The sequence below is a fragment of the Callionymus lyra genome, chromosome 1, assembly GCF_982586985.1.
Source record: "Callionymus lyra chromosome 1, fCalLyr1.hap1.1, whole genome shotgun sequence".
In the NCBI taxonomy this organism is placed as follows: domain Eukaryota; kingdom Metazoa; phylum Chordata; class Actinopteri; order Syngnathiformes; family Callionymidae; genus Callionymus; species Callionymus lyra.
The window spans coordinates 44,859,369-44,931,457 of NC_141818.1; the positions used below are offsets into that span (position 1 = coordinate 44,859,369).

The following is a 72,089-nucleotide window of genomic DNA, read 5'->3' on the forward strand; positions in this document are numbered from 1 at the left end:
GTAAGTAAGTAAGTAAAGTAAGTATTTATAGAGCGCTTTTCCAGACCAGGGTCACCAAGCGCTTAAACAATCAAAATAATACTCAATAAAATATAGACTTTAAAGGTCAAGATAACACCGAGAACAATACAGGAGAATCAAGGAAAAGCCTGAACAAATAAAATCAAGATGTTTCTTGAAGGAGTCAGTAGATCATCAAACACAGAGATGGTTCCAAAGCTTAGGAGCAACAGTCTGGAAGGATTTCTCTCCTCTGGTCCTGAAGTTCAGGAACCATCAGTAGATTCTGATCCACAGACCTCAGAGCCCGAGCTGGGGTGTAGGTCTGGATCAGATCAGTGATGGAAGGTCTGAACATGAATAGATCTGAAAGTAAGAACCAGAATTTTAAAGTTGATCCTGAAAGAAACTGGAAGCCAGTGAAGAGTTTTACGGATCGGAGAAATGTGAGTTCTTCTACTAGATCAGATCAACAAACTAATACAATTTTGGAAGCACGGCACATAGTTCAGTTCATCTGTTTATTCTTCTCACACACTTCCCAAGACCAGTAGCAAGATGTGGTGGTCACAGGTGAAGGACCCAATGGTTAAAGTTATATTGCAGAAGACCTTGGGTTTGTGCAAGGTCATCTGCAATAGATACGTTATCCAATGAAGGAATTTCCACAGGAAGCATGATTCTCGTCGTTGGCAAGTTGCGTTTTTTACGGACTGACGGTCACTTTTAACCCAATACTGTACGAATTTCGCCTTTAAAAACATCGGCAATGTCCGATAAATAAGCTTCAGGGCGTCTGCGTCGCAACCTGTTGGCAATGCGGAAGAGCATATTCCAACTGGACCTCCTGCTGTGCTTGATCACGGTGGATAAAAAAAAAGACAAAGTCTCATGAAGAGTATGTTAAAGTTGCTTTATTTTCGGAACACTGACTCCAGGTTGAATTATAGCATTACCACAGTTTTGACATTTACATTTACATTATTCTTAACAGCCATAAAAAAAATGAAAAAAAAATCAGGACGAAAGTGCGTCGAAGCTCCCGTTACCGTCGGCGGCTGGGGAGGAGAAATGAGGGGTCGGTCGGGGGGGATCGAACGCATCGATCGGTCCAACAACACCGGAATAGTCGTATTAAAACATCGAAAAGACGGAATCATTCACCATGAATTAGTAAGAGAGGAGCGAGGCCTCGTCTCGACACTTCTAAAAAACACCTACCTTTAAATTTGTACAAGACAGGAAATAAAAAAAAAAAGGTGATATGAAGCGTTTTAAAAACATTATGAAAGGCCATAGATCAGTGACGAGACCCCCCCGGACGTTTGGCGGCTCAGATACGAGTCACACCGATTGTCTCGCGAGGACGAGAAGTGGTCGTTGCTTGGTCTAAAATGCTGTACAGGAAACACTACTCACTACTACATCACTCAGAATGCAAGCGGTGCTCGAACGCCACAGCTACACGTCTAGATGAGGTTCGAACGAGCGGGTCCCAGATCCAAGGACTGGATGTGTGTCGTCAACGGTGCCTTCATGAACCCGGGAATTCACCACAAAGCTTTTTTTTTTTTGTGCTCGTTTGGGTTTGCGGTGGCGAATAACTCCGAGGGTAGGATTATAATAAAAAAGATCACTGTCGTGAGGATTTCCACCTAAATTAATGAGAATTTAATTTGGCATGAAGTTGGACTCACTGGTGACAGTTTTTGAGAGGAGATCTCTGGATACAAACTACTGTCCATCATGGATGATGACAGTAGTTTGTATCCTCTGAACACTGTCATCAGTGAACAGAGAAGCAGGCGGGACACGATTGCTCCTCCCGTGATGAAACACTAATAGACTCAGGGACTCATTAATTCCTCGCGCTATTAGACTTTATAGTTATGAATCTGGGGGCAGGAGTGAAAAGATTGATCTGTGTTCTTTAACTTTAGATTGTGTCATCTTTCTTTTTATTGCACCGAAGGAGACCTCCAATAAAGTTTATCCATCCATCTATTTAATAGAGACGATTCTTTTTAATTCACACTTTCTGGCCCTAATCTTGTTCCCTTAAAAGAGGAGCTATTTCTGATATACAACACCATAATTAAAGGGGCACCAAAAGTCTCGTACACTCTTTCATAACGAACGACAGCGACCGCCCTTCCGGATGATTTCAAGTGTTTATAGCGTCAGCGGTTTTCTGGATTCGAGCGGCCAATCCTGGCCTTCGGAAATATCGGCTTCTCTCCGACGTCTTTGTCACAGTATGAACAAACATAAATCAGTGTCAATCCAGTTTTTCTCTTCAAAGTTATAAGTAAAAAAAAAACAAAAAACAACAACAACAACAGTCCTCTGTGTGACTCTCTATGTAGCACCATGTCGTCGCTTGTGTTTTCTCAGTCCACCGCTCGCCTCGCGCTTCCCTCCCTTCTCTCGTATGTACAGCCGGAGGGAAGCGTCGTGGAGGCAGTAGGAAGAGGAGGCGAGCCTTCCTGGCAAAAGAGTGTTTCTTTTTTTTTTTGTGTGTGTGTTTTTTTTGTGTGTTTTTTTTTGGCACAGGTTGGAGCCTCGATGGCGTCCCTCGTCTCTCGTCACAGTTTGTTAGGACATCAGCCTCGTGTTAGGGACGTGGATGGAGAGACGTGGACGTGTCGAGCTCATGGTTCCAGTTAGAAACCTCTGGCAAAAGATGGCGCCCCCCCATGGTTCTTCTTCTTTAATACAGGCGGGTCAGAAGCTAGTCCCTGGATGTGTGTGCGTGAGAGCGACAACTACAGTAAGACACACCACACCACGTTACCAGTAACGACTCTACTTATATGAGTACACTATTTACATCCGTTCAGTGTATGCAGTGTGGAGCGGTGTCCACTAAGGGGGTGGGGGGGCAGTGCACGGACCCGAGCGGGTGTGTGAGCGAAGGCGCTTTGAGTTGTGCATTAAGTCGGGTTCGTGTCGGGGTTCCTGGTGGAGTGGGGGGGTCGGTTCTGAAGGCCGTCGTCGAGGAGGAGGGATGGGGTTCGACCTTTTTAGTGGACGGACGATTGCGGTCGCGCGGCCGAGTGCGGCCTGCTGCCCGGGTCCAGCTGGTCGTTGGGAACGGAGCGTCGGTTCTGGTCCGGTCGGTTGGTGGCCAAGTACTTGGCCCTCATACTGGAGGTGTACTGAGGAGACCAAAAAGACAAGTCGAGGCGTCAACGGGTAAGATCGAGAAGCTTTCGAGAAGAAGGGGGTGGATGGAGGGGTCGAAAAGAGGGATGTGACGACAAGAATGAACGGTGGATAGACGGAGGTGGTGGGGGGTGGGGGGGGGAGTCAAAAGAAGGAGGTCACAGGAAGAGACAGACCGATGAAGGGGTGGAAGAGAGTGACAGTCATTTGGACAGCCGGGTTTTTCTCATCAGCTCTGGGTGATGGTGGCGTCGTGTTATTGCCGTTAGTGCTCTAGTTCTGATGTGGTTAGGGTTAGCCGGGTGGGAGTTAGTCTCAAAAAAACCCTCAAAACGTGGTGACCTCTGCGTGAAGGTGAGAATCAGGGGGGAGGGGGGGGGGAGGAAGGGAGGGAAGAGGGGGTGGGGGGTCACAGAAACAGTAGACATGGACACAGTGTGGATGGGGGGAGGGGGAGGAAAAGGGAAGAAGGAGTTGAAGTTTTGGGCTCATCAAATGTTTTCGGTCGTTTCCCGCGGACGGGGTGGGGGTACAGAGGGCGAGGGTCGAGCCTCGACCATCAGAAGTAGAGGACCACGTGACCTGACGACTTTTTGTTGTTGTTGTCGTTGTTGTTGGTCTAAACAATCCCAGGCTGCCAAAATGACCGTCAGGACGATCCATGATCACGTCTAGAACACTCGTGTAGAGACAGGGAGACCTTCTTCCAATATCCACAACAGCATGCTTTTGGGGTTTTTATTGAGCGAATTAAAAAAAAAAGAAAGTTTGTAGAGGGGCATTGTGGGTATTGGAAGCCATCAGAGGGAGTAGTGTGGTCTAGAAAGTGTGCACTTACAGAGGGTGGAGGGGACTCCCTGCCAATCAAGGGGGTGTTCTCACACCGAGGGTTCTGAAAGTTTGCGTTCTGGCTCCTGTGTTGTAGAATAAGAGGTTACTGCGAGTGGTCGTGCGGCCGCTGGTGCTCACTTGGAGACTCGTGCACGTGAACAGAACCTCGCCGACGGGTCTGTGGTGATATCGTGAAAGGTCCCGCCTTTTGCCAACAACACCGCCGAGCTCTCGTGCGAACGGACCCCGGTCTGGCCGACCTCTGACCCCCGAGCGGTCAAAGTCACCGAGCTCTTCTCTGGCCGTACGGCCTGTGATGCTAACTAAAAAATGCTAACCTCCGCAGCGGTCAGTAATAAAACTACTTTTCTTTTATCAGCAGCGATCTTGGCAAAAGTGGGACTCCCTCAATATATCTATGAACTATAAAGTATTCAATACCCTGACTGACCTTTAAGGGTACATATCAAATTTAATACAGTAGTAAAATAAGATGCTACATTTTTGGTCAAGAAATCTACAATGAAAAATATTTGAAGCTTTAAACTTTTTTTTTTGGTCTTAAAGTCGAGCTAATCGTGTCTTTGTTTCTCAGCATCCTTTAACATAATCTTAAAAACTTTTAAACAATAGCAACTAACCTTTTTTGGTTGTATTTCAAGTTTTAATCGTGCTAGTTAGCAAATTAGCCGTTAGCACGTAGCTCTTAGCGCTACATTTTTCATCACTTCCCTACAGATCAGAAGTCATAAACTCTTTTGTATCAGCTCTAAAAACATAAAATACATTTCGATTCTTTGAAAGCTTAGCATCTATAAAACTAACATGTTAAAATCTTTCTCACAACATTTTACCCGCATTATTGTGGGTTTTTCCTCTTTTTAGAGCGGCTACAAAGTCACAGTAAACTTCCACATTATCGCTTGATGTTAAACTTTGGTTTAACATTTGGTTTATGAACCATTAAAATTCATTACTTCCTTATTTAAAGTGAATAATCTAATTAAGATTGAACTCAAATGTAGTCATGCTGGAAAACTTCTCAACTAATAATCAATAATTGATTTATTATTTAGAGTTTTTAAATGTGTCTATAAATGCAGAAGTTTGTTTGTTCTTAGTGCACGTCGTTAATTTAATCTTATTTTACAAAACCCTTTTTTTTAACATTTGCGTCGATGCGACCGTCTTTTTTTTAAAGAAATACGTGTCATTTTTGTGTCGGAGAAAAAACCCCGAGATCTCTTTGGTCACTAACTAGGTCCGGATCACTTCGGGGAGACTAGTGGGTCTGGAGGCCCCACAGCGTCTGGTGCCAACTCACATGTATTCAGTGACGGGGGCATTGCTGACAGTGTGGGCGGTGGCGGGCAGGCTAGCTTCGCTACCGTAGCTGGACCCACAGCTGTAGAGACTGGGCATGTGAACACGGTACAGGTTATCGTGCACGCCGCCCCGCGAGGCGCCCGACTCGTCCTCGCCGTCTTCGTTGTCCGTCCTTGGATCGGGGCGAAGGGCAAGCGTACGTCGGACAGGAAGGAGGGTGGGGTTGGGGTGGGGGGGTAGAAGGGAGGGAGATCCGAGAGAGACAACAGATTGTAAACAAGTAGTCGGAAGAGGAGTTTTTCAGGAGAAGGGAGGGGAGTTTCATGTGCAGTCGCCCGATGCCCACGGAGCGGGTGAGACCATGCGTCCGGCATTCAATCTTCAAACACAACGACCGCTCGACCGGAGCCGCCGCCGCTATTTTCTGGTCGCAGGTTCAATTCCCCTCGCGCTGAGGGCCAGATACACAGAAGTTTGGCGTTCATGCTCGGCAGTGTTTCGATTCCGAACAGATCGTGAGGAATCTGTTCCGGGTCATGCATCTATGTGAACTTCATGAAAGCAAATAAAAATTAAAAAAAGCAACAAAAAAAAAGAGAAGATAATATGGTTAAAAAATAAATAAATAAAAAAGTAAAAAATCGGCCAGCAACTCAATAGAATGAAGCTTTGAATGTGAGAGACGCTGATTTGGAATTTTGGATTTTCGGCTGTAGTACTTCCTGTCCCTCAAAACCTAAAAGAAGGTTTTTATTTGTTCAGGCTTTTCCTTGATTATCTGGAACTCCTGTTGTGTTATCAGTATTATCTTGACCTTTAAAGTATATACTTTATTGAGTATTGTTTTGATTGTTTAAGCGCTTTGTGACCCTGGTCTAGAAAAGCGCTATATAAATACAAATTACTTACTTACTTACTTACTATATACAGGTGAAAAAATATATATGTATATATATAAAATGGAATAATATACAATTAAATAACTGGTTCATCTTTTTATTTATCAAGCTGATCCACGTTTAGTTTCAAAGAATTCACTGTAGCTTTTTACTAAAAACAGGAACTTTTAAAAGATGATATATATATATATATGCTTTCATCTCTTTTTAACATATGCATGAATAATTTCGTTCTAAATCTAACACTGCCCCTTTGTCCGGTTCTTTCTTCCAAACTATTTTTAACAAGACATTTATACCTGGTTCAATAAAAGTTAACAAATAAATAATTACAGAAATACTACCTTTTAATATTCTTGAAATATTTATCAATCTATAAAAATACGTTTTTCAGGGTGTTGCCAGTTTAATATATTTAGTCTGAGAAATATCACACCAGTCATTTAGGAAGAAACGGGAGGTGTTTTAACCATATCGGCCACAAGATGCCGCTGTTTCCACCAGTTCAAGGGCGGACTCGGCAGAGACAGGACGGATCGGGTTCGGATCGGGTTCGGATTCCTTCAGTGGTCAGACACGAGTGTGAATCCAGAAGCTGGGAGCGGGAGCGCGGGGGGATAAGCCGACCATATGGCGGTTGAATAAATATATCCACCATCATTCGCTGAAGCCCAAAGCATTTTCCAAATCAGGACCGGGAAAGACGAGTAAGGGAGGAACAGAAGGAGGAAAGAGGGGAACGAAAAGAAAAAAACAAAAAGGACACACGGATGCTGGTCGGCGGAGGGAAGGAGTTAAACAAGCCAAACTCAAGGAGATGTTGGATGCAGCAGGAGGAGGATGAGGAGAAGGACGAGGCAGCTCGGGGAAGAAGCTTTACAGTCATGAGGAGCACCAGGGTTTTCTTCTGGGTCTCGGGTCGAGAGCCTGTTATCAGGGGGGGTCAGGTCTAGTCCTGAAGGCGTTACCTCTTGCTGGGCCAGGTGTGCGGCACGCTGCAGACGATGGAGGAGAACATGAGGGCGGTGACGAACGAGAAGAGGACGAGGTAGATCAGACCCTCCACGCCGTCGTAGCAGAGGCCGGTCAGAGCCTGGACGTAGTCCTGCGGCGGGAGAGGAAGATATGAAGCTTCGTCGTGGTCAGAGGGACGCGTCAGAGGAGAAGGTCCACGAGTCTAGTTTAGATTTAGATCCTGATCCTGCACTTTGTTTTTATTACAATTTTTATCCACCCATGCATCCATCCATCCATCCATCCATGCATCCATGCATCCATGCATCCATGCATCCATGCATCCATCCATCCATCCATCCAGTCATCCATCCATCCATCCATCCACGCATCCACGCATCCATCCATCCATCCATCCATGCATCCATGCATCCATCCATCCATCCATCCAGTCATCCATCCATCCATCCATCCACGCATCCACGCATCCATCCATCCATCCATCCATGCATCCATGCATCCATGCATCCATGCATCCATGCATCCATCCATCCATGCATCCATCCATCCAGTCATCCATCCATCCACGCATCCATGCATCCACGCATCCATCCATCCATCCATCCATCCATGCATCCATCCATCCATCCATGCATCCATCCATCCATCCATTCAGTCATCCATCCATCCATGCATCCATCCATCCATCCATCCATCCATCCATCCATCCATCCATCCATCCATCCATCCAGTCACCCATCCATCCATCCATCTATCAATCATGGTAATTCTCTTTACCTTTTTTGTATTATCGTTCAATATTTTGTTCCGTATCTATCAGTTGGTTTAAACTAATTTAGATCCAGATTTTCACCAAGTTAATAGGTTTCAAATCATTGCAAATAGCAGAGTTTAAGATGCGAAATAATATCATATCATTACTTTTGAGTGTACGATCTATTATAATCTCTCTAATGCCAGACTTCTCCCACTGCTTCATGGGTTTGGTCCCTCTTTCTTGGTTAGCTCGCTAATACTCACTAATGCTAGCTAACGCAAGCTAATCTTAGCTACATTTATTCTATTTCAATCCAAATAACAAAACCAGGTCTATCAGGTGTATGTTATTTTCTCATGTTAATTAAAATAAAAGTGAAACCTCGTTGCAGAAAACCAGCGCTAGCTAGCATTAGCTTATAAAACAAACATACAAAGCTAGCACGAACTGAGCTTTTCATACAAACTTCACAAATAAAGTTTGAAAGACTTTTAACTGTTGGAATTTTTCTACTCACTCTCATGTCGACTAAGAGTTGGGATTATTTTCATAGTAATCTGTTCTTTTTCAGAGTTATAGACGAACATGTTTGTTCATTTTAATGTAGCGACTGGAGCTCAGTTGATTTCGTGCCAAAAGTCACTTAAAAACTGTAACGTCCCTCTTGTATCGAAGCCTAAACACGAGGAATTGTTCATGAAAAACTGCTTTATTTTAAGATCTAAGAAGCTCCTCAGCTCCACACGTAAGCGTGAGTGAAAAAATGAGTGAAATTTTCGGTGTGAACTGATCCTTTAATAGCAGCGAAGACAGGAAGTGTTCGGTGACGACCAGCCACTGACTCACCATGTGGAGGCTGCGACAGTCCACCAGCGCCGTCAGCTGGTGGAGGCTGACCTCCGTGGAGTTCAGCACCGACTGGATCTGCTCCAGGTTCTCCTGCACGAGTCGCATGTTACAGGACAGTAACTCTCACACACACACACACACACACACACACACCTTGGTGTTGGCGTATTCTCGTGTCGCCGAGCGCAGAAGCTCCGCCACGTCATCCTGCATCTCCACCAGAGACTTGTGGCTCCCAGAGAGCCTCTGCAACACATGATGGACGTCAAACGCTCTCGATGCTTATGCAACACACGACTCGCACCCAATAAATGATCATCGTTTAGGGAGGAAATTGGAAATAAAAGCAACGATTTTAACTCGTAACATTACTTAGTAACTTCAGCTGGAGGATCTCATTTCATCTTTTGATGATCTGACCCTTATGACAAAGAGAATGTATGATAGTATATATTTGTCCGTAAATATGTTTCAGTATTTTATTTAAATGTTTAATTCAATAACTTCTATATTGAAAGGTTGAATTATTTTTTAATGAATATTTTTAACTCAATCATTTCTATGCTTAAATGTTGAATTTGTATTTATTTAATACTGTATCTTAATAATTTGTATATTAAAATGTTGAATTTGTATTTATTTAATAATGTATCTTAATAATTTGTATATTAAAATGTTGAATTTGTATTTATTTAATACTGTATCTTAATAATTTGTATATTAAAATGTTGAATTTGTATTTATTTAATACTGTATCTTAATAATTTGTATATTAAAATGTTGAATTTGTATTTATTTAATAATGTATCTTAATAATTTGTATATTCAAATGTTGAATTTATTTTGTAATTAATTCTGTATCTTAATACTTTGTATATTAATTTGTTGAATTAGTTGTTATTGAATAATGTATTTTAATAATTTGTATATTAAAAGGTTCAATTGGTTTTATTTATTTATTAACTTGAATAATTCTTATTTTAATATAAAAAGTATTAAAATACATTATTCAATAACAACTAATTCAACATTTTAATATACATTAAAAGGTTGAATTTGTATTTTTTTTAAGGTATCTCAATTATTTGTAATTAAAAAAGTTTAAAAAAAAAAAATAATAATAAATACTTTCAAAATGAGTTATTATTTTTCGAATTTCAAAGATTCAAAGAAGAAGAAAAAAAATCTTAATTCAATATTGTTTCAATTAATAGGATTTTAAATTATTGAATTATATAAAAATGTTGCTTCAATAGTGTCATCAGTTTAAAACAAAAGCTTCTTGATCATGTTCTTATGTAACTTCACTATTATATCCAGTTATATTTGGACTCAGGTATAAACATGTGTACAGACCTGCTGGAAAGGGTTGATTTGTCCAGGGCTGCACCTCAGGTAGTACTGCAGGATGTCTGGGGGCCGAGAAAAAAATCTGAATTGACGAATACGACGGAATAATGAACCACAAAAACACCAATGAATACATCGAGATATTGTTCAAGTATTTGGGATACTACGGTAGCAAACCTGTGCGTTACAATGTTTGTGTTCACGAAAAAGCAGAAATGTTTGTAAAAAGGTTGTTTGTTTGTTGTGAGTTGAGTGTGTCTTGCAAGGCAGTTGTGTATTTGAAACTTAAGACTTTAGGTTTATATTTCAGCTTTAAAAGCTGTCGGGAGTCAACTGTATCCTCTTGTTCTCAGTCATTTCGAAGGATTTCATTTAGCTGCCCGGGATCTAGTGCCATCAAGTGGCCAGAAGTTGAATTTAAACACAGAAATGAACAAATAGTGTGAATATTTGCATGTTAATTGTACATAATAATAATTAAGCAATCATTCAATTATAATAATAAATGTAAATGAAAGAACTGTTACAAAAATGTAATATTATTTGTAAAAATAAACAAAAAAACTAAAATCCCCAGTAGCAAACTTGCGTTTTGATATTTGTGTTCACGAAAAGCATGAAAATTTGTAATAAGGTTGTTGTTTGCTTTGGATTTTTAGCATTTGACCCTATCGCGGTTAATATTTCAGCTTTAAAAGCGGCTCGAGACAGCAGTATCCTCTCGTCCTCAGTCTTTAGCGGGATTTCAAGTTTAATCCAAACACAGAAATGAACAAATACTGTGAATATTTGCATGTTAATTGTAAATTAATAATTATATTATCATTGAATTATAAACCATAAAAGAAATGTGAAAAGAATAAAATATGATTTGAAGACAACAATTGTATAAATAAAACACAAAAAAATTCTACAGTAGCAGACGTTTGCCTTTACGACATTTGTTTTCACGAAAAGCAAAAATATTTGTGACAAAGTTGTGATTTCTTATGGATTTTGGCATTTGACACTTTCGTCGGTTAATATTTCAGCTTTAAGAGCTGCTCGAGTCAGCTGTATCCTCTCGTCCTCAGTCTTTACCGAGATTTCAAATTTAATTTTAAACACAGAAAAGATCAAATGCTATTAAAATTGAATGTAAATTGTAAAATAATAATCAAATTATCATTTTATTATAATAATAAATTAAAAATTAAAAAACTGTTACTAAAATTTTATATAATTTGAAAAAACTAACAAAAAAAACGAAAATCTCAAGAAGCAAACTTGTGCGTTTTGATATTATTGTGTTCACGAAAAGCATAAATATTTGATATAAGGTTGTGCGTTCGTTGGCGTTTAGTGTGTCTTTCAAGGCTGTTGTGTAATCAAAACTTTTGTAGCTCTGTATTTGAGTTTGTAACAAAGTGTGTTGTTGTGTATCAATAAGTGCTTTGAACTTTGTGCGTCTATAAAACGCGGTGCGGAAACAAGTTTTCCCATGTGTGCGCAATCTATTTCCAAGTCACTTTTAACATTTCCGTTCGCAAGATTGTGTAACCACCATTAGGCCGAGTGCAATTATGCCTTCTGTGTGTTGTTGTTGTTGTTGTTGTTGTTGTTGCTTCGGTTGTGCGTCCGCAGCCGACATCTGCTCGGCAAAGAGCGGAAGCGAACCGACGGAAGTCATTAGATCGACACAAAAAGACACGCGTGTGTGTGTGTGTGTGTGTGTGTGTGTGTGTGTGAGAGAGACGGAGAGGACGCTCGTCTTGAGGGATGTTAACAGAAATAAAGTCGTATCGTCCGCAGACAATCGTCGGGAATATTAAGGTATTTTCACACATCGCTGATCCCGGGGAGGTTCAGTGAAGCAGTGCAGGAGAGAGAGAGCGTTTAGATACCAGGCCTGTCAATCAAAGCCAATCCCTTTGGACACACACTTGGGGGAAGAAAAAAACAAACACTCTTGGCTCTTAAAATAGAAGCTGCGTATCCGAGCGATGTTCACTCGTCAGCCCGTGTACGAATGTGAGGTTCTGAGGCGCGAAAAAAAGATGGCGGCGTCGGCCAGGCGTACCTTGGTCGATGACGGCGTTCTCTCTGGTCACCCTGGTGATGTAGGTGTCGGGGGAGTCGCAGAAGTCGCTGGCCGACTGTGGGAGAGAAAAAGAGTGAGCGAGCGTGACGAGGCGGTGGGAGAAGATTACGTCGCTCGCCAGCCGATGCTCCCCGAGAGCTTCGGCTGGCGTTACCGTGGCAACACGTACAGCGGCGGCAGCCAGCTCCGGAACCAGCGAGCCCCAGCTGATGATCAGAGTCAGGACCCCCAAGAAGCACACGCTGGGGGGGGGGCGGAGAAGAGAAGTTTTTACAAGACTTAAGACTCGATGTGAATGAAACGCCAACAAAACTGTTGCACTTTTATTGATCGACAGACTGGTTTTCCTCGTCCGACTCCTGTGATCGCATCAGAAGACGTCCATTTCTCACCCGATCAACGTCCCTCGAGAGTTACGGATCAGTCCGAACAAGACCAGGAGACAGATAAGGACGTCGAACAACAGCAGGCTCAGGTAACCCAACCACCTGCAACGACACAAGGAAGCGTCAAGGATCCGCCAGGAGCGTGTGTCGGCAAGAATCTGACGATCTGACGATATAAATAAACATAAAAAACAGTAGCAAACTAGCGTTTGGATATTTGTGTTCAAGAAAAGCATAAAAATGTGTAATAAGGTTGTGGTTTTCTTTGGATTTTGAGCATTTGACACTTTCGTCGGTTAATATTTCTGCTCGAGACAGCAGTATCCTCTCGTCCTCAGTTTTTACCGGGATTTCAAGTTTAATCAAAACACAGAAATGAACAAATACTGTTAATATTTGCATGTTAATTGTACATTAATAGATATATTGCATAAAAATGTGTAATAAGGTTGTGGTTTTCTTTGGGTTTTGAGCATTTGACACTTTCGTCGGTTAATATTTCTGCTCGAGACAGCAGTATCCTCTCGTCCTCAGTTTTTACTGGGATTTCAAGTTTAATCAAAACACAGAAATGAACAAATACTGTTAATATTTGCATGTTAATTGTACATTAATAGATATATTGCATAAAAATGTGTAATAAGGTTGTGGTTTTCTTTGGATTTTGAACATTTGACACTTTCGTCGGTTAATATTTCTGCTCGAGACAGCAGTATCCTCTCGTCCTCAGTTTTTACCGGGATTTCAAGTTTAATCAAAACACAGAAATGAACAAATACTGTTAATATTTGCATGTTAATTGTACATTAATAGATATATTGCATAAAAATGTGTAATAAGGTTGTGGTTTTCTTTGGATTTTGAGCATTTGACACTTTCGTCGGTTAATATTTCTGCTCGAGACAGCAGTATCCTCTCGTCCTCAGTTTTTACCGGGATTTCAAGTTTAATCAAAACACAGAAATGAACAAATACTGTTAATATTTGCATGTTAATTGTACATTAATAGATATATTGCATAAAAATGTGTAATAAGGTTGTGGTTTTCTTTGGATTTTAAGCATTTGACACTTTCGTCGGTTAATATTTCTGCTCGAGACAGCAGTATCCTCTCGTCCTCAGTTTTTACCGGGATTTCAAGTTTAATCAAAACACAGAAATGAACAAATACTGTTAATATTTGCATGTTAATTGTACATTAATAGATATATTATCATTGAATTATAAACCATAAAAGAACTGTGAAAAAAATACAATATGATTTGAAGGCAAATATTATATAAATAAAACACTTTTTGATAAAAAATAAATAAATTCAAAAGTAGCAGACTTTTGCCTTTACGATATTTGTTTTCACGAGAAGCAAAAATATTTATAACAAAGTTGTGGTTTTCTTTGGATTTTAGCATTTGAAACTTTCGTCGGTTAATATTTCTGCTTTAAAAGCTGCTCAAGTTATGTTATATATGTATCTTATATGTAGATAAGATATATAAAGCCAAAAAATAAATATGTAAATAATAAATAAAAGGATGAATACAAGTAAAGTGGAAAAGCTATATATCAATACATCTTTATAACAAAGTTGTGGTTTCCTTTGGATTTAAGCATTTAACACTTTCGTCGGTTAATATTTCCGCTTTAAAAGCGGCTCGAGTCAGTTGTATCCTCTCGTCCTCAGTCTTTACCGGGATTTCAAATTTAATTTAAACACAGAAATGAACAAACGCTATTAAAATTTAATGTAAATTGTAAAAGAACAATCACGTTATCATTTTATTATAATAATAAATAAAAATAAAAAAACCTGTTACTAAAATGTAATATAATTTGATATTATTGTTTTAAATTAAGATATGATTTTAAAAAGCCAAAAATAAATGTATAAATAATAAATAAAAGGGTGAATACGGTAAAGTGTAAAAAAAGCTATATATCGGTACATCTTTATTTCCTCACACCCTTAAAACTGAAAAGCTTGTGTGACCTCAGGGTCAAGGTGACCCTAAGGCAGACCTGGGCAAAAGTGCGGCCCGGGGGCCACATTTCACTGTATTTATGCGGCCCTCGTAATGTCAAAGTATGATCATGTATAAATGTTTTTTAATGCATTAACAAATGTATTTTGTATTTATTATTCATTTACATTTTTACATAACACTTCCCTCCTTTTTCTGTGTAATTTTTTATGTATATATTTATCCCTAAAAACTTTTTTTTCAAGATAATTGAAGAAATGTTTAAAAAAAAACTCATCTATACAAGAATAAAATTGCAGTTTATTTATCTTAATAAATGACGGTCTAATGAAACACGTCCCTTTTTTTGGGGGGATTGTTTTCGTCTTTTTTTTTGCTTGACGGCCCCTAACAACATTCACAGAATTGAATGTGGCCCTTGAAGAATTTTTAATTGCCCACCCCTGCCTTAAGGCATGAAAACAAATGTGTTTGTTGTATCCCTTGTGTCGTATCTGGGTCACTCACCTTGCACACATCGTGTCCACATACGTTTAAATACTCATGACGGTCTCCACCCTTTGACCTCTCACTGACCTGTAAAAGTCGAAGGCCTCGGTCTTACGGGCCAGGTCCTCCAGGGACACGTCGGCGTTGGACCAGAAGGGGACGTCGACCATCAGCTTCACCAGCTCGTCCAGCTGTCCCTGCAGCTTCTGGGTGATGGACACGTAGTCCGTCTGCTCCCGGTAGGCCGTCTCCAGCTGAACCAGGTTCTCCTCCACCGTCTGGTTTAAGGCGAGGGCGCTGTCGGACACCTGGGCGACCACGAGGTTAACCGTGTTGGACCGAGGAAGGATTTATTTTAAAAAATAAACGGGACTCACCAGCTTCTCAATCCCGGACACGGTTCTGTTGGCGTGACGCAGGGAATACGCCAAACGGCTGGCGCCGTCGCTGGACTCCCCGTTTCCATAGAAACCCACGGCGATACCAGCGCTGAGAGAGGAAAGTAAAATAAACCAATCAAATCAATGGAACCGAATAAACCTGCAGGCTGCAGTTCCCGTGTTGTCCAATAGTGGGCAGCGTCGAGCTCAACCGGAGATAAAGAAATGGCTCTTAACGCAATCCTTCTGCGTCTCATCGGCTGAACCTCGACTCGATCGCACCCCGAGAAACACACAAACAGATGATGTTGTTCATCCACACTCGGGGGCCCCCCCCCCCCCCCCGAACCCCAAGTAGCAGCCCCCACTTCAGCCCACTGTCCTCGCTCGCCCCCGCTGGAGTGCTGCAGTCTCTTTGTGTGGCGCCGGCGAGGATCTGCGCATGTGTGCGGCGCCAGAACTCTTTGTACCGACCACTGCCTGCACAACATTTCGAGGAGGGAACTGCTTCCAGTCGTCACTGCGTCTCTCAGAAGGAAAGCAAAGCTTGTCGTGAATACTCCGCCGAGGAGCCGATGCGTTCTCTGCTACTTTTGTTTGATACATAAAATGTCACGAAAACTTTAGGATGTATGAGAAAAGGAATTGTTTCCTTGATCACGTGTATCTAATTTGGTCATTTTACATGTACATGTTCCAACTTTTCAGCATGATCCAGGTCTGCCCCGGGGCCTCCTCATGGCTGGATGTACTCGCTCACTACTCTCTTGATATGTGAGGTTCATGGTTGGTGAGACACCGACTCCTTCAGTGTCAAATTTACAAGTGAATAAAACCCTAAAAGGGAATAGAGATGTGACATTTGTTTGTGGAGGCTCATTAGCATGTGCCTCCAACTTAGCCTTTTCACTGCTGTTGTTTTTTTTACGATCAGCGAAACTAAATGAGACCCTTAGGAACAATTGACTTTAATGGTTAAATGCATCAGCCAGACTGTGGAAAACAATGGCAAATAAATGTTCTTAACTGTCTCTGGATCAGTTTGTGATGGATTGAGGGTTGAGAGGTGAGGCACTGCCTCACCTGCCTCCCCTGACCGCACGTCTCTGGTAAGAGCAGAAGATTTTCTTTGAGTCTCTTTAAAGCAAAATGTGGGAATCTTTTTATTTAAACGTTTCAGAGCGTTTTTCATAAAGTTTTTACAAATACTTATTGTTTTTGATTGTTAAAGCGCTTTGTGACCCTGGTCTGGAAAAGCGCTATATAAATAAATATTACTTACTTACTTACTTACTGTTACTGTAAAACATAACTTTAAGAACACTATAATTTCTTTCAGCCTACATAATAGTCAGTCAGTTATATCATTATTATATATAAAACGTGTATATTATTTTTAAATGACTTTTAAGTGTGATAGAAAATTATTTCATTTTGAATTTTCCTATAATTTAGTTTTCTGCATTGTTGAAATAATACAAATGATGATTATTACGATGTATAATTATGTTTATAACCATCCAGAGGCAAATAGAGCTTTACATATAAAAAGAGTTAAAAAATATTATGAATCAGTTCATCAGGAAAAACTGCAGTAAATATACAAAACTTTGTTATGATAATTATCAATAACATTACACTTAAAAATCCACTCATTTTCTACTCGCCCTTGTGTCGACTAAGGGTTGGGATTATTTTCCGAGTAACCTTTTCTTTTTTAAAGCTATTGACAAAAATGTTTGTTCATTTTAATGTAGCGACTGAAGCTCAGTCGTCTTCATCTTCGTCCAAAACGAAACTTAAAATCATCCAAATACTTCCAAACTGCTCGTCTGTAACTTCCATCTTGTATCGAAGTCTCAACATGAGAGACTGAGGTTAACGACCCGGTATCATCCACTGTCAACAAGCCTAGAATTTAGACTTGTTTCGTTTTTTTGGGAACAATTCCTCATATTTGGATGCTTTCAAGTGTCTTTTTGGAGGAAGATGAAGACGAAGACAACTGAGCTCCAGTCGCTACATTAAAATGAACAAACATATTTGTCTTAAACTCTAAAAAGGAACAGATTACTCTGAAAATAATCCCAACTCTTAGTCGACACGAGGTTGAGTAGAAACTGGGTGATTTTTTGGTGAACTATCACTAACTAACATTTTATTTATAGTTTGTTTATGTAAGTAAGTAAGTAAGTAAGTAATATTTATTTATATAGCGCTTTTCGAGACCAGGGTCACAAAGCGCTTAAACAATCAAAACAATACTCAAAACAGTACATACTTCAAAGATCAAGATAATACTGAGAACAACACAGGAGTTCGAGAAATTCAAGGAAAAGCCTGAACAAATAGAAACGTCTTAAGATGTTTCTTAAAGGAGTCAATAGATCCATCAAGCGCAAAGAGAGAGAAGATCGTTCCAAAGCTTAGGAGCAACAGCCTGAAAAGATTTCTCTCCTCTGGTCCTGAGCCGTGTGCGTGGAACCATAAGTAGATTCTGATCCACAGACCTCAGAGCCCGAGCTGGGGTGTAAGTCTGGATCAGATCACTGATGGAAGGTCTGACCATGAATAGATCTGAAAGTAAGAACCAGAATTTTAAAGTTGATCCTGAAAGAAACTGGAAGCCAGTGAAGAGTTTTAAGGATCGGAGAAATGTGAGTTCTTCTACTAGAGCGGCTCAGAATTCTTGCTGCAGAGTTTTGTATCAACTTCAGGCGAGACAGATCCTTCTTGTTAAGACATGAAAACAAACTGTTACAATAGTCCAGACGAGAAGAAACAAACGCATGGATTACAAGCTCCAGATCATGTTGTGACAACATTTTCCTAAGTTTAGAGATTTTTCTCAGTTGAAGGAAACAGTTTCTGGTCAGTTATATATAGCATAAAGGAAAATAAATTATGTATAGCATAAAGGAAAACTTAGAAACTGCGGCTCCAGGATACGAGTCCAAACGTCTCTTTGAGTCGTAAAGGTCGCCGACCTCTGCCCTAAAGCATCGGAATGCAGCTAGAGAGTTGAAACACGCAGAGAAGCAACTTCTAGTCGCCCAGAATAAAACCGTGAGGTCATGCTTCCCGGAGCCGCACGAGCTCGCCGCCGTACGAAGACGGCATCAAATATTCAACGGGCAATAATATTGCTAATGATGAAATATTTAAACCAGCAAAGAGTCCCGTCTCCGCCTAAACTCACGCATGAAGATGCTCTGTTCCGCCTGACGGTCCAATTCAATTCTTGTCTCTGCCTCCGTCTCCATGGCAACCCCTTTCTAGGCCAGCGCTCGTCACCCAACGGTAAATAAATAACAGCCGTCGGACGAAGGTTTTGTGTCGATCGAATCAAAGATAAAGTGACTCGTTCATGTTGAGGAGACTTTGATTTAGTTTAGGTGTGTTCTGGAAGCACACAACAATTGTGTGTTTAAAAGGTAGTCTTGTGTAGTTGCACGTCTAAATGTGTTTTAGGAGTTGTGTAGACACTTTTTTTCGCTCTCCTAGTAAATGTTGTTGTGATATTGTTTTATAGAACAGCTGCTTATTGATTGTTATTTGTGTTGTGTGTAGATTTCTGGCAACGTATGCGTGTCGTTCCAAATGTGAGGAAGATTGTGTGTTTGCTGAACTTTAGGTGTGTGCTGGAAGCACACCACAATTGTGTTTAAAAGGTAGTCTTGTGTAGTTGCACGTCTAAATGTGTTTTAGGAATTGTGTAGACACTTTTTTTCGCTCTGCTAGTAAATGTTGTTGTGATATTGTTTTATAGAACAGCTGCTTATTGATTGTTATTTGTGTTGTGTGTAGATTTCTGCCGATGTATGCGTGTCGTTCCAAATGTGAGGAAGATTGTGTGTTTGCTGAACTTTAGGTGTGTGCTGGAAGCACACCACAATTGTGTTTAAAAGGTAGTCTTGTGTAGTTGCACGTCTAAATGTGTTTTAGGAATTGTGTAGACACTTTTTTTCGCTCTGCTAGTAAATGTTGTCGTGATATTGTTTTAAAGAACAGCTGCTTATTGATTGTTATTCGTGTTGTGTGTAGATTTCTGGCAACATATGTGTGTCGTTCCAAATGTGAGGAAGGTTGTGTGTTTGCTGACCGCTTGTGTGGTCGATTTGACCGCCGTCCTGTTTGTGTGTTTAAGAGCAGAAGTCCACAATCTGAAGTTCAAATAAACGTTATTATCGGTCAACGGAGAGAGTGACCGCAACCGCGAGAGGAAGACACACACTTGTGTGTGTGAGGCCGCACTCTTTACATGCTGAATCATTGACGATGGTTTTTTTTTGTTGTGTTATTCTTTGTGTTACCTGCAGACGAGCGTGGCGATGATGACGCACCAGGCGGTGCAGCAGCAGTCGGAGCTGGGCTGCTGCGAGTGCAAGTGCGACGACACGTCTCTCTTGCGGCGCCGACAGCACAGCCAGAACGAGTAGAACAGCAGGAAGAGCAGGTCCAGACCGAGGCACACCAGCGCCACGGCGCCCAGCAGCAGCACCGACTGTGGAACAAAAGACGAAAACAAAAAAAAAAGGAGAATTATTAAGGAACGGGAAAATGAATTCAGGATCTTTATCTTAATGATGTTGGACATTCAGGAAGTGGGCAAAGACAACAGGAAGTGAACCGCTGACACGGCAACTCCAGCCAGACATGACACTTCCTGCTCCAACTTCCGTTATCGGATTTATTCGACCCCGAATGACTTGGATCTGGCATCCGAGTGCGAGTTTGAAAAAAACACTGAACCAGTCGCAGACACACACACACACACACTCCCCCCCCTGACACACAAACATAAAAACACACTGGCTTTGAAGTTTTTAAACCAGGCCAGGGCTGGGGGGGGGGGGTGGATGGGGGAGACGTAGCGAAGGACGATCTGGGGGGGGGTCGATTTCTGGTATCAAAAATAAAGAGACATATGAAGCGTTATTGTGACTGGGAGGCAGATATTTCCCTGATGCTTTTGTCTTGTTTATCTTTCCCGTCTGGAATCATCTGCTGAAGCCATCGATAGACGGACGCCGAGGCGACGTCAGGCGTCCAGAAAAACCTAAATATACAATCAAGTGAAGACAAAGACGGCGAGGCAGCCAGAAGGACAGCAGGGGAGTGTGGGTCCGGGGGTCTCCTACACAGACGGTAACCAGGACTAGCTCCGCCTCCCGGAGTCTCGCAGGCTTCAGAACTGCTGGTCGTTTAGTATTGCTGACCTATTTTTACTTCCCCGCCGCCGCCGCCTGCTCGGAATGTCTTCGCCGTCATTCGTGCCCACTGTAACTTACAGCAGCGGAGGGTCCGTCGACATCTAAGCCCAGTGTTTAGTCAGCTGGTCCCAGCTGCTCCGTATTCAGTGAGTGCTTCTGTCTTCAGGAGGTCCGTAAAACACCGAAGAAGGTGTTTTATGGTATTCTGGTTAACCAGAGCTTGTTGAGACAGATGCTAGTTTGGATGGAGACGAGTCAGAGTACCTTGGAAAACACTGTCTAGAGGAGGAAAATAATTATAACCCTGGTTGAATAGTTAAAAATAGTGCTTATATCTTATAAATGATGCTATTTATAACACATTAACACTATTAACGTATTCATGTTTACACTTTTATATACATTCATTATTATATGCCATATTTAAAACGTTATTTGTTTATTCTGTAATACTATATTGCACTATTTTTAACTTATTAATATTTATATTTATACTTTTTATATATACATTCATTCTGCTGTTTTTTAAACGGTTGCCAAGCAACGAAATTTCGTTGCCAGTTTCCCTGCTGTGTTTTCCGTGCAATGACAATAAAAGAAAGTCTAAAGTCTCAAAAGGGAGAATTAAAGCAAGCAATATCTAGACAACCTGAGACAGATTTAGCAGACGTACCCAGGTGTAGCACCAGATCTAAATTCACCTGCGAACGATGTTGTTCAAGTAAAATATCTTTCATGAATATTTGCTTTAAAGTTTGAAGGCCAGGGACGTAAACCACAGTTTTTCAACGACCCAACCATCATCATCAAGGACACACATCTTTGCAGAAGTCCACCGTTTCACAAGATCGCAATGGCCGTTGTGAACTTCCCACTAATGACATAAGTAACAGATCTTGGACAACTTGGACTTCAACAGTAAAAGACTGTTTTTGAGAATTTATTTAAAAAGGTAGAGCCGGAAAACAGGAGCCACGTGATAGACTTACAAGAAAGTCGGTGAAATCCCGCACCTTGGATTCCTCCCTTTAATGAGTTTACAAACTGTTCCTTGAGCAATGAGCAGTGTGCGAAAATGTAGTGCACTTACACAGCCAGAAAATTGAGTGTGTATTGATGCACACTTTCCACTCTTAATGGCCGCCATCTTAGTGACGTAGATGACGCTAAACTGAAGCTACCGACGTAAATGTCTCGAGAAAACACTCATTTTACCACAAAACAACAACAATAACACAATGAAACACAACTGAAAAACTTGTTTTGATTGACGAAAAGCGCCGCCAAGTGTCGTTGATAGTGTTTCAACGACTGGTCGCAATCAGTGTTAAAAAGTAGTAGAAGAAGAAGCTGTCGAGTCATTTCCTGTAAGTGTTTGATTTGTAACAGTACTACCTGTCTAAGATTTGCGCACTGGGCAAATACGTACACTGTCTTAAAGTGCACTTTAAACCAGTGCACTTGGAGAAGTGTGTGATTTGAGACAGTCCAGGTCCAATAAAGTACATGCACCACTTGTCAGTTGAAACCAGACAAGTCTCTTTCTCACGTTACGATCTTCAGCCTCTTTTTTTTTTATTGGTCAGTCGTTCACTTGGATCTTAGCTCAAGTCTTAGTTGGTCATTTGATCTTAGCCCAAAATCTAAATTGCTTGGACTGGTCACTAACCTCCATGTTCACCTCATATCAAGAAAGAAATGTACTTTAATATGAAATCAAGCACATTCTATGACACCGGGTTACTTGGTACGTCGGCCCCGTCATTTGGCGTCCGACCATCAATGACAAAAGTGTCTGACCGCGACCACTTCAAAACTATCTGGACTGTAACAATGAGGTCATCTGCCTTCTTGAGGGAAAGATGTCTTTTTCCCTGCACATGTGGTTTTGGCCGAGCCGGTCGGAACAGCTGCTGCTTGAATCACAAACAGGCAAAGCCAGGTTACATCTTTGACTGCTCACACACTCTCCTAAACAGAGGATCCGTTGAGTCACGGCTGGAACAGTAGTTATTGAGGCAGCTGGAAAAACACGGACAAACGGAGGAACTTCCTGAAAACATCGCACAATAGACATCTTCCTTTTACTACGAGGAGTTTTTTTTTCACAAAGTAATACAATCGTTTTTTTTCTATGACTTACCGACGAAACTATCAGACGACGTGATGTATCTTCTCCGAACGTATCTGTTCAAACAGCAACACTATCTTTTGACAGTTAATTCTGCACATTCTTTGTGGGTTTTCTGTATTAAACAGTCATGAGTTTAACAGTGGAAAACTTTAGCTATTATTTTAATGCAGCTTCTCAACATCCATTGTGTCAGTTAGACAGTATTCTTGTCAGTAAGACAGTATTCTTGTTAGTTAGACAGTATTCTTGTTAGTTAGACAGTATTCTTGTTAGTTAGACAGTATTCTTGTCAGTTAGACAGTATTCTTGTCAGTTAGACAGTATTCTTGTTAGCTAGACAGTATTCTTGTCAGTTAGACAGTATTCTTGTTAGTTAGACAGTAGTCTTGTCAGTTAGACAGTATTCTTGTCAGTTAGACAGTATTCTTGTTAGTTAGACAGTATTCTTGTCAGCTAGACAGTATTCTTGTCAGCTAGACAGTATTCTTGTTAGTTAGACAGTTTTCTTGTTAGTTAGACAGTATTATTGTCAGTTAGACAGTGTTCTTGTTAGTTAGACAGTATTCTTGTCAGTTAGACAGTATTCTTGTTAGTTAGACAGTATTCTTGTCAGTTAGGCGGTATTCTTGTTAGTTAGACAGTATTCTTGTCAGTTAGACAGTATTCTTGTCAGTTAGACAGTATTCTTGTTAGCTAGACAGTATTCTTGTCAGTTAGACAGTATTCTTGTTAGTTAGACAGTAGTCTTGTCAGTTAGACAGTATTCTTGTCAGTTAGACAGTATTCTTGTTAGTTAGACAGTATTCTTGTCAGTTAGACAGTATTCTTGTCAGTTGGACAGTATTCTTGTTAGTTAAACAGTATTCTTGTCAGTTAGACAGTATTCTTGTCAGTTGGACAGTATTCTTGTCAGTTGGACAGTATTCTTGTCAGTTGGACAGTATTCTTGTTAGTTAGACAGTATTCTTGTCAGTAAGACAGTATTCTTGTTAGTTAGACAGTATTCTTGTTAGTTAGACAGTATTCTTGTTAGTTAGACAGTATTCTTGTCAGTTAGACAGTATTCTTGTCAGTTAGACAGTATTCTTGTTAGCTAGACAGTATTCTTGTCAGTTAGACAGTATTCTTGTTAGTTAGACAGTAGTCTTGTCAGTTAGACAGTATTCTTGTCAGTTAGACAGTATTCTTGTTAGTTAGACAGTATTCTTGTCAGCTAGACAGTATTCTTGTCAGCTAGACAGTATTCTTGTTAGTTAGACAGTTTTCTTGTTAGTTAGACAGTATTATTGTCAGTTAGACAGTGTTCTTGTTAGTTAGACAGTATTCTTGTCAGTTAGACAGTATTCTTGTTAGTTAGACAGTATTCTTGTCAGTTAGGCGGTATTCTTGTTAGTTAGACAGTATTCTTGTCAGTTAGACAGTATTCTTGTCAGTTAGACAGTATTCTTGTTAGCTAGACAGTATTCTTGTCAGTTAGACAGTATTCTTGTTAGTTAGACAGTAGTCTTGTCAGTTAGACAGTATTCTTGTCAGTTAGACAGTATTCTTGTTAGTTAGACAGTATTCTTGTCAGTTAGACAGTATTCTTGTCAGTTGGACAGTATTCTTGTTAGTTAAACAGTATTCTTGTCAGTTAGACAGTATTCTTGTCAGTTGGACAGTATTCTTGTCAGTTGGACAGTATTCTTGTCAGTTGGACAGTATTCTTGTCAGTTAGACAGTATTATTGTCAGTTAGACAGTATTCTTATCAGTTAGAAAGTATTCTTGTCAGTTAGACAGTATTATTGTCAGTTAGACAGTATTCTTGTCAGTTAGACAGTATTCTTGTCAGTTAGAAAGTATTCTTGTCAGTTAGACAGTATTCTTGTCAGTTAGACAGTATTCTTGTCAGTTAGACAGTATTCTTGTCAGTTAGAGAGTATTATTGTCAGTTAGACAGTATTCTTGTTAGTTAGACAGTATTCTTGTCAGTTAGACAGTATTCTTGTCAGTTAGACAGTATTCTTGTCAGTTGGACAGTATTCTTGTTAGTTGGACAGTATTCTTGTCAGTTAGACAGTATTCTTGTCAGTTAGAAAGTATTATTTGCTGCTGCAAAACTGTCTTTAACGTGGATTATATTATTATATGTTAGATTTTCTCAACCACAGATATAAACATGTTGAACATTGTGTTGTAAATTGTGTGTGGGTTGAGAATGGAACTTGTTGACCCAGATAACACATTAACCTTTGTATGCTTAACTTTAAGACCGGCGGTCATTTACCTCAGTGTATCTTTTTCCAGTTTTTAACTTCGTTCTCATCTTTATGATAATCAATGACCTATGATGGAGTTTAAGGATGAAACAGTTCCAACTTTAGAGAGAAAACTGACATTCTAAAGAGAAGCTTCTGTATTAAACTCTCCTCGTTATGAATTCAATTGTCGTGTTTTCAGACCAAATCTAAAGTCTTTGTCCAGGTTCACAGCTGTAAATCAGATTCCTAACGTAACAATATCGTTGATCGTCCATAATCTCCATTCCTTATCTTACCTTAATCAATGGCATCTTTATGGGTCACTATATTCGCGTCAATATTAATTTAAGTGTTTTTTTAGCGATCCATCCAGCGGGCCACATAAAGTGACTCGGCGGGCCAAAATTCCCCCCCGTGCCCTGAGTTTGTCGGGGGATTTCAGCGTAATTCATATGAAATTTAGATCTTAAAATAATCTACTACAACATGAATGGTATGAATAAGGAGTAACAGTTTAGAACAAACTATTCGATTTTTCGCCAGCAATTACTTGTATGTAATAAAGTAACTACTGTTCATGAATTAAACAGTAAGATTTATCACACAAATAACAAACTACATTTATTTTTGCTTTCCTCTCGAATGTGTACTATTAACGTTTAGAAATGATACACCAAGTGTGTCAGTAACTGACCAAACAGCTGGAAGTACTCGCCGGTCGTACAGAAATAATAATCCCACAGCTTTATTGACAATAAGAATAAGACGAACGGACGACGATTGATCCCGATCACAGACAGATAAGCCGAGTAAATTCAAGTCAGTAGCATTATCCTCTGGTGTAATCTACAGGGTTTAGAGGCTCCGGCGTGGATGAGACGCATCGTTCTGTACCGTTAATGTACCGCTTGACCTCGTGCGCTTAAAGGAGGAGAAAGAAAAAGCACGGGTGGGTTTTAAACAATGGTTGTCATGCATTAATCTCTGCGTGATAGTGAAATCTACAGAACAAGGACTGATCACGAGAGAAAATGCTTTTGACTGCTCAAACATTAGATGAAAACATGGTGACACGAAAGAGAAAAACATAAACTGTTAATCAATTTTAGTTGTTGTATCAGCGACGCACAACTGCAGCCTGAATCACGACAACACTCTGCAGCAAACTTGCAGCGAGCGACTTTTAAATCTGGCTGGTCCGTGCGATGGCGGCCAGATTACGGGCGCCTCTGACAGAACCGTGAGGGGGATTAAGCGTGGATCAATTAGCTACTAATAAGTACACAGTGTGTATGTGTGTGTGTGTGTGTGTGTTTGTGTGTGTGTGTGACCGAGAGAGGCGAGCTGGGGGAGGGGCGGCTGCTCGTCGAGGCACAGTGATCTACTTTCTGTCAATGTATTTATGTGTGTGTGTGTGTGTGTGTGTGTGTGTGTGTGTGTGTGTGTGTGTGTGTGTGTGTGTGTGTGTGTCAGTGTAAACTGACAGGATCAATCACTTCCACCTCAGCAAGTCGTCCTTGCACTTTCGCATTCAGGTTTAGACTTGACCGAATCCGCTGACCTCAGACTGAACTACACGAACGGGTCAAAGGGCGTCTGGTGGTTGAATTGCCAGGTGACGCCTGCCCACGGTCAGTCTGGCCTTTGACCTTTTAACAAACTGTCCACACCTGAGCTAGATAGTGAAAAAGTCGCGAGTGTTTTCCAGCCGAGTGTCCACACTGGAGTACTTCCTGTTGGCCTAGCAGCTAGCCTAGAAGTTAGCCTAGAAGTTAGCCTAGCAGCTAGCCTAGAAGTTAGTCTAGAAGTTAACCTAGCAGCTAGCCTAGAAGTTAGTCTAGAAGTTTGCCTAGCAGCTAGCCTCGAAGTTAGCCTAGAAGTTAGCCTAGCAGCTAGCCTAGAAGTTAGCCTAGAAGTTAGCCTAGCAGCTAGCCTAGAAGTTAGCCTAGAAGTTAGCCTAGCAGCTAGCCTAGAAGTTAGTCTAGAAGTTTGCCTAGCAGCTAGCCTCGAAGTTAGCCTAGAAGTTAGCCTAGCAGCTAGCCTAGAAGTTAACCTAGCAGCTAGCCTAGAAGTTAGCCTAGCAGCTAGCCTAGAAGTTTTAACCTAACAGCTAGGCTAGAAGTTAACCTAGCAGCTATCCTAGAAGTTAGCCTAGCACCTAGCCTAGAAGTTAGCCTAGAGGTTAGCATAGCAGCTAGCCTAGAAGTTGGCCTAGAAGTTAGCCTAGCAGCTAGCCAAGAAGCTAGCCTGGCCAGAGTCCGCTTAAAAACAATAAAATATAGACTTGTTTACGTAGTTTTCTGAGCAACTGTTCTTGTCGAGGCTTTAAATCTAAAGGACGAGCAGTTTGGATGCATTTGGATGTTTTATAAGTTTCCCAATTTGGAGCTTCAGTCGCTACATTAAAATGAACAAACATGCGGCCCTTTAGCAAATGAAATGCAGCTCACCGCCTCTTTAATAAACCGTATGATTTCAGCAGAGATTAAAAGGTTCAAATATCTCTACATTGTGACGAGATTATATGGGTCAAACCGAAAACGCAGCACAGCGTCGAAAGCTAATCCGTAAATACTGAAAACGGTTCCTTCATTTTAGTGTTGGACTGGATGCGTTTTACTTTGTTCTCACTACATCAAATGTGGCAAAAAGTTTGGACACCCCTGGTCTCTGGTGTGTCCTTGGTCTTGGATTCTCTATGTCTTCAAAATGTCATAAAAACAACTCAAACATTATGCCAGTGTTCTTCAACTTCAGCAAGTTATTCCCCTTTTCTTTCATGCACGTACATCTTCATGTACAAAAACAGTATATTATAGTATATAGTATATAGTATATTGGTTTCAGGTCTCGGTCTTGACACCCTCCTGTCTCGGTACTATCTTGTTCTTGGCTGACTCTGGGTCTAACTTGAACCCACAAATGAGTGCGTGGGGTTTGATCGGTGGAAGTGGTGGACGCACTTTAAGCGAAACTACCCAGTCATACACCGATGGGAGTAGGCCGCGACGCAACTGGAGCTGCGATTGAACCAGCAATGCCTTAGCAACAAACCGACCCCTTTATCGGCTGAGCTTTGCGTCCTGTGACAAAAAAAAAGATGGGTGTATTACAATAAGATCTCTAGGAAACATTGACAATGTGAGTAAAAACATATCATTACACTTGATGGTGAAGAATAACGTGGAGAACATGATAGTAACGGATCGCTGGAATGACTGCAGTTTTGCCTGTAAAACAAAGGGTTTTTTCCAAACATTTTGACTCCTTGCTCTAGAGAAGCGTTTTTCTTTCAGCAGTCATATGGAAACAGTTTTTGAACTCCAGACACACACTTGTCCCCCGAGTATGCGGGTCACATGACACGACTGTAATGTTCTGCAGCTGTTTAACAAGGAGCTGGAAGCTGACGCCGCAGATCCATCAAAAACACCAACACGTTCTCTCTCTCTCTCTCTCTCTCTCTCTCTCTCTCTCTCTCTCTCTAAAAAAAAAAGGTTCCGGAGACAAATCTCCTGCGAATGGAAGAAAAAAAACTGGGGATGAAAGCTCAGATTTCAGGAAACTGTTTCCTGAAGAAAAGCCCTGAGAGTCAGCGAGTCTTCAGAGAGCAACATGATGGAGAACATGAGCGAACGACGACGAGAAGGAGCTGAAATGTTTTTTTGTTGTAATATATTAGCAACCAACTAAAGACACAGAGTCTTTATTGTGAGTGTGTGAGAGCGAGTGGTCAGTGCTTCTCTCAGCTGGGTGAGTGGACGCATGAAAGCCTCTGAGACAGATACATTGAGCCAATCTAAAGACGGCTTCCAGTGAAAGAGTGAAAGAATGAGAGCCTTCTTTCACAACATCCCCCCTCTTTTCTCCCCTCTTCCCCTCCCTCCCTCCCTCCAACTTAACCTTCTTCTTCTTCTTCTTCTCACCATCCAACCCCCCCCTGCATACCCCTCTCTCTCTCTCTGGTCGTCTAGCCAGAATTAATGATTTCACCCTGAATGGGACCCCTATGTTCCCGCACACAAACACAATGACACACATGCATAAGACCCTCGGGGCGCCCCGTGACCTCACCTCCACCGACAGCGAGTTCTAAATACGCAGCGACGCAGAAAGTCAACGCAACTGTAAGTGACGATCTAGAAAAACAGTCGCAAGAGGGATGAAGGATTTGACTCATATGAAAAAATAAAGGGGCTTCCTTAAGATTCCGGTGGTCACACACACTCGTACAAAGCCCCCCCTGGTTACTGAATAGGAACCGCAGGAAGTGGCCGTTTGGCAACAGAGCAGCACCTCCCATGGCTCGAGCGAACCTCCTCTCTCGCACTCTCACTTCGCCTCCAAGCGCTCTATTTATCACTTTTCACTCCTCCTCTTCCTCTGGCTTCTGCGTTCGTTGAAGGCCGTGGGTGTCCCTTCCCACGCTCGGCCCGTGAACCCGCGAGCCCGCGAGCCCTCCCCTCGCCTCGCCGCCGGTTGAGGAGCAACCGCCGCACGAAGTTGTTGTGCGAGGAATGGGTGTCGGTTCGACTCCCAGGCGTTCGGCGTTCGACGTGAAGGAAACGCAGAGAAACCTTTTCGACCGGATCAGTGGATTCAAAATATTAAGAGACGTCGAGATGTTCGTTTGATCACTTGCTCTCTCTGAAGAAAAAACAAATAAATAAATAAAAAATATATGTATTTCATTGTATAGAAGAAAAGTCAAACAAATATTTATTTAATACACTCTTTGCAGCACAATTTTTTTCAGCATTTTCATTAAAGTCTGACTTAAAAGTAATGACTTAATTATGATTGAAATGCATAAGAGGAATTTTGCTATTCCTGGTATATAAATATTGTAGTAACAAAGATATATGTGTAGTATTGTCCAGTACTTGACTCTGGTGTTGCAGAATTGGCCGGAAGTTTAATTGCAACACAAAAACTAACAAACGGCGTAAATAATTTCATGTTAGATTTTTAAATATCTTTTTTATTTTTATTTTAAAGATACTGTATTGAACTGGTATATATATTGTAGTATCAAGGATATATTTGTAGTATTGTTGAGTACTTGACTCTGGTGTTGTGATAGTGTAGTAACAAGGATATAGTTGTAGTGTTGTCGAGTACTTGACTCTGGTGTTGTGATAGTGTAGTAACAAGGATATAGTTGTAGTATTGTCGAGTACTTGACTCTGGTGTTGTGATAGTGTAGTAACAAGGATATAGTTGTAGTGTTGTCCAGTACTTGACTCTGGTGTTGTGATAGTGTAGTAACAAGGATATAGTTGTAGTATTGTCGAGTACTTGACTCTGGTGTTGTAGTATTTACAGACCACACGACTCTTGACGAAGTCGTAACTGCTTTCATTTGTTTTCAAACCAAAATATGTCCAAAAATCAGCTTTAAAACCTGCTGGAGTCACTGTATCCTCTCATCCTCAGTAATCACAGGGATATCGCAATACTCCATTGTTCCTTTCACTGCGGAGGACGTAATGATTGCATAATACTTTGATGTTAATTGAATATTTTAAATATATATATTTTAAACATACTGTATTGGACTGTTGACCATAAAATAACTATTATTAAAAAATCTATATTTTTCTAACACCCATAGTATGTATATTTGTTTGTGTGTCACCGACTGTCCATGGAGTGAAAGGAAAATATGTTTTACTTTATATATTTTGAGAAAACAATAAATACAAATGAGAGTCAAAGCCATATTTTTGCTGTTGTTGTTTTGTCTTAATAACCAGCTAATCTTGAAAAAAAACTATATTTTGTTGTTACGTTTACTTTAAAAGCTGCAAATAAAATGGCTTCCGTCCACTTCAAGGTTAGAGAAACCATATCTAACCTCAACATGATTCCACTCATCAGCTGACATGGATGTAGTTAAATGCGTCTCTGGTCAAGTCCATCAAAACAAGACGCGTATAAAAGGATCCTTTGTAAAAAAAAAACATGGTTTCATGTTTAACAAATACAGGTTTTGTTGCCTCTGAACTCAGAGGCCGAGCAACGAGTTGTTTCTGCGACTAATTACTGTTTGAGACGCGACGTGTCGAAGGAAAAGCAATTGGACGCCAGTTTTATTTGGACGGCGTGAGCCGCTCACGTCTTCAGACACAGCTGTGACCAACAAGACTAAACACACAGTCCAAGAAAAGACTCTTATTTACTCGCGACGAGTCTCAGAAATCACCAAAAACCTAACTGAACTACAACAGTTTTTCTCTAAAATCTTTCACACAGAACCCATGTGTGTGTAGTACACACAAGAGGCGTATAGGAATTTGATACTTCAATTAAAGACAGTTTGGTAAATCAAATGTTTGGATTGGATTTATCAAGTCAGTTTTTACACAACCTTAGAAAGGAAACTGACAGAAGAAGGTCTAGTTGGAATAGAAACAAGTCTTTATGACAAAGTTCCTTCAGTTTTGTTCAGTTCTGTGCCAGTTATAGGATATAAACCTATGACCACTCATGGAAAAATGTAGAAGATTGTGTATAAAAAAAAGGTTTATAGAGAAATTACAATTATACAAACATTGTAAAACAAACACTATATGGAGACGTGGGTTTGGACCTGATCGTATCTATGTTCTTTATATTTGCACTTTGTCGCTTTGTTCTTTTTATTTGCACATTGTTCTCGTTTTTATGAAACTATCGTCTGCTGTGAAGAGATCTATCCATATATTTATCTACAGTATATATCTATCTACAATATCTATCTACGGTATCTATCCATCCATCCATCCATCCATTTATCTACAATATCTATTCACAGTATCCATCCATCCATCCATTTATCTACAATATCTATCTACGGTATCTATCCATCCATCCATCCATCCATTTATCTACAATATCTATTCACAGTATCCATCCATCCATCCATTTATCTACAATATCTATCTACGGTATCTATCCATCCATCCATCCATCCATTTATCTACAATATCTATTCACAGTATCCATCCATCCATCCATTTATCTACAATATCTATCCACAGTAACCATCCATCCATCCATCCACAATATATATCCACAGTATCCATCCATCCATCCATCCATCCATCCATCCATCCATCCATCCATCCATCCATCCATCCATCCATCCATCCATCCATCCATCCATCCATCCATCCATCCATCCATCCATCCATCCATCCATCCATCCATCCATCCATCCTCAGTATCTATCTATCTACAATATCTATCTACAGTATCCATCCATCCATCCATTTATCTACAATATCTATCCACAGTAACCATCCATCCATCCATCCACAATATATATCCACAGTATCCGTCCGTCCGTCCGTCCATCCATCCATCCATCCATCCATCCATCCATCCATCCATCCATCCATCCATCCATCCATCCATCCATCCATCCATCCATCCATCCATCCATCCATCCATCCATCCATCCATCCATCCATCCATCCATCCATCCATCCATCCATCCATCCATCCATCCATCCATCCATCCATCCATCCATCCATCCATCCATCCATCCATCCATCCATCCATCCATCCATCCATCCATCCATCCATCCATCCATCCATCCATCCATCCATCCATCCATCCATCTTCAGTATCTATCTATCTACAATATCTATCTACAGTATCCATCCATCCCTCCCTCCCTTCCTCCCTCTCTCCCTACCAATACCAAGTTCCATACCAAGCCATGGATTAGTGATGTGTTGATGAAGCTTCATGAAGCAGTATCATTATCTTCAGAGTCCACTAGATGGCGGTCTCTGCACTATTTTCTTTTGTTTTGAACAACTGTTCTAATGAAAAATCATTTTTAAACTGATGGCGCCACCTACTGACCTCTAAACAACATGACACTGTTTCATGAAGCTTCATCTGTCCATCACTACCCTGGATGTGATTGGTCCGAACCTTGCGTGTAATAATATAGAACAAATTTTAAAAAAGCATCAGTAGAAAAAGATTCAGAGACGTAAGATCATAACCTGGGGATGATGTTCTATTAATCAGATTCAAACAGCAGGATCAGCATCTTAAGTTTCTGTCGGCAGAGCGGAGAACGATCGATTATTCGTCTCATAGTCTCCGCACTGAATCCATCCCAGAGAGCGATGAAGCCTCCGCCGGGTCAGGGTCTCCGTCAAGGACGGTCTCCCAGCACTGATCGATGCTGACGGGGGAACCCTCCTCCCCGCTGCCGTGGCAACCGACTCTATATACGACGCCACCGCACACAAACACGTTTGGTTGGTACTGGACTTACCTTCTGGTAGTCTGAGTCTTCAGGCTGGAAGTCGCTGCTGACGATCTGGAACTCCAGGTTGAAGTGAGGCAACCGATGGAGCAGGTTGACCCACCAGGGCGGGGAGTAGTTGACGACGGCGGCCATTGTAGGATCCGCTTTCTCTCACCCAAGTGAGAACAGAAACGCCCCCGAGATGAGACTCTGTGGAAACAAATATGCGTTGGAACTACAGTACAACAGGAAGACACAAGTACAGACTCCATTGTGCTCCTCAGTTCCTCCTCCTGAAACAACCCAGGGAGTCTGGAACTACTAAACAGGTGGATCCTTTAAGGAATCTCATTATACTTAATTATGAGATTAAAGTCGTATAAAATCAATTTATTGCGAGGTTTCAAGTCGTTTAAAATACTTTATAATGAGATTAAAGTCTTACAAATACTTTATTGTGAGATTAAAGTTGGATAAAATCGATTCATTGCGAGATTTAAGTCGTACAAAGTACTTATTATGAGATTAATGTCGTAAAAAAAATCTATTTATTGCGAGATTAAAGTTGTACAAAACACTTTATTAAAAGTTTAAAGAGTTATATAATCAATTTATTTGCGAGATTAAACTTGTACAAAATACTTTATTACGAGATTAAAGCCGTATAAAATCAATTTACTGCGAAATTAAAGTCGTACAAATATTAATTATGAGATTAAAATCGTGTGTAATCAATTTATTGCGAGAATAAAAGTCGTATAAAATCCATTTATTGCAAGATTAAAGTCGTAAAAATACTTTATTACAAGATGAGTCATATAAAATCCATTTATTACGAGACTAAAGTCGTATAAAATCCATCTATTGCGAGATTAAAGTTGTACAAAATACTTTATTACGTGATTAAAGTCATATCAAATCAATTTATTCCAAGATTAAAGTCATATAAAAACCCTTTATTGTAAGATTAGGGTTGTATAAAATACTTTATTACGAGATTAAAATCGTATAAAATCAATTTATTCCGAGATTTAAGTCGTACAAAATACTTTATATGAAATTAAAGTCGTATAAAATCCATTTATTGCAAGATTAAAGTCGATCTTTTTGAAGATGCTTGTCTACCAAGTGAAAGTTTGTTTGTTTATAGTTACGTAAAATATTTCTTGACTTTAAACAGTCAATACCCACTTTTTTTCGTGCTCTTTTTTATAAAAAAGTTCCTGTTTATTTATTATTTTTATTATTATTAACCTTTTTTGAAACAAAATAGGGAAAATAGCCATGTTTAGTGTATGCATTGTTCTGCACGACTGGTTCTACCAGGTCTGATCCAGTGTTGTGATGTTTGCTGCTCTTTATAATGAACGAATAGATTTTTGAGATCATATGTTTCACTATTTTGAACATCTTTTTCATTGCAGTAAAGTCACAGAATTGTGGTTTTGTTGTACATAAATGGGGCAAAAAATATATAATGTTTTTATATATACCGTCTAGAACTAGGTTTTAAAAAAGTTGTGTGGACGAAAATTAAAAGAAAAATCCCACAAAAACAAGGTATACGTATATTAATAACTGAGAGAAGTGACCAGAACTGCTTATCAATATGTCTATAGAAAAATCTTATTACATAATCTCAACAGTTTCTCAGGGTTAAACTTGTTATTATAATGGAATGACAATGTTGTTACTGTTCTGGTATCAGAATAACATAGAATATCAAGATGCTTTCTGCTGGATCAGATCACTGATGGAAGGTCTGACCATGAATAGATCTGAAAGTAAGAACCAGAATTTTTAAAAATGGATCCTGAAAGAAACTGGCAGCCAGTGAAGAGTTTTAAGGATCAGTGAAATGTAAGTTCTTCTACTAGAGCGGCTCAGAATTCTGCCTGCATAGTTTTGTATTAACTGAGGGCGAGACAGATCCTTCTTGTTTAGACAAATTATGTTTTTGTTTTATTTTAAATGTACGTTTCAAAGCCTGAACATTATAGGTGGGAGTGAGCTGCTTGGCAGAGGTCTGCGCACTCAGATTGCTTTTCTTATTCAATGTTTGTGTTCTAGGACCACGTTTGGTATCAGTGGAGAATGTGTGTGATTCAGTGGCGCCACTAATATTATTATTATTATTATTATTATTATTATTATTATATAAACAACATTGATAATCATAACATAAACAACACGTTTAACAAAGACTGTCTACCAGTTGTAATAACCCGCTAATAAACCTTCATCCGCTTGTTATTATCATCAAACAATGATTTTTCAACCCGTTAAACATCCTGCTTCTATTGTACTGTACGCACACACTGTACATGCTAATAACATGGCTGATCGCACATACATGACCTCATCCGTGTTTGATGTAACGTTACCAGTAGATATGGCACAATATTCCCTGGATTTTGACTTGAAGGTTAAATTGGTATCGCGGACACATGTAGGTCAAATTCTTCAAGACGCCGAATAATAATGGTGATAATAATAAAAATAATACCTATTGTTGTGCAGCAAACCTCGGATTTTACCAGCTTTTAACCACCTTTTTTTTACAAACTACCGCAGGCATCGACACGTCAAAAGAATTCTCCCCGTAAGCTTGACTTACCTCGTTAAGCTAAAAGTCCCGCAGGGTTTTGCGTCGAACGGCTCCTGGTTCCGGTGGTTCCGGTGGTTCCGTCCACGCGTTGGCTATTGTCCGGGCGGCGAGTTGCAGCAGCACCAGCCGCTCGCCTGCATCGACGCGGCGGGTTGACGCTCACATGTCAGAGCTCGCGGTTCGCGCGGCAAACAAGCGGCAGAACCGGGAAAAAAAACCCGCGAAATGTGTTTGCGGACGAATGGATGTTTTTTGCGGTGTTTTTCTGGAGGAGGAGGCCGACGCTGCGGCTCGTCGTCCCGCTTGACAAGAGAGAGGAGAGAACGCGGTGTTGTTTAAAGCCCCCGGAGGAGGAGGAGGAGGAGAAAAGGAGGAGAGGAGGAGGCTTTGCCGCAGACGAGTGCGGATGGATGGAGGCAGCGGATGCGCAGAGGCCACCCCCTGATGTCGGGATCACGACAGTGCAGGCTGTAGAAAAAATTAAATAAATAAATTAAATAAAAAAAGAGTAGGCCTGAATCAAGCGTCACGATGCGACTTACAAAAGCATTTTTATTATTTGTTCCTTCTCGAAAAGTCTTATCTTAATCCAACGATGCGAACACAAAGAATTGTATGTTTTTTTTTAGAAAAAATATGGCGATACGATACGTATCACGATACAGGTAAGGTTAGGTAGAACTTTATTGATCCCTCAGGAGGTCTCCTTCGGGAAATTGTTTTTTTCCCCAATAGCCACAGCAAATACAGAAATTTTTCAAAATAAATAAATCAAAATAAAATAAGAACAAGAACAAAGAGAAATAAAGAGAAAGAACAAGATGATACAATCTAAGTCTAAAGATAAAGAACATAGATTAAAGAAAAATAACACAGACAAAAGATACAAAGACTAACATGGAACAGAACATCATGATACTTTTACTCCACTCCTGCCCCCGAACTCAGAATTGTACAATTTAATAGCCCGAGGAATGAATCAGTCCCTGAGTCTATTTGTTTTGCACCTGAGAAGGAGCATTCGTGCACTCAATCTGCTCATGGGGCAACAGTACTTTATAATGCGAAACTAAAGGTTTCAGAAAATGGCAAGAGTGACTCCTTCAAGAAACATCTTAAGACATTTTTATTCGCACAGGCATTTCCTTGAATTTCGGGAACTCCTGTGTTGTTCTCCGTGTTATCTTGACCTTTAAATTATATATATATATATATATATATTTTAAATTGTTCAAGCGCTTTCTAACCCTGGTCTGGAAAAGCGCTATATAAATAAAAATGACTTACTTACTTACTTATTAGGTGCTCCGGATACATTTTTTTTTTTTTTTTATGTTGATTTATACATTTAAAGCAGGCATGTCCAAAGTCAGGCCAATTCGTGGCCCTTATAAGTAAGTAAGTAAGTAATTTATATTTATAGAGCGCTTTTCCAGACCAGGGTCACAAAGCGCTTAAACAATCAAAACAATAGTTAATAAAATATATACTTAAAAGTATAAGATATCACTAAGAACAACACAGGTGTCTCAGAAAATCAGGGAAAAGCACAAATAAGAATGTCTTAAGATGTTTCTTAGGAGTCAGTAGATCATCAAACACAGAGATGGTTCCAAAGCTTAGGAGCAACAGTCTGGAAGGATTTCTCTCCTCTGGTCCTGAAGCGTGTTCAGGAACCATCAGTAGATTCTGATCCACAGACCTCAGAGCCCGAGCTGGGGTGTAAGTCTGGATAGATTCATAAAAATAAGAACAAGAACAAAGAAAAAGAAAAAGAAAGAACAAGATGACACAATCTAAGTCTAAAGATAAAGAACATTGCTCAAAGACAAAGGATGCAAAGATTAAAATAGAATAAAATGTCGAGATACTTTTTGCTGGATCAGATCACTGATGGAAGGTCTGACCATGAATAGATCTGAAAGTAAGAACCAGAATTTTAAAATGGATCCTGAAAGAAACTGGCAGCCAGTGAAGAGATTTAAGGATCGGGGGAAATGTGAGTTCTTCTACTAGAGCAGCTCAGAATTCTCGCTGCAGAGTTTTGTATTAACTGAGGGCGAGACAGATCCTTCTTGTTTAGACAAATTATGATTTTTTTTTTGTTTTATTTTAAATGTATGTTTCAAAGCCTGAACATTATAGGTGGGGGTGAGCTGCTTGGCGGAGGTCTGCGCACTCCAATAGCTTTTCTTATTCAACGTTAGTGTTCTAGGACCACGTCTGATGACGTGAAAATGTAAACAGTCTCATCATGATATTATTCATTCATTCAACTTATGGGATCTCGTCATAATAGGCTTGTCTGGTCTCAAAATAAACATCCCTTAAGAACATATCTAGGAAGAAAATAAGAGAATGTTATGATCATCAAATCGCGTTTCAGGCTGTAAATATACCGTTTTAATAACAACCTGCTAAATGGAATGTAGACTGCAGGGAAAAAAAGAGAAATAAATCCATCTTCCTTATAAATAGATTGAAATAAGACCACATTATTAGTAACTGTTGAAAAAGTTTATTTAAAAAGCCACAGACTATCATGACAAAAACTACAAACATGGCCGACCATTGCAGCAGGTTTTCACAGTCATGCTCCACAGTGCATACGTTGAGACCGACTCTTAATCTTACGAACACATTCGCCAACAATGAAGGAGAAGAATTGTCGGCGCTTATCGCTGAGGCGACATTGTAGGCACGTCGGTTTGACATCTTTTTTTATATATTAACGTGTACAATAATCTTCTCACGTCTACAGAATGAGGACTTCCCGGCTTCTCATTGGACGCGACGGAGACATGATGATGTCATCGGAATCATCGGAGTCCACCGCCTCGGCCTCATCCGGAATCCATCTGGAACGGGGAAGTTCTTCTTGGACTACAAGAGGAGACACATGTCGAGAGGTAAGTTTTGCGTTCGATGGGTTCCCAGAGACGAACTTAAAAAAAGGACTTTGTGTTATATACAGTTTTTCTGTCAGAAAATTCAACATTACTCCCAGAATCGTGGCATTGGAACAGCAGGAAAAAGTCCATTTAAATCATGACCCCAGTAGAATTACAGGCGGGTTTAAATGAACATTTGTCGGCACATCCTTAATATATCAAATAAAATAAATCACTTCCTTTGACCGTGACGTATTATAATAATATATCGTTTTTAAAATGAAAGGAATCAAGTGCCAGAAGTCACATGAAAACATTTGATTCATGTTTAATTTATCCAATTGTAGTTGTTGAGCTTTATTAAGTTGGTGATTTTTAATCGAGATCTCGTGATTAGAGTCACGAGTTACTACGTCACATCTCTATTGCGGCGTAGAGACTTTTACAACTAAAGGAAATAAGGTTTTACAAGAAAATCACGGAGGTTTGTGACGCATGGACTTTATCTACGGATTAAATTAAGACCAGAAACGTTTTTTAATTTCAATCGTATAAAAAGGGATAAGTCTCAGAAAAACAACAATATAATATTTTAAAAGTAAATTTTGGCCTTTAATAAAATATTATTAGTTTTTTCTTACGCTTATTTTGACCCATTTAATACTCGATATTCATCCTTTCATGATGATAGACGTTGTTCCGGTTTGCTGTAAATCTAGCCAATCACGGGAGGCCTGACGCAATATTAACCAATCAGAAGCAACAAAAGGCGGGTCTATCTGTCATTACAGCAACACTTGTCTAACACATTCGGGATTCTTCACTCGCTACACTTTACAGTAAATTCCCCAAGAAATTATTAATTAAATCATAAAAACAAAAATGAACTTCATAAGTAAGTAAGTTATTAAGTAATTTGTATTTGTATAGCGCTTTTCCAGACCAGAGTCACAAAGCACTTAAACAATCAAAACAACACTCACTAAAATATATACTTTACAGGTCAAGATAAAACTGATAACAACACAGGAGTTCCAGAAAATCACAAGGAAAAGCACAAATAAAGATGTTTCTTGAAGGAGTCAGTAGATCATCAAACACAGAGAAAGAGGAAGATCATTCCAAAGCTTCTGAACCGTGTTCAGGAACCATCAGTAGATTCTGATCCACAGACCTCAGAGCCCGAGCTGGGGTGTAAGGCTGGATCAGATCACTGATGGAAGGTCTGACCATGAATAGATCTGAAAGTAAGAACCAGAATTTTAAAATTGATCCTGAAAGAAACTGGCAGCCAGTGAAGAGTTTTAAGGATCGGAGAAATGTAAGTTCTTCTAGTGGAGCATTATATGTGTGTGAAGAATGCTGTTGAGATATGAAATAACCAGTAGCATGTTCAATAAGTTTATACTCGTAAATATGACACTAAAGGAGTCTCACCAAACTTCAACCTCACCGCACGTCACAGATAAAATAACATATATATTTAATATATTTATTTATTTATATTAATTTATATTTATATTCATATCAAATACAGTGATTCAGACCCTATAGTTGAATTTTAAATTGCCTGGAAGAGTTCCAAATGGCGATCTGTGCCTGTAGGAATCAAACTTCCCACGCCTGCTCCACGAGCTACTCCTTAAATCTTGATTTGGGTCGCTGTATGAACCCGGGTTAAGATGACGGATGCTAGTAAGTCTCTCTTATGCTCCAGCTGTAAAAGCCACCGGCCCGACCTGGAACCAGGAAGTGGTGGAGTGTAAGAGCCCAGACGACGCTGATGCGTGATAATCTAATGCACGCTGGTCTGAGGTGGAGCTGGGAATGAAATGAAGGGTAAGGAAGATCCATCAGAGCTCTTTAAGGAGTCGAGATGACGGATCCAGTATCATTCAGGGCTGACCTTGTTCGACACCAATGATACAGACAGACGCGGTCAGTGTCACTGTAATACTAATTCTGTAATACACATGTATGTGCCTCTGTAATACACATGTATGTGCCTCTGTAATACACATTTATGTGCCTCTGTTATATACATGCATGTGCCTCTGTAATACACATGTATGTGCCTCTGTAATACACATTTATGTGCCTCTGTAATACACATGTATGTGCCTCTGTAATACACATTTATGTGCCTCTGTAATATACATGTATGTGCCTCTGTAATACACATGTATGTGCCTCTGTAATACACATTTATGTGCCTCTGTAATATACATGTATGTGCCTCTGTAATACACATGTATGTGCCTCTGTAATACACATGTATGTGCCTCTGTAATACACATGTATGTGCCTCTGTAATACACATGTATGTGCCTCTGTAATACACATGCATGTGCCTCTGTAATACACATGCATGTGCCTCTGTAATACACATGCATGTGCCTCTGTAATACACATGTATGTGCCTCTGTAATACACATGCATGTGCCTCTGTAATACACATGCATGTGCCTCTGTAATACACATGCATGTGCCTCTGTAATACACATGCATGTGCCTCTGTAATACACATGCATGTGCCTCTGTAATACACATGCATGTGCCTCTGTAATACACATGTATGTGCCTCTGTAATACACATGTATGTGCCTCTGTAATACACATGTATGTGCCTCTGTAATACACATGCATGTGCCTCTGTAATACACATGCATGTGCCTCTGTAATACACATGCATGTGCCTCTGTAATACACATTTATGTACCTCTGTAATACACATGTATGTGCCTCTGTAATACACATGTATGTGCCTCTGTAATACACATGTATGTACCTCTGTAATACACATGTATGTACCTCTGTAATACACATGTATGTACCTCTGTAATACACATTTATGTGCCTCTGTAATACACATTTATGTGCCTCTGTAATACACATTTATGTGCCTCTGTAATATACATTTATGTGCTTCCGTAATACATATTTATGTGCCTCTGTAATACACATGTATGTGCCTCTGTAATACACATGTATGTACCTCTGTAATACACATGTATGTGCCTCTGTAATACACATATCTGTACCTCTGTAATACACATGTATGTGCCTCTGTAATACACATGTATGTACCTCTGTAATACACATGTATGTGCCTCTGTAATACACATATCTGTACCTCTGTAATACACATGTATGTGCCTCTGTAATACACATGCATGTGCCTCTGTAATACACATGTATGTGCCTCTGTAATACACATGTATGTGCCTCTGTAATACACATGTATGTGCCTCTGTAATACACATGCATGTGCCTCTGTAATACACATGCATGTGCCTCTGTAATACACATGTATGTGCCTCTGTAATACACATGTATGTGCCTCTGTAATACACATGTATGTGCCTCTGTAATACACATGTATGTGCCTCTGTAATACACATTTATGTACCTCTGTAATACACATGTATGTGCCTCTGTAATACACATGTATGTGCCTCTGTAATACACATGTATGTGCCTCTGTAATACACATGTATGTGCCTCTGTAATACACATGTATGTGCCTCTGTAATACACATGTATGTACCTCTGTAATACACATGTATGTACCTCTGTAATACACATGTATGTACCTCTGTAATACACATTTATGTGCCTCTGTAATACACATTTATGTGCCTCTGTAATACACATTTATGTGCCTCTGTAATATACATGTATGTGCTTCCGTAATACATATTTATGTGCCTCTGTAATACACATGTATGTGCCTCTGTAATACACATGTATGTACCTCTGTAATACACATTTATGTACCTCTGTAATACACATGTATGTGCCTCTGTAATACACATGTATGTGCCTCTGTAATACACATATCTGTGCCTCTGTAATACACATGTATGTACCTCTGTAATACACATGTATGTACCTCTGTAATACACATGTATGTGCCTCTGTAATACACATATCTGTACCTCTGTAATACACATGTATGTGCCTCTGTAATACACATGTATGTACCTCTGTAATACACATGTATGTGCCTCTGTAATACACATATCTGTACCTCTGTAATACACATGTATGTACCTCTGTAATACACATGTATGTGCCTCTGTAATACACATATCTGTACCTCTGTAATACACATGTATGTACCTCTGTAATACACATGTATGTGCCTCTGTAATACACATATCTGTACCTCTGTAATACACATGTATGTGCCTCTGTAATACACATGTATGTACCTCTGTAATACACATGTATGTGCCTCTGTAATACACATATCTGTACCTCTGTAATACACATGTATGTGCCTCTGTAATACACATGTATGTACCTCTGTAATACACATGTATGTGCCTCTGTAATACACATGTATGTGCCTCTGTAATACATATGTATGTGCCTCTGTAATACACATGTATGTGCCTCTGTAATACACATGTATGTGCTTCTGTAATACACATGTATGTGCCTCTGTAATACACATGTATGTGCCTCTGTAATATACATGTATGTGCCTCTGTAATACACATGTATGTGCCTCTGTAATACACATGTATGTGCCTCTGTAATACACATGTATGTGCCTCTGTAATACACATGTATGTGCCTCTGTAATACACATGTATGTGCCTCTGTAATACACATGTATGTACCTCTGTAATACACATGTATGTGCCTCTGTAATATACATGTATGTGCCTCTGTAATACACATGTATGTGCCTCTGTAATACACATGTATGTACCTCTGTAATACACATGTATGTGCCTCTGTAATACACATGTATGTGCCTCTGTAATACACATGTATGTGCTTCTGTAATACACATGTATGTGCCTCTGTAATACACATGTATGTGCCTCTGTAATACACATGTATGTGCCTCTGTAATACACATGTATGTGCCTCTGTAATACACATGTATGTGCCTCTGTGCTTCTGTAATACATATTCATGTATTTCTGTGGCTTCCATATATTCAATTGTTTTTTTCTTGAGCCACCGAAGGTTTTTTTGAGGCATCTTCGAAAATATAAAAACATTAAGGAGCGAGATTTGTGTAAAAAAAACAAACATGACATTTTAAAACTTTAATTAACTTTGAGGAGATGCTAATTTAAAAGGTCAGCTCACCTGTGGTACTCTGAGGTCCCTGTGGTTTTCTCTGTGCAGGCGCTGGTAAAGCGGCTCCTGATGAAGGTGGCGTCGAGCTGGACGAACACACAAAATGCCAGGCTTTTAATCCAGTTATTCCGTCTTGAACAGTCTCAGTCCACTTGACTCACCTCTCTAGAAGTCTGCAGCGCTCCATGTGTCCCCTGAACACCGACTGGAGGGTCGTCCGGGCGACGGCGTCCGGACGTCCCGTCGATGAGTCACTGCTGAGGACCCGCCTCCCAACTACCTGGTTCTGTGCGTCTCGTTCCAGTTTCCCGAGCGCCGCCTCTCTGTAGAGGTGAGCTCTCAACGCCGCCTGCAGCCTGACAAGCACCTGAAAGACGGCAAACGCTAAAACACCTTCATCGTTCATCGACGTGATCGCCTACCCTCTTCCTGTGTCTCCTCCAGTTCCTCTGGACCACCCTCGCCGCTCCGTCTCGTTCGCTCTCTGACCCGTTCTTATCCTGCTCCTCATCGTCTCCTGGTCCCGGAGCTGGTCCCGGAGCTGGTCCCGGAGCTGGTCCCGGAGCTGGTCCCGGAGCTGGTCCCTCCTCCGCACCCGTCCCTCTCTGCTGGTTCTGGAGAGTGACGGACAGTTGGCCTTGGTTCTCCTCCAGGGCCTGGATCCGTGCACTCAACTCCTTCAGCTCCTGCCTGAGGAGCACAAGAGGACACGTTGGATGAAAAAAGACATAAGCGAGTCATTTGACCCTTTGGATTTATTCAACAAAATAATGTTATAATATAATGATGCAAACAATTCTGTACATATTATTAAATTAAATGTATTTTATTTTTTAAAGGGCAACTAATGATTTGATTTAAGTGTCTCTTAAATAGATGTTCTAATCTATTGTATCATCATCATCATCATCTTAAGCTCCAGGAAAACACTTTGTTTGTCTGGAGATGAAATCTTGTTTACCATAACCACACCCACTCTACTGGGATTGGTTAAACATCAAGGTTTGTCACCGCGGATCATCCATCCCAGAAGTCTCCACCTCCAAGGGACTTGTTGTATAAACAAAGTGAGGCGTGATTACAGCTGTCTGAAGGAGGAGTGAAGCTATTATTACGTCATAATAGACTCTGCTCTTGTAACCTCTCGTTCGCCCAGATTTCAGAGTAACTTTACAAAGAAATACGTTCAAAACATGGTCATGATGAGGGACTTACTGCGTCTTGGAGAGGAAGATTCAACGTTTGAAACATGGGAGTCAGGAGAGTTGGGTTTTCACATGAGTTGCCATTTAATAATTATAGTTATTTATTTGCCATTTTACGGTAAGGTCTCTGATTTTATTTCACATTATAATATTGGAATATTCAGTTTGTTGTACAACACTAAAAATAAAAGTTCACTTAAATCAAATTAATGAATGTCCATGTTCATATGGTGACATAAACAAAATGCATGTATTAATGATAATATAAGGGACAAATTATCAAAGTCAACAATTATAAAGGACACCTGCAATAACGTTAAAATGATGTCGAAGGAAAATGTAATTTATCGTTTGGTGAAAAAGATAAAACGCTGAGATAACAGTTTGGTAAATGAACATTTTATATGGTTGTAATTTTAGCTGCGAAAACGATTGTGGCCCCTGGTGGGATTGGGTTTTGAAGAAGAAAAAAGGTTAATGTAATGATTAAAAACGTTAAAATAAGAAGAGTAACACGTGGGTGCATGAATGTGATGAAGGAACACATAAAGAAGATGTTTCGGTCCTGAAATGAACATTCTTTTTTTGACCGTTTATTTGTTTGTGTCTTTGTTGTGAGATTTTCATTTATTGCTGCCTTTTTAATCAGATTCTTTTTGTGACTGTTTTTTAAATTCAACCAAAACATGTTTTTCCTGTAATTTTAAAGTGAATTAACAATAGCATCATCCTTCCTTGAAACTCTTTCATTGAGTCAAGTCGTTTCTTCCTCCATGTGTCAAAACACAGAAATGTCAATGTAAATCAAAGTATTTTTCACTACATACACATACTCATGTTGTTGCTCTTTACTTTTCTCCTCAGTTTTCCATCGCTCTCTCTCTTCATCAACGTCCTCATGCTCTGATCTTAACCGCCCAAGTTCATCTCTAGAAAAGAAGCGACACCATTTCACTCCATACGTTACAATCGCAGAGAACAAGTCTGCAGATCACGCACTCGTTCACCGAGAGTCGATCCTGGAGCTCCAACTTCTCCGCTTCCAATTGGCCGAGACGTTCCCTCAAAACATCGAGCTCATCGTCTTCCTCCGTCTGCGTTCCCACGGATACCCCTGCTGCCTCTGTTGCCATGGCGATCGCCTCCAGGTTTTCACTGGCCGAGGTCTGCACCTCCTGGTCCAATCGGCTGTGGCTCCTCGGCACGTGGGCGTGTCTCCTGTTATTTACTAGTCTCTGATTGGTGGATGGGAGAACCTGGTTTAGGGCACAGTGGCGCAGGTTACTCTTGCATCTTCTTACCTTCTCGACTTCAAGCAGCCGCCGCAACAGACGCTGTTTACTCCACTCTCTATAACCTGGAAGCACATTATGGAATTAGTTATCCATGGACTGCAGTTGCTTTTGAAACATGAAAGCATGGGGAAATAGAAAAGGATTTAGAATAATTTATTTTGTTTGTATTTGACTGACTGACCAAGGAGTACTCAATATTTAGTCGAGTCATCAAATCTCAACATATATATATTTTTAAATTCTATAAAACAGGGATGGGCAACTAAAGTCACAGAGGGGCCATGATATGAACTATGACTTTTGTGATGTGAAACCCTTCATATTATATAGATTCATTACACATAGAGTGAAACATTTCAAATATTTATTCCTTGAAATGTTGATAATTGTGGCTTAAAGATAATGAAAACCCAAAATTCAGTGTGTCAGAAAATTGGAATATTACATAGAACCAATGGAAAAAAAAAGGATATTTTAAACAGAAAATGCTTCTTAAAAGTGTGTTCATTTCCATGCACTCAATACTTGGTTGTTCCTCCTTTTGCTTGAATTACTGCATCAATGCGTGGCATTGGAAGCCATCATCAGCGTGTGTCGCTGCTCAGGTGTAATGGAAGGTTGCTTTGATAGCAGCCTTCAGGTCATTGTTGGGTCTGGTGTGTCTCATCTTCCTCTTGACAAGACCCCACACATTCTCTATGGGGTTCGGATCCGGTGAGGCCAATCAGGCGCAGTAACGCCATGAATTGAACCAGCTTTTGGTTCCTTTGGCAGCGTTATCACTGAGGATTGGAGAGGCACAGAATCCATGTTGCTTGAAGTCCAGTGTGAAGTTTCCACGGTCAGTGATGATTTTGTGGAGCCATGTCATCTGCTGGTGTGTTTTCTCAAGTGCAGTCAACACAACCATCTACCAGGAACATCAAGAGCACTTCATGCTTCCTTCAGCTGACAAGCTTCATACGAGATGCCGATTTCATTTTCCAGCAGGACTTGGCACCTGCCCACACTGCCCAAGGTCAAAGACACTGCATTTTGGGGTTTTCATTATCTATAAGCCACAATCATCAACATTTCAAGGAGCAAATGTTTGAAATGTTTCACTCTAAGTGTAATGAATCTGTGAGTTTTACATTCTGAAATGAGAAACAAAAAATATTAAACTTGTTCATGATATTCTCATTTTTTGCGATGTACCTGTAATCCTGTGTCTGACCATAAATATAACCACAACACTTTGGTTTTCGCTCCCATTTTTAATGAGATAAACTCAAAAGATCTAAAATATTTTCTACAAACACAAAATAACAATTTCTCTCAAATATTGTTCACAAATCTGTCTGAGGCCCTATTCGCACAGGATAAGTAATACCTGGGGACCTCGGTGTTTTGTGAATATTTGTTTTCACGCATAGGTGTCCATGCGAGGTAGGGGGTCGTAATTAATAAGACCACTTGTGAAGATTTCCACCGCAGCCTCCATTCTTCTATACCAGTAGCATTGAGATACAGGTGTGAAAGGTGTGTTATTACTGAAAGACACTTGTTGTGTTGAATGTTCATTTCTCTACCATAAGCCGTCTCTCAAAAGGCGTTTCGGAGAATTTGGCCGTAAATTCAACCAGAACTCACAACCGCGGACCACGTGTAACCGCACCAGCCCAGGACCTCCAAGATCTTCTGAGACCAGCCACTCAGTAGACAATCTTTTGCATCTTTTAGTTCATCTTTCTTTTTTTTATTCCATGCCTTTTTATAAATATGTTAACATGTTTGAAAAAGGAAAAAAAAGATATGATGCACAGAAACTCGTTGAGGGAGAAAATGTACTCGGTTCAGTTAAAAGCTTGTTCATTCATTCATTCATTTAGATAAATATAAAAAGCTGTGGTGGCAAAATGATAATAAACCAAAAGGCTTATTTTGTTTGGAAATGTGGTAACATTTCTTCAAATTTCATCTCAAAAAAACAAAAAGACAAGAGCTCTGGTCTCAACGCGGTTCACACCAACCTTTGCCTCCGTCAGCAGGACTCTCGATGTCCAGCTCCTCCCGGAGTTCCTCGTTCTCCTTCTGGAGTCGATTCAGATCCTCCGACAGACTCAGGACCGTCGAGCTCAGTGCCTTCTGCTGCCGTTGGGAACATTTACTCTCCGTGCGACTGCTGCGAACACGACACAAGGAAGTGGAAATATTCCTTTCAGTTAAGAAGCAAGCAATGACAACTAATACGAAACACTGTGGACTCATCGACACCCGCTTATTACCGTATTTTCCGCACTATTAGGCGTACCGGATTATAAGGCGCATAGAATAAAAGATAGGGTCAAACGTTTGACTGGGGTAAGTTATGCATCCACTAGATAAAGCTGTGCTAAAGGGAATGTCAACAAAACAGTCAGATAAAGTCAAACTTTATTAAGTGTTCTTACAACTCCGTTCACTACTATGGTAACGATGTTCAAATGATGTTTAAAAGACTTCAAGCAGCAGCGCGTGAGACTGGTGTTGTGAGCAGACAAATGTTGAGCGAGCAGCAGTGAAGTTGAGCGCGTGTATGACGGCTAGAGCGCACGTGTATGACATGTTAAACGCAAGCGTATGACTGGTTGAGTGCGCAGCAGAGTGATTTTGCGCCAAAAAAAATGTTTTGAGTGTACAACAACCAAGACACACTCGCTCAAACCGGTGGCAGTAATCTTACTCCATAGACATCCACCATGATGTGACGTGCGTCGTAAAGCCGACCCCGTGATGACGCGATGACGCAATCGGCTCAGTCGGTGCAGAGTCATGAAAGTTTTTTTAAACAAGTCACCCACCAGGTAATGTTCGTATATAAGGCGCTCCGGATTATAAGGCGCACTGTTATTTTTTGAGAAAATTAAAGGCTTTTAAGTGCACCTAATGGTGCGGAAAATACGGTCCCCTTTTTTTCCTTAGAAACCCACCTTTTCTCTGATGTCTCCAGCAGGATCTTCAAATGCTGGATCTGAAAGGAAAATGGCATTTTCCACGTTAAATCACGTGTGAAATCGACTACACTGAAGTCAATCTTGGACGGGAATCAAACCTCCTCAAAGTAGGATTTCACCGTAATCTTCAGCTCCTCCAGGTGGGTAGCCCTCAACTCGCCCTGCAGCTTACTGTAGAGTCGTTTAAGAATCACTGTTATCATCAACATGTGACAAAGAAGCGAGGCGTCATCTCACCTCAGAGCGTTTTCTTTCTCTCGACACTGCTGCTCCAGTTTGAGGATCCTCTGCTTCAGTCCGTTCAGAATCTTCACCAAGGAGAGTCAATTAAAAACATAGTTGGAGGGTTGAATTCTAATCCTCCACTCACCACACTGCCCTCCTTCTTCTTATCCACCAGACTACGGGTGTATTCAGACCCCTGCGCAACACCACAAGTCGAATTTAGAGCCAGAAAAATAGGGTGAAGACGGGATGAACGTTCATACTTTGGTGGGGTCAAGAAGTTCCTCCAGCTGTTTCTCTCTTCTGGCGTTGTCCTCTTCCAGGCGTCGGAGTTTGACCTGCATTTTTCGGTTGTCGGCTTTCTGCACGTGAAGGCTCTGAGTAGAACGAGAAACGGGGGATATTGGCGACAACAATGACTTTTTTTAAATTTGGGAAAAGAAATCAAACTTGGCAAGTCATGCCATTTCCTTATCGTGACCGAAACCTTGAACCATACAGTGGTTTAAGATTCATTCTCTTGATGAAATTAATAAACTTTAAACCTACATTTTACTTGGATAGTTAAGAGATTCAGATGTGACACAATAGACACAAAAAAAATCCCAATATACAGTATATATAATCCCAATATTACATTTAAAGATGGTGTTAGCAGGAGCTTGCAAGAAACAATGCTGCATTCCAGTGGTGTCAGAATTCGCCAGCCTCTAGCAGTGTTCTTTAGCAACCCTAAAACTATGTTTTGTAACCAACAACATATTTGGCGCCACAGCCATGAAGAGGATGTTTTTTATTTATTAAAAAAACACATAAATTAACCTTTTGAACCATCGATGGAAACTATGGTTCGGATGTAGTGTCAGATCTCCCCGATTCCATTGTTCTTAACCCTTGTGTTATCTCTGGGTCAAGGTGACCCGGTGGCCCGAAAACAAATGTGTTCGTGGTATCCCTTGTGTTGGCTCTGGGTCAAGGTAAACGACCTCCACCACTGCATACGTGTTTCTGGAGGCCAAGGAAGTGTTTCCCAGACGCGCTCTCAAGGAGAAACTTAAGAATAAGCCAAAGATGCTTCGTAAGAAGCTATTAGTGGGCTTCGGCCTCTCTGAGTTCACTTTTTATGTGTAGTTGTTAAAAAGCCCAAACATTTTACATCTTTTACCTGGTTTGTTGGAGTTGAAACCGTTTCAACTTTCAAACCGTTCAATTTTTCATTATAAAATTCCTACACCCTTGAATGCATCGTTGGCGTAAGATCGATGTGCGTTGAAAGAGTTTAAGTTTAAGCGGGTCTTACGTTTCCTTCTTTGTGAAAGATCGTCTTAAGCGAAGAGCAACTCTGGGGAACTCGTCCTTCTCTGACAGCGTTCTTAAGAGCGCTGCTGAGAAGATCGTAACCCTTAAGAGCTTCTTAACGAATCGAGGAAACGTGGCTTATGACCTTATTGTAAGTTAAACAGAAATGTTATTTTCCTGTTTAATTAAACATAATGACATTTAGTCGTCCGTTGGAATAATTTAATAACCTACAAGATGAAGCGAGATGTGTTGACTTTCACCTTCTTTAGGCGGATGATCTCATCATACATGTCCTCCTTCTCTCTCGGGTCTCCTGCTCCGGACCTGAACCCTGCACCATAAGAAGAAAAAATTACAGCAAAATTTTCAAACTATCATTCTTCAAGTTCAACGGTGGCTTATTGGAAACCTTTTAAAACAAAATGTGTAACATCTTCTTCCTTACCATTAGTAGTCATGTGTAGATGTTTGTGCTTCTTCCAGGTGTCCTTCAATAGCTCTGGTGGACTATCACACTCTGACCTCAGGGTCTTTGACAGATCTTAGATGTAGAAAAAAAGAAACAAAAAAAAATCGAACTGGATAGGAAAAGACTTGCAAAATATAACAATTAAAACCAACCGTTGCATTCAAATGAGACCGACGATGCATCTGTTTTGTAAGCACTATCAAAGTAACGGCTGGCTGGTTGCTATGGCAACACTTAAGCATTTGAACGACCTTCCTCTCACTCTGTGTTTAATGGATCCACCGACTCCTTCATGAAGCAACTTGAGACCTTTGTGTTTGTGCTTTTTCTTAATTATCTTGGAGCTGCTGTGTTTGTCCTTGTGTTGTCTTGACTTTTTCAAGCTTTTTAATTTGTATGTATTCTTAACTGTGTATTGTTTTGTTGTGTTTGGTATAGAAAGAACCTTAACAAATATAAATTCCTTCCTTACTTAAATTGTTGTTATTATGATTAAAGAGCAATTGTACTTTCTCTTTTTGTGTACTTGTACTAAAAAATACTATTTTGGATGGTGTTGTCAGATATAACCATCAGCAACAATACCCACCACAACCTAATGACATTTTCAGGGCTCATATTTGGGGTTATTAGGGGTGTAAGTAAAATCGACATATTGATATAAATGGCAGTATTTTCATTCCCGATACTGTATTGATATTTAAAAAAAATTATAAATAAATATTGTTGTTATTGAAATAACATTTTATTCTAATTCAAAGTTATTAAATGTTTTATATTTCTATACTGTGTGTATAAAAGACAATCATTCAATGTTTTATTTTACAATTAACACTCAAATATTCACACTGTTTATTCATTTGTGTGCTGTAATTAAACCTCCGGCCACTAGATGGCAACATTAGTCATTTACTCCGTGACAAAGAAGCTAGAAAACCTGTGAAATGACAGCAGTGAGTGTAAAAGAAAGGAGGCACCAGAGTCCAGCAGCTTTTAAAGCTGATGTTTGGACTCATTTTAAAACAAAGTTTAAAGTTAAATTAAACACTGACATATACTGGATATTACATGTTGCTCCAGGTTGTTTGTTAATGAACTTCATTGTTAATATAAGTTTACATTTGTGTTCATATTTTGAGAAGCACTTTCCTTTCCCTTTGATTAGAAATGTATTTGTTCATTTATTTGTTGTAAAAGCCATAAAAACTGTTGTTTCTTTAAAAGAAACAATATATCATTGTTACTAAGTATCTCAATATATCGTATCGTCACACATGTATCGTGATACGTATCGTATCAGCAGATTCTTGCCAGTAAACAGCCTTAAGGGTTATGCATCTTCACTTGCGAAACTAATGCGTTACATATATCTGCTGCGTACCATGGCCGTTGCTGAGGGACGTGAGGCAACCGAAGCCCTTTACTCCCGAGAAGTCTCCTCTGGAGTCCTCTAAAGACGCCCCCGGGAGCCTCCAGGCCGACACCCCCGCTCTCCTGGTGCTCATGTTCAGGCTGTAGAGGTACGGGGACTCTTGACGCAAACAAGTACACGTTCAAGGATGAAGCCAAAAGTACAGGGAATATTTAGAACATGACGTCTTACTTGGATGAGGTTTTCCCGAAGACCTGTTTCTCCTGGTTACCTGTCCAAAGATCATTTTTTTTAAAAAAGCATGAAGGTAAAAAAGTCTTGTGTGACATCACAAAAAATACCTTCTGGGAGATATCGGGCGAGAAAACACCAGCGTCTTCATCCTGTTGAAGACGAAACAAGTCAATAAAATCGGTTACAAGACATCCAACTGTTACACGCTCTGGCCGAGGAAGCCGAGACGTTTCCCAGCCAGAGTGGAGAAGTTGAGGCTGCTTATTAACCGCCTCAAAAGAAAGCTTCATGGAGATAAGGTGTATTTTGAGGGAAAGACATGCAGTCAAAGAGTCACCAAAATAGTTTTGCACAAACTAAACAAACTAAAACGACAACAATAAGACTGATCAATTCATGTTTTAGGTTACGTTTAATGGAAATATGCCTCATTTTGATCTTTACATTGTAAATACATTCTTGCACTTTTAATATAATTGAAGATAAAAACGTCATTTTCATTTTCTCGTGTATAAAGTGTACAAACTAGAATCCCTGCTGAAGCTAAAAGACTCACCAGCTCCACACACTCCTCATCCGTCTGAACATCACTGGTCTCCGGTAACATCTTCGCACAACTTCCACCTCACATTTCCAGGATATATTCCTCTGAACTGGATTCAAACTGAAAAAACTTGACTTTATCCTCGGATTTCCTCCCTTCTGTTGCTCATGGAAGCGACAACAAAACCCATGTTAGCTTCGCTTCTGCACAGATTTACATCTATAAACGTCGTATTTTTGTCCAAGAAAAAAAGCGTGGAAACGATAAGAAAAAAAGACACAGATTGTTGGATAAAGACGTGCTAAGTTGCGGGAGTTGTGCAGATTTATTTCCCAGCAGTGTTGCGGTTGCGTTCGAGTCGTCTAGCAACAAGCAGCAGCAGCTGTTAGCTTCCGGAACGTAGCTTGTAGATGTTCGACGGCCTTTCAAAATAAAGGCACCTGAAACACATTTTTATCATCGATACCGTTTATTATTAATTACTATAAAATATGAAATATACTATTATTAACATAACACAATTACTTGAATCGTTTTACACTCAAATAAATATGTAAATTATTTTTGTATCCCCAATTCCTGAACCGGAAGTTACTTAATTTAGCAACTGCAGGAATTAAGTAGTACCTTTTAATTTTATTTTATTATTATTATTATTATTTTTTAAATTCTGGAGTCAAAATTAATTTTATTAACTGCCTTAAAGACTACTCTATATGGATATAAGTTATATTCTGACTCTTTAATAGAGGGCAAAAATAAAAAATGGTAAATACAATCTTAATAATTCAATCTTCACGTATTCACAAAGAATGTCATGTTATTTATAATAAATATTACTTTCAATCAATAGCTAAACGAATCGTTTTTTTTACTTCTTTAACACAAACGTTTACACGAGAATTATATTAATAATTCGCATCAAATTGTATATTATTTTCCGCCAATCTTTAAAACAGGAGCCGTTTCATTTATTTTTTAAATTTAAATAATTGTACAGGATTTGTTTTAAAAACGAGATATTTGTAAATATAAACAATACAGTAATAGTTGAATTTCTTGTTGTCTATATATATATATATATATATGTCTATAAATATATATATATAAATACATCCACTAGGCATTAGGAAATATTCAAAAGTTGAAATAAAATACAATAAAATACCTATTGAGTCGTTATTAAATATTTTTTTGAAGAGTTCGTGAAACTGATCAGACCAACAGAGAACGGGTTCAGTTTTAGTGAATGCTGTTTCATAAATGACCAGACGGGAGCAGCACATGACTGATGTTTTTAGAAGCAGCTTCATCTGAGTTTCAAGAAACCATCTCAGTTTATGTCACGATTATAAACAAATGCCTATATTTGTCATTTGTCGTTCAGCCCAGTGATTAATTGTTCTTTCTCAAGGTATTTCTTGTCCCTTAAAAATAATTAAAGAATATACAGTATATACTGTATATCTATCTATATCTATATCTATATATATATATCTATATATATATATATTTCTATTTCTATTTCTATATCTATATCTATATCTATATCTATATCTATATCTATATCTATATCTATATCTATATATCTATAGATATAGATATATCTATATCTATGGATATATAGAGTTTCAAGAAACCATCTCAGTTCATGTCACATTACAAACAAATGCCTATATTTGTCATTTATCGTTACATCCCAGTGTTTAATTGTTCTTTCTCAAGGTATTTCTTGTCTCTTAAAAATAATTAAAGAATATATATACTGTATCTATATCTATATCTATATCTATATCTATATCTATATCTATATCTATATCTATATAGATATATCTATATCTATATCTATATCTATATAGATATATCTATATCTATATCTATATCTATATCTATATCTATATCTATATCTATATCTATATCTATATAGATATATCTATATCTTTATATCTATATCTATATCTATATCTATATCTATTTCTATATCTATATATATGTCTATATCTATTTCTATTTCAATTTCTATATCTATATCTATATCTATATCTATATCTATATCTATATCTATATCTATGTATATCTCTATGTCTATGTCTATGTCTATGTATATATCTATATCTATTTCTATATCTATATCTATATCTATATCTATATCTATATCTATATCTATATCTATGTATATGTCTATATCTATATCTATATCTATATCTATATCTATTTCTATATCTATATCTATATCTATATCTATATCTATATCTATGTATATGTCTATGTATATATCTATATCTATATCTATATCTATTTCTATATCTATATCTATATCTATATCTATGTCTATATCTATATCTATATCTATATCTATATCTATGTATATGTCTATGTATATATCTATATCTATATCTATATCTATATCTATTTCTATATCTATATCTATATCTATATCTATGTCTATGTCTATGTCTATGTCTATATCTATTTCTATATCTATATCTATATCTATATCTATATCTATATCTATATCTATTTCTATTTCTATTTCTATATCTATATCTATATCTATATCTATATCTATTTCTATATCTATATCTATATCTATATCTATATCGATATCTATATATATCGATATAGATATATATCTATATAGATTTAAAATCTAATGTTATTATTATACGTTCGGTTTTATCCAAAGTGTTATTCAACGTCATGTCTTGATTAAGAGACACATTCAAGTTTAATACCAAAGAATCAATTGGTTTCGTTGATAATATATGTTTTTATAAAGTTATTTGTAATGAGCACGTTGATGGAAGTACTTTTATTGCCACGTGAAAACAAAACAATATCATCGAGACAAACAACAACAGCGACCGGAGCATGAAGGTTTCCCAGGACTCCCCCCTCCTCACCTCCCGCCCTCTCTCCCCCACCTGCTGTTTTTCCTTCCTCCCTTCATTCAACTGTAACTCATTAAATCTCACTTTCTGTTTATCTTGTTTTTTTTACGATACATTCTCCTCCTCTTACACAGTTTCACCTCCTCCCTCCACACACCTCAAACATCTGAGCGATGACAATCCACACATCGTTGACAAACCCAAGGTTGTGTGTTTGAACCCTCACATCGCGGAGACCACGACCCCTGAACCCCTGCAGCAATGCAACAACATACTTGTATAGGGCATAGTCGTGGTGTCGACTGTCACTGCGACAGTTGCAGGGTAGAAAAGGTCAACCTTTTTTTTTTTTTAAACCACTCATGTCCTGTGTGTGAACTCACATCAAAATGCATTTGAATTCTAATAATTCTATTGAATATAGTGAGGCTTTGATGTTTTGCATGGTCGTAGTAGTCTTGTTGTTACTCCATAGAGGTAACATTAGCTAAGTCTAGTAGTCTTGTTGTTACTCCATAGAGGTAGCATTAGCTAAGTCTAGTAGTCTTGTTGTTACTCCATAGAGGTAGCCTTAGCTAAGAGGTAGCATTAGCTAAGTCTAGTTGTCTTGTTGTTTACTCCATAGAGGTAGCATAAGCTAAGTCTAGTAGTCTTGTTGTTTACTCCATAGAGGTAGCATTAGCTAAGTCTAGTAGTCTTGTTGTTACTCCATAGAGGTAGCATTAGCTAAGTCTAGTAGTCTTGTTGTTTACTCCATAGAGGTAGCATTAGCTAAGTCTAGTAGTCTTGTTGTTACTCCATAGAGGTAGCATTAGCTAAGTCTAGTAGTCTTGTTGTTAACTCCATAGAGGTAGCATTTGCTAAGTCTAGTAGTCTTGTTGTTACTCCATAGAGGTAGCATTAGCTAAGTCTAGTAGTCTTGTCATTACGCCATAGAGGTAGCATTAGCTAAGTCTAGTAGTCTTGTTGTTACTCCATAGAGGTAGCCTTAGCTAAGTCTTTTAGTCTTGTTGTTAACTCCAAAGAGGTAGCATTAGCTAAGTCTAGTAGTCTTGTTGTTTACTCCATAGAGGTAGCATAAGCTAAGTCTAGTAGTCTTGTTGTTTACTCCATAGAGGTAGCATAAGCTAAGTCTAGTAGTCTTGTCGTTACGCCATAGAGGTAGCATTAGCTAAGTCTAGTAGTCTTGTTGTTACTCCATAGAGGTAACATTAGCTAAGTCTAGTAGTCTTGTTGTTACTCCATAGAGGTAGCATTAGCTAAGTCTAGTAGTCTTGTTGTTACTCCATAGAGGTCGCATTAGCTAAGTCTAGTAGTCTTGTTGTTACTCCATAGAGGTAGCATAAGCTAAGTCTAGTAGTCTTGTTGTTACTCCATAGAGGTAGCATTAGCTAAGTCTAGTAGTCTTGTTGTTAACTCCATAGAGGTAGCATTAGCTAAGTCTAGTAGTCTTGTTGTTTACTCCATAGAGGTAGCATAAGCTAAGTCTAGTAGTCTTGTTGTTTACTCCATAGAGGTAGCATTAGCTAAGTCTAATAGTCTTGTTGTTTACTCCATAGAGGTAGCATAAGCTAAGTCTAGTAGTCTTGTTGTTTACTCCATAGAGGTAGCATTAGCTAAGTCTAGTAGTCTTGTTGTTTACTCCATAGAGGTAGCATAAGCTAAGTCTAGTAGTCTTGTTGTTAACTCCATAGAGGTAGCATTAGCTAAGTCTAGTAGTCTTGTTGTTTACTCCATAGAGGTAGCATAAGCTAAGTCTAGTAGTCTTGTTGTTTACTCCATAGAGGTAGCATAAGCTAAGTCTAGTAGTCTTGTTGTTACTCCATAGAGGTAACATTAGCTAAGTCTAGTAGTCGTGTTGTTACTCCATAGAGGTAGTATTAGCTAAGTCTAGTAGTCTTGTTGTTACTCCATAGAGGTAGCCTTAGCTAAGTTTAGTAGTCGTGTTGTTACTCCATAGAGGTAGTATTAGCTAAGTCTAAAACTTACTATAGTTTCATTAAATCTATTCTGGATCAGATTTATGAAGATTAATTGTTGATAGTTTGCTTCACTTGATGGAAAACGTCCTCTGGCAAAGATCTAGTTTCTGATGCACTTTAATTTAGATTTTCTTTTACCCAACTGTATGTACTTTAATCACCTGGAGGCCGCATGAAGAAAGTAGACAGGATGTTTCAAATGTTGAATTTTTCTCTCCAAGATACAGTAAGTTCCTCATCATGACCATGTTTTCAACTTATTACTTTATAAAGTTGCTCTGAAATCTGGGCGAACGAGAGGTTACGAGAGCAGAGTCCATTATGACGTAATAATGGCTTCACTCCTCCTCCAGCCAGCTGTAATCACGCCTTTGTTTATACAACAAGTCCCTTAGAGGTGGAGTGGGTGTGATTTTGATAAACAAGATTTAATCTCCAGAAAAACAAAGTGTTTTCAGTGGGCGGAGCTTAAGATCATTTTCTAATGTCAATATTTCAATGAAACACACACTGATGATACAATAGAGTCAAACATCTATTTAAGACACACTTGAATCAACACATTAGTTTGTCTGTCAACACATGTTTTGTGAAGGTTATACATTTATTAAAAATAAGTCATCTGTTGACGTTACAAAATAAAAGGTGTCGACGGGAGCAGAAAAGACCAAAAAAAACTAGTTCCAGGCTCACGACCACAGCTGGAGCGGCTGCTTGAGAGTGAGTCACTCCAGGCTTGAATTCCTGTGTGTTCTTTTAGGTTCTGCCACAGAAACGCACCTCTGGAGCTACACTTCGCTCTCGGCAACAACAACACGCTTCACAAAACTTAAAACTGGAGCAAACGAACATTAACCTAATGTTTCTGTGACGTTTTGTTTGTCTGACGACGAAGGTTCAGAGAGAGACACGAGTCACTTCCTCCGTCTCTCAGGAGGGTCTGCGACGGGTCAGGTCTTTGTCGCTCCGGGGTGTGTGAACCGGGTCAACTCTCCTCCTACACGCGACCCGGTCGTCCCCGAACACACTGATGATGAAATAGGCCCAAAATAAAAAGTTGTTTGGAGCAACAAAAACACAACATATTATCACAGTTTTTTGCCAACTCAGCCGTAGGATTGAATGCTGCATCCAGTGGGCCACATTTGGCCACTTCCTTTATTTTAATGGCCCTCGTGCCAAACTACGGATGATTTAAAAAACAAACAAACACAAAGTCACTCATATTCATTTACAGAATTGATTTCCCTTTTATTAAGGTTTATCTTTAATTATGATTTTTTTTTAAAGACAACACATGAAAATTACATTCATAGTTTTGTAATTATACCTGATATAATAATTATTTTAAATTCACTATTTCTATCATGAATCTTTCTCAAGTGTCCTCACAGCCCAAATATTACAGTCAGTTAAATATTTTATAATTATATATATATATATAAATGTGAAATAAGACAATTTTAAACTACAAGTCCTAAGATAGTGCTAACTATATATAACTATATATATATAGTAAATAGATTCTAAAATATATATATATATATATATATATATATATATATATATATATATAGTAAATAGATTCTAAAATATATATATATATATATATATATATATATATATATATATATATATATATATATATATAAATAAAAATATTACTGACTTACTTATTTACTTACATGTTGAAGTAAATAGATTCTAATATATATATATATATATATATATATATATATATATATATATATATATATATATATATATATATATATATATATTATTTACTTACATGTTGAAGTAAATAGATTCTAATATATATATATATATATATATATATATATATATATATATATATATATATATATATATATATATATATATATATATATATATATTAGAATCTAGGATATATATATATATATATATATATATATATATATATATATATATATATATATATATATATATATATATATATATATATATATTAGAATCTATTTACTTCAACATGTAAGTAAATAAGTAAGTCAGTAATATTTTTAGAGTGCTTTTCTAGACCAGGGTCACAAAGCGCTTAAACAATCAAAACAATATTCAATAAAATATAGACTAAAAAGGTCAATGGGTTGTTAATTATTCGGTATTATGATTTTGAGATTCATTTTTATTTAAAGAGTTGTTTTAAAATATATCCATCTTAGCATTTGATCATTACCTACTATTAGATAAATAATAGTCGCAAAAAAGTTTTGCTATAACAATTATAAACGCAAAAGTGACAGAAAATAACGTGATGGAAAATTGACTCGCAAATCAATAATAAAAGTTTTTTTGTGACAACTGCGCGTGATTTTAAACGTTAGTAACCATTTTTTTTTTTTGTGTGTCTAAAATACAACAATTATTTTGTCAATAAATATTACATACTTGTCTGACGACTTTGATCTCTTAATTCAACTTAATAAAAACTCCCTCCTGCCCTGATCCCCCCTTTTTTTCTATCTTTTGTTCCCATGAGAAAATGCCACTGTCCAGTTTCACTGTAAAGCGTCAGAGCAAACAGCGGCTGATGGATCAGGGTCGCTGTGTTTGTTTTCCCGACACTCCTGTTAGAATCTGTTCCTCCTTCTCCAGCCCCGACACACAAACACTCTGTGCTTCCAACCCTGAGACCAGAAGTCAGGAAAGTCTGTACTGTTTTCAATAGCATTTATTTTCTCAAATTCACTGAGTTTCCTTTATTTGGACTTCGTTCTTCTGGTCTAAAGTGTGTCAACTTTTAAAGCTGTGAACTTAGACGTAAGAAATTGGTTTAAAGTCACAACGATTTTACTTGCAAGGAGAGTGAAATACAGAACATTCTCATCCACTGTCCTATTTTCACTCTAAAATAAGTAAGTAATTTGTATTTATAGAGCGCTTTTCCAGACCAGGGTCACAAAGCGCTTAAACAATCAAAACAATACTCAATAAAATATATACTTTAAAAGGAAAAACTGTTTTGTTCACTCATACTCTAATAACTTATACTCCATCGTAAGTTATTGATTATCCAAGAGGCGAGAACAAAGTATAAACTAAAAAAAAACACAGACTGGAAAATCTAACTCAAAATAACAACTTGTCTTCTCCTTAAAGAAATAAAAACATTAGTTTTTTCCTAACATCTTCTCTAAGTAAAGGAGGAACGTGTCAGTCATGAGATTCTCACACATAGCATTATCAACTACAAGTATTGTTTAAAAACACAAGAAATTATTCACATTTAATTTCCTCGGGGGCCACTTTATATACCGTGGATGTTACAAGGGACCGTCAAGCCAAAAGAAGGAAGGGTACGAATAAAGAATTTTATAAAAAGAGAAAATTTTAAGATACATTTATTGATAAAGGGACATTCGGAAATAAGCTTTGTTCATAATTCTATTGTATATAATTTTATTTTAATTTATTTTATTTTAAATACATCAAATGCAAAACAAGTTTTGTTATGCCATTTTATTCATATCATTTATTATTATTTTATATACATTTTATTTTTTTAATATATATATGAAATACGAATACGAATATATATAAATACATGAAAAGTATAAACCAAAACCCATAAAAAGGACAAATAAAAGGCAAAAGAAGGCGGAACAAAATATATTTAAAAAAAAAAAGATCTTTAGGAAAATATGTACAAACCAGCGGTAAATAAATTGTGTAATATTTTATATACATTTTATTTTTAAATATTAAAGCACTACAAGAAAAAATATATTGCATCAAAGATCTTTAGTAAAATATATGTAGGATTGAACTAGTAATAGTATGGATGGAAAGTGATATTTAACATTTATAAATGGATAGTTTTATAGTATTATTTTATACTATAAAATATACCCTGACCCAAAGACAACACAAGGGATACCACAAACACATTTGCCTTCAGGCCTGCGTGCCACCTTGACCCAGAGACAACACAAGGGATACCACAAACACATTTGCTTTCAGGCCTGCATGTCACCTTGACCCAGCGACAACACAAGGGATACCACAAACACATTTGTTTCCTGCATTTCAGGTCACCTTGACCCAGATACAACAAAAGGGATACCACAAACACATTTGCTTTCAGGCCTGCGTGCCACCTTGACCCAGAGACAACACAAGGGATATCACAAACGCATTTGTTTTCAGGCCTGCATGTCACCTTGACCCAGACACAAAAAAAAGGCATACCACAAACACATTTGTTTGCAGACCTTCGGGTCACCTTGACCCAGAGTCAACACAAGGGTTAAGCAAATGATAAAACAATCAAAATACTAAATAACATTAATAGCAGGTCCATATGGCGAGTCTTGCAGGTCTCAACTCGCCCGTCTCAGTCCAGCCGCTCAGATGTCCTCGCATGTTCTCGCTTACATGTCTTCTCACCCGTCCTGCTCGTTTCTCAAATATAAATCGGGGCGAGTGCCGGCGACAAATCAAGGTCGAGCCATCGCTGACGGAGTCGGGTTCCCGGAGAATTGAGTGTCTCCGTCCGACCGTCGTTAACAGTGGAGGCGACGGACGGAAGTATTTGGTTAGCGTCGCAGAACTGTTCCCAAGAGCCTAAATATAACCTCAATGGAAATAGACCAGAGAGTGCAGGGAGTCCTGGAAACAAATCGATTGAAAAGTCCGGATAAAAATCTAAGCTAAAGCGAATATTCTGATCTGTACGATTAGGCAAACAAGAAGGATGTGTAGTTCATACAAAACTCTGCAGCGAGAATTCTGAGCCGCTCTAGAAGAAGAACTCACATTTCTCCGATCCTTAAATCTCTTCACTGGCTGCCAGTTTCTTTCAGGATCAACTTTAAAATTCTGGTTCTTACTTTCAGATCTATTCATGGTCAGACCTTCCATCAGTAGATTCTGATCCAGCCTTACACTCCAGCTCGGGCTCTGAGGTCTGTGGATCAGAATCTACTGATGGTTCCTGACGTCACCGAGTACGAACACACGGACGGAGGGAAAGAATGCAAAAAAAAACCTGTGCGGGTCATTTGACGAGTTTTGTGTAAACGGCAAAAAGCCTTATGTTGGAATAAAATAGTAGTTACTACTGTTAACCTTGAGGTGGCGCTAGAGAAACTCAAGCTCAATAAATCAAGTCAAGTTTTTTTGTACTGATTCCATGTATTTAGAGCCTTAAACCTGAACGAAAACCTGGGAAATAAGTTACTATTTTTTTTTTAATAACATGATTCTCACAGTTTGAGTGAAAAGTGAAACGAAAGCGCTGCTCGTGCTCGAGTCATCCAGGTGAAGTCTCGAGCACGAGCAGCGCGTCCACACGTAGCACCTCCTTCCTCCTCCTCCTCCTCCTCTTCCTCCTCCTCCTCCTCCTCCTCCTCACAGTCAATGAACACTATTGTTGCTCTGATCTCCACATCTGTGCGGGAGCTTCAACTTCTTCCTGCGCCAGACTCCTAGGATTCCTCGGTGCAGGGTTTATTTTTGCGCAAAAAAAAAGGTGGATTAAGAAGGAGAGAAGGATTCTTGTGGATTATCTCCTCGAGAGGTGAGTCTTCAACTTTTCACTCGCGACTCAAATCTCTTGAGGTTTTGAATCAGGAACAGTTTCGGTGACTTTTTTTTTTTACTTACCCGGCATGCGAGCCACTGACCCGGGTCAGAAAGTTGTGACGCGGAGACCTGGTTCTGTTTCTGTTAAGATCAGAACTCGTTGGTTCCGATGTGTTTATGTGCTTCATACACTTGTTTATTTTTCAATCTCTTTTTTTTACCCCAAAAATAATAACTTTATACATCAGAACCATGTCATCTTGAGGAGCAGTAATAACATATGTATTACACAACAGTTTCCCCTTTTATTAAAGGTATTACACCTGGAACTAAATATTTATTTGGAAAAATAACAGCATTTATTCACCATTTTAAGTCAGAAATTCTCTTCTTTTTTACCCCACAATAATAACTTTATACATCAGAACCATGTAATCTTGAGGAGCAGTAATAACATGTGTATTACACAATAGTTTCCCCGCTTTCTTAAAGGAATTACACCTGGAACTAAATATTTATTTAAAAAAGGAACAGCATTTATTCACCATTTTAAGTCAGAAATTCTCTTATTTTTTTCCCCACAATAATAACTTTATACATCAGAACCATGTAATCTTGAGGAGCAGTAATAACATATGTATTACACAACAGTTTCCCTGCTTTCTTAAAGAAATTACACCTGGAACTAAATATTTATTTAAAAAAAGAACCGCATTTATTCAGCAGCTCAAGTCAGAAGTTTTCTTCTTTTTCCCCCCACAATAATAACTTTATACATACAGAACCATTTCATCTTGAGGAGCAGTAATAACATATGTATTACACAACAGTTCCACCCTTTCTTAAAGAAATTACACCTGGAACTAAATATTTATTTGGAAAAAGAACAGCATTTATTCACCATTTTAAGTCAGAAGTTCTCTTTTTTTCCCCCACAATAATAACTTTATACATCAGAACCATGTCATCTTGAGGAGCAGTAATTACATGTGTTTTACACAACAGTTTCCCCTTTTATTAAAGGTATTACACCTGGAACTAAATATTTATTTGGAAAAATAACAGCATTTATTCACCATTTTAAGTCAGAATTTGAAATTTAATATCAGAAATCAATCATTTGTAAACACAATACACATAGTTCCAACTTAAGCATCACATTAAGGTGTTAAAATAAAAACACAACTTTTACTCACACGTGTAGTTGAATATATACTGTGAGAAAAGGCTTGTGTATAAATCAACGTCTTTCGTTTATTTAACTAAATATCTCGTTCTAGAATTTCGTCTCAGACCTGGTTCTAGTTCTAGTGCATCCGCAGGTACATTGTCTAGGCTTTGATGCTTTCTATGTTCTATCTATTGTATTCTTTCTTTTTTTCAAGATATAAAGTGAAAAGAAAAGTGGAAAGTCAATAAGACCAAACCCCTGCAGAAGGTGATGAGTCAGTGAACTTCTCTCCACAACTTTTACTCACCATGTCATTGACTCTATGACGACCGACTTGTAAAATATATCCCTGGATTTGACGACAAGAGCTCACGCTCGTTCACACTAATCCCACAGAAATGCAAACTATCTTTATCGCTATTCGCTGTTTTAACACCTGACATGGCAACGTGTTGCCTTCACTGTCAGCGGGAAATCCGAACCTCCTCGTCGTTAACGACCGTCTGAGCAAAGACCCGAGTGTTTGGGAAAAGCAAAGAAAGGAGCAGAGGTTGTTGGTCGTGTCAGCTCCGAGCAAACATTCCATCTCTCGGTGTCTCGGCGATTTCATTAAAGGTTTTTTTATTTTTTAAGGGGGTTTCTGCTTTCAGGGAGGCTTAACCCCCGACTGCAGAATTAAACGAATGCTCAAGAGCTGCTGTTCAAAGAGTTAAGAGGTGAAGAAGAAAAAGGGAATAAGAAGAAAAATGTATTTTAACACAATTCTAGAGAAGTTTTTTTTAAACAAAACTTATGTTTTTAATCTTGAATCAATCAGTATTTAATAGAAAAAAGTGACAAATTCCACTAAAATAAATGGAAAATCGACTGAGATACGTATAATAATAGTTTGGCATGATACATTTCAACTAACATTTAGAAACTCAGCCTCCTTTATCTCGTCTCTGTCTTTATTCTCCTCCTAAAACCAGAACCGGTTCAAAGGTGACGCACAAAATATTGCTAATTTTAGTTCCCTGTAAGAGAAAGGGTCTCGCGTTACACATTTACAAGCTTCTCTGACACCTGAGGAATTCGAGACTCTTGTTAGGTCGAGCCTTTACACGCTCGGCGGTGGAAGAACTTCCACTTCGCCACAAGTCCAAGCCCCCGAGGGAGGGTTTAAGGGATCACCAGTCCATCACTAACCCGAGGAGTGTGTCTCGCACCCGCACCCTCATTTTTGGGTAAATCTGCGGCAGGATAGAGAGCGAACACATAACCTAGAGGTCAGAGGGTCAGACCTTCAGCCGGTTTGTGGCTGAAGCCGATACATTTTTAAAAACTTTGCAAAATATGAATAAGTGAACCGTGTCCAAGTTTCGTCTTTATTCTTTTTTTTAATATTTCAATAGAATTTCATTTTGAAAAATACAACTTTTCTAAAAGTTTGTGACTTATTTTAGATTGGAATCAATTAAGAAGTTACTTTATACAGTTAATTGTATTTAGTTCTCAGCTTGTGAAAGTGTGAATTTAGTCACTTTTGTTGAATATAAGCTAAGGTAAGGTAAGGTAAGGAAAAACTTTATTGATTGAAATTCTTTTTTTTCCAATAGCCACAGAAAATACAGCAATTTTTCATAAAAAAAAAAAAATGAGCAAGAACAAAGAGAAATAAAGAGAAAGAACAAGATGAAACAATCTAAGTCTAAAGATAAAGAACATAGATCAAAGAAAAATAACAAAGACAAAGGATACAAAGACTAACATAGAACAGAACATCATGATACTTTCAATCCACTCCTTCCCCGAACTCAGAACTTATAGTTAAATACAACTGGTTAAAAATATTCTCAGAATTACCGGTTGGTCTGTGACAAGAAGGTAGTAGGGTCGTTATATCTCGATATTCTTTTCCATGAAGTTGTATCAATATTCTTTGTCATTGTTGGCTTGAAAATCCTATTTTATGTTACCATAGTAACACTTTTGCAGTGGTAGTTCAAAAAGTAAAGTGTGTGTAAAAATTAAATAATTCGGAAGCACTCATCATGTCCTCCACAGCTAAAGGAACATTGAAGTCCGACAATTACTGAGGACAAGAGGATACAGTGGACTCCAGCAGCTTTTTAAAGCTGATGTTTTGGACATATTTTGGTTTCAAAACAAATGAACGCAGTTACGACTTCATCAAGAGTCATGGGGTCTGTAAATTCTGACTCGACAATACTACAAGTATATACTTGTTGCTACAGTATCATAATATATCGTATCGTTGACCCTGTTTCGTAAAGCATGTCGCAAGAATCTTTTCAGTACACAGCCCTAGTTGTTATTATACTATAATGTTCAACTCGATACCGATACCAGGAAAATATTATTACTTAATACCATTTTAGATGCTGAAAAGGAAATAGAAAATAAATCACAAATACTATATAGAATTAACACAAAAAAATGTTAAAAAAATGTTCAGCAGTAATTTTAAGAACCAACCCTGACACTCAAGAAACTTCAGACAGGTGTAAAAATGTATCAAAATAAAGTAATAAAACTCATTTAACCTCTACTGAGGGATGGACAGACATTGTTTATGAAGTTTAAAAGGCCAAGAGGTTGTCATTAGCAATACAAAAAAAAAAAACTTCAACTATGCTAACAAGTTTACGGTCTGAGGAAGTGCAAAAAGTAAACAAATCAAATGAGATAGTATCGATAGATCTCATAGTAAGTGTATTTGAATATATTTCTATATGGATACTTGACAAGTAGCAACATTTTTCTTCCATGAAGTCATAGTTCCAGGATATTTGCATGACATTTACAGGCAAAACATACATTTACAATATATATTAAAAAAAGATGCAGTTAATAATGACATATAATTGATCTTTAACCTTTATTTATGGAAATTCTTTGTTGTTCAATGAGTTCAAATCTTTCTCTTGTAAGTAAGTAAGTAAGTAATATTTATTTATATAGCGCTTTTCGAGACCAGGGTCACAAAGCGCTTTAACAATAAGGCACATGCAAGTGTGTGTGTGTGTGTGTGTTTGACCGGGCTTAATGTTCTGTCTACTTGTGTCTTAGGAAGTTTGTGAGTCGATGTTAGTTTGTCGTTGTTGTGTTGTGTCATGATGTAGTTGATGATGACCCGATTTTTTTTTGTTATTGTCTTGGTTTGCGTTTGACAAATATCTGTTCAAATATATATTGTGTTACATTCATCTTCTGGCATCAATACCTTTTTTTGTGATATTGTGTATTAGTTGCCTGCAAGATTTGTGCGTCGCTGTCATGAGAAAGAGTTTTGATGTTAGTCGTTATTCTCGGCCTGATGTTTTGTAGTCGGTCTTATTGTGGACTTATGTGTGAACACGTGTGTGTATTCAATAGGTCCTTTTGTTTCTTTATTGTTTGTGTAGTTGTTGAACAGTCGCAGGTTTGTGCTTTGAACTGTGTGTGTTGTCGAATGTTATCTTAGGTAAAGGTGAGGGTTGAGTTTCAGATAAATGAGGGGAAACCCACCTATAGGTCTTTCTTTTCTTTGTCAAGTTCCTGAGGCTACACACACACACACACACATACACACACACACACACACACACACACACACACACACACCCTTATTCAACATCACTCGTCTGAGGGGCTGCGGGGCCTCGGAGAAGATTTCAAAGGGTCGGCGTCTGACACTGTGTTGTTGTGAAAAAATACCCGACAAGGTGAGACGGGGAATCGTTTAACGCAGTGATTTGCTGCATCACGGGCGACGCGTGTGAAATGAATCGTCTGACTTGAGGAGAATAATCCAGAAGCCCAAGGGTGTCGTCGGTATGATGTGAACTCAAGAGCCAAAAGTCTTTCCCGCTTCATTAGATGCAACATTTGTTGTTGCTTTTTCTGTTCCATTCGACCATTTTGACTTTCCACTAACTTTAGACCTGCACCCAGCAGATTCACCTACTTTATTAGAGGGTTTCTTAGATCACGCCGGCTAGGCCCTGCAGGCCTTTGTCCCCGAACAAAATCTAACTTGTCCTACTCAAAAACCCCCCTAGATTCCTGAACCTCGGATTTCACAGTAATGATGGAACTTTGCGCTGAATTTGACGAATTTTTGAAGTTGGAGACTTGAGAATACACAAGCAGAGTCTTTGAATAATTTGAAAACTTTTGCATTGCGTGTTTGGAGACCAAATCTGTGAATGGCCGTAAAGTAAAAAAAATGGCTGCAGCAGAAGCCGACCTCGAATCGGTCGGAAATTTTGCCCCGGATACTCAGTATACAATTATAACATTTGAACCTTAACATTGAATTGTATATACTATTTCTATTTTGGCAACTATTTTGCACCAAAATAGATGCAAAGTTGCCGCAAAGATTAGGTTTCCGAACGGTGATTTCCACATAACTTTGATTTTTTTTATGCCAACTTCACAAACTTCTATCGAACGACTCGAAACTTTGAACCGACAAAGTTCAGATGACCCGTGACCTCCCTCAGGAACGTCCCGAAAATTGGGATCTTTCGGCCTCGATAGCGGAGGTAACAACACCTGAACAGGAAGTCAAGGAACATGACGAAACTATGACTCGAAGGTCTATCTCGACTCCATCCTCGTTGAAATTGCCATTTAAAAAAATGGGAGCCAACCCACCTACCCAGTGACCCCTACCCTGGCCATCTAAATTTTTTTTACTCTGTCACGCCTTCTCTCTGACGCCCCCCGGGAGGAGTAGACATATTTCTAGGGGAGCAGTAGGCAAGTTCCAACTAGTCATGTTGAACGAATGAAAGGAACTAAACTATTGTCAATAATGCAGATTTTCATAGATCCGACTCTGACTTGTATGGCTGCGAACTGCTGCATCACACACATCATGTCTGACAGTGATGTCCCTGTTGGTCCTGTTGGCAATTCATAGTTTGGTGTTTTTAAGATAAAGTGCAGTCCAGGAACCACGTGAAGTCTTTTGAGTCCATAATATCTATGGCTAAAATACTCCTGACAGCTACGAGACAAACGATCTCAGGGTTTTCCCTTCTTTAAACATTCCTACTTCTGGAAAGAATTTCCTGTTGCTCAAAACAAGTTTAAGAATGATTAAATACATGTTTTGAAATAAAGAGCTTATATAGTTTATATTTACTAGTTTTTTCCATAGTTTATTATTGAGTTTTAAATAAGGTTTTCATGTTTTATTGTTTTCATTTTCCCTCACAACAGGCACACTATGAAATGAGGCCCGTAGGAAGTTTTTGGAAATACGATCTAGAGACAGTTCATCAGGATTTCTTTATGTTTCAGTGTTTGTGGTTGAACAGTTGCTTGGAAAGGAATAACTGGATATTTATTGGTGAGTGTTATTAACCAGGCAGAGGAGAGAATGAGGCATAAAAACATCAAACAGTCATGTACAACATGAACCCTATAAAACCTCTGTCTGTCAAAGCTCTGGTGAATCTCTGTGCGCTTTTATTGTGCTCTTATGTGAGTCTTTTCATTTCTCCTCCGCAAACTCATTTTTTAATTTGAGTTGCGTGACACGGAAACCCTCTGGGCCCTATTTCTAAATTTGTCACAGATATATAAATCTGTCCGCGGATGGGAAACCACCTCAAAGAGTTGCCGAGGTGTTTCAAGATGTTACAAGATATTAATATTGGCAGGTGGTGATAGGCAGCTTCATTCACGACGGAGTTATCAGGTGAGAAATAGTTGGTTTTCTGGTTTCAGGGCAAAAACTCCTTTGATTGATTAGTAGAAAATATTTTGTTGTTAGGACTTTTTCTAGATAATAACCCGCGGAAATATTCTGATTCTGGCATAGGTTCTATAACAGCATTCCGGCCTCATCAAATAGCAAAATTGGATTAGTAAAGTATTGTCACATCAAGTTAACGTGATGTAAAGTGTCACAAACGTTTATGTCTGTAGTGAGTGAAGTGTTTCTCTAGTTCAAAACACACATTGTTTGTTTGTTGTTGGTTTAAGAAAGTCCAATGAGTTACTTCGAATTCACTCACCTTGAACTCTTTAAACAAGTCAGGATTTCGTTCAAGTGTTTGGCGAGTTTGAACTTTGAAGTGTTTCCTCTGTTGATTTCCAAACTTTATAGACACGTTTGCTGGTTTTTGATGGTAAATAATAATAGTAATAATCTTTGACGCTGACAAAGCGTGCACATACTGTAAACCCCCCCCATCGGTTTGGACAAGAACACGGTAACGGTACCAAAATATTGCTGGTATTGTTGTATTTATTTGCGTGATGGTAACGAATTGGTAGCGAATAATGGCTTCTTGTGACAAACCTATTTCTGTGTTTTGTACACTTCACGGTCAAGTGTTAACTACCTTGGCTTTCCGTGTGTCTATCTATTTTAGTGCACGCATACCAACATGTTTTCACCTCACTAGCGGCTAATTTGCGTCACAGTATCTTGAGTCTGATCTCGCAGATACACATTTATCACAGGTTTACACGCCTCTGAATGATGTGCAAAAACCAACCATGAATAAGTTGCATCAAGATATATAGATCTTTTTTTTTCCATCTTATTTCCAGTTTAAAAGCCAGTCAGGTCAGCGTGTTTCTGAATGAGTGTGTGTTCAGTCTGCTAACATTATCACAACAAAGTCATTCTTCTCCTCCATTCCAAACATCTCTCCGAGCCCCCGGCAGTGTTCCTGGGAGTCGTGTGTCAGCGGCTTGTGTGCAGCGGAGCGTGTTGTGGCCGAGCCTTCACACTTGTCTTCATCGCTTTAACCAGACATCCTGCCGCGTATACAAGCACACCAACCAAAAAAAAGACATTTGGTCTTGGGTTTTGTTGCTTATCGTCTTACCTATCTTATTCTGAGCATCAATACCAGTGGTTTGACGTACTGTAGTACGCAGTCTCCTCACCCTACCTTGAATGGCAACCTTAAAGTTTAAAGGATAAGTATTACCTGGGGACCTC

At 38.8% G+C, this 72,089-nt stretch overlaps 3 protein-coding genes and 1 long non-coding RNA gene across 5 annotated transcripts in view; 2 read left to right on the forward strand and 2 right to left on the reverse strand.

The window, feature by feature from the left end:
• Nucleotides 1-896: 896 nt before the first annotated feature.
• LOC148089730 (protein tweety homolog 3-like) lies at nt 897-36,388 on the reverse strand. Its single transcript, XM_087809690.1, has 15 exons — nt 35,926-36,388; nt 33,336-33,518; nt 19,780-19,970; nt 15,464-15,575; nt 15,174-15,394; nt 12,625-12,720; nt 12,402-12,474; nt 12,212-12,287; nt 10,159-10,214; nt 8,956-9,048; nt 8,800-8,892; nt 7,190-7,326; nt 5,321-5,494; nt 4,004-4,079; nt 897-3,158 (listed from the first exon to the last, which is right to left on the reverse strand). The coding sequence occupies exons 2-15, from the start codon at nt 33,459-33,461 to the stop codon at nt 3,024-3,026; spliced, it is 1,659 nt and encodes a 552-aa protein (XP_087665816.1). The 5' UTR covers nt 33,462-33,518; nt 35,926-36,388; the 3' UTR covers nt 897-3,023.
• On the forward strand, nt 18,098-40,744 carry LOC148089731 (uncharacterized). Of its 2 annotated transcripts, none has more exons than XR_015713434.1 (3): nt 18,098-18,123; nt 38,678-38,825; nt 40,525-40,744. It is a non-coding gene; the product is annotated as an uncharacterized LOC148089731 (long non-coding RNA). The 2 variants fall into 2 exon arrangements; XR_015713433.1 differs by lacking the exon at nt 18,098-18,123 and adding an exon at nt 35,124-35,168.
• iqce (IQ motif containing E) lies at nt 38,419-53,880 on the reverse strand. Its single transcript, XM_087809677.1, has 19 exons — nt 53,541-53,880; nt 53,092-53,133; nt 52,982-53,021; nt 52,760-52,909; nt 51,355-51,450; nt 51,170-51,240; nt 49,871-49,984; nt 49,753-49,803; nt 49,620-49,690; nt 49,481-49,553; nt 49,359-49,399; nt 48,420-48,571; nt 46,414-46,469; nt 46,112-46,347; nt 45,946-46,041; nt 44,330-44,597; nt 44,069-44,274; nt 43,917-43,993; nt 38,419-38,799 (listed from the first exon to the last, which is right to left on the reverse strand). Exons 1-19 carry the CDS (start codon nt 53,589-53,591, stop codon nt 38,672-38,674), a joined length of 2,019 nt encoding a protein of 672 aa, XP_087665803.1. The 5' UTR covers nt 53,592-53,880; the 3' UTR covers nt 38,419-38,671.
• A 9,868-nt stretch (nt 53,881-63,748) lies between these two features.
• The window catches only part of LOC148089733 (vasorin-like), a 22,717-nt gene continuing 14,376 nt past the window's right edge, over nt 63,749-72,089 (forward strand). The window contains exon 1 of the mRNA XM_087809665.1: nt 63,749-63,961. The gene's annotated coding sequence lies outside the window, so the exon portion shown is untranslated. The remainder of the gene's footprint in view (nt 63,962-72,089) is intronic.

Bases quoted from the DNA above. Each gene is read 5' to 3' on its own strand.
- iqce (XM_087809677.1), bottom strand. From the start codon at position 53,591: ATGTTACCGGAGACCAGTGATGTTCAGACGGATGAGGAGTGTGTGGAG. The intron at 51,451-52,759 runs GTACGCAGCAGA...TCTACATCTAAG, and splicing joins GTCCCTCAGCAACGGCCATG to ATCTGTCAAAGACCCTGAGG. The intron at 44,275-44,329 runs GTAGGCGATCAC...GCCGTCTTTCAG, and splicing joins GGAGGAGACACAGGAAGAGG to GTGCTTGTCAGGCTGCAGGC.
- LOC148089730 (XM_087809690.1), bottom strand. From the start codon at position 33,461: ATGGCCGCCGTCGTCAACTACTCCCCGCCCTGGTGGGTCAACCTGCTC. The intron at 9,049-10,158 runs GTCTGTACACAT...CATGTGTTGCAG, and splicing joins AAATCAACCCTTTCCAGCAG to AGGCTCTCTGGGAGCCACAA. The intron at 7,327-8,799 runs GTGAGTCAGTGG...CTCCCGCCGCAG, and splicing joins ACTGTCGCAGCCTCCACATG to GACTACGTCCAGGCTCTGAC.